At 53.5% G+C, this 62059-nt stretch overlaps 4 protein-coding genes across 9 annotated transcripts; all 4 read right to left on the reverse strand.

Moving 5' to 3' along the window:
• Positions 1 to 5357: 5357 nt before the first annotated feature.
• Positions 5358 to 8907, reverse strand: LGALS7 (galectin 7). The gene is made up of 4 exons (XM_073322389.1): positions 8884 to 8907; positions 7438 to 7526; positions 6775 to 6979; positions 5358 to 5534 (listed from the first exon to the last, which is right to left on the reverse strand). Exons 1-4 carry the CDS (start codon positions 8905 to 8907, stop codon positions 5358 to 5360), a joined length of 495 nt encoding a protein of 164 aa, XP_073178490.1.
• Positions 8908 to 16698: 7791 nt separating this feature from the next.
• Positions 16699 to 26955, reverse strand: LGALS4 (galectin 4). 2 transcript variants are annotated; one of them, XM_073321760.1, is made up of 10 exons: positions 24240 to 26955; positions 22141 to 22229; positions 20677 to 20881; positions 19828 to 19962; positions 19247 to 19276; positions 18771 to 18812; positions 18355 to 18384; positions 17828 to 17916; positions 17241 to 17406; positions 16699 to 16928 (listed from the first exon to the last, which is right to left on the reverse strand). In XM_073321760.1, the coding sequence occupies exons 1-10, from the start codon at positions 24282 to 24284 to the stop codon at positions 16782 to 16784; spliced, it is 978 nt and encodes a 325-aa protein (XP_073177861.1). In that variant the 5' UTR covers positions 24285 to 26955; the 3' UTR covers positions 16699 to 16781. The 2 variants fall into 2 exon arrangements, with proteins under 2 accessions (XP_073177861.1, XP_073177862.1); XM_073321761.1 differs by lacking the exon at positions 19247 to 19276.
• Positions 26956 to 28392: 1437 nt separating this feature from the next.
• Positions 28393 to 40458, reverse strand: ECH1 (enoyl-CoA hydratase 1). Of its 4 annotated transcripts, none has more exons than XM_073321474.1 (10): positions 40347 to 40458; positions 36859 to 37036; positions 35308 to 35396; positions 34687 to 34811; positions 33382 to 33430; positions 32578 to 32642; positions 30526 to 30596; positions 29758 to 29829; positions 29075 to 29225; positions 28393 to 28662 (listed from the first exon to the last, which is right to left on the reverse strand). In XM_073321474.1, exons 1-10 carry the CDS (start codon positions 40396 to 40398, stop codon positions 28558 to 28560), a joined length of 957 nt encoding a protein of 318 aa, XP_073177575.1. In that variant the 5' UTR covers positions 40399 to 40458; the 3' UTR covers positions 28393 to 28557. The 4 variants fall into 4 exon arrangements, with proteins under 4 accessions (XP_073177575.1, XP_073177578.1, XP_073177579.1 ...); XM_073321477.1 differs by lacking the exon at positions 40347 to 40458 and adding an exon at positions 40223 to 40325; XM_073321478.1 differs by lacking the exon at positions 40347 to 40458 and adding an exon at positions 37230 to 40125.
• Positions 40459 to 43141: 2683 nt separating this feature from the next.
• HNRNPL (heterogeneous nuclear ribonucleoprotein L) lies at positions 43142 to 55714 on the reverse strand. 2 transcript variants are annotated; one of them, XM_073321266.1, is made up of 13 exons: positions 55495 to 55714; positions 53995 to 54113; positions 53559 to 53796; positions 52903 to 52988; positions 52181 to 52277; positions 51530 to 51602; positions 47950 to 48021; positions 47572 to 47852; positions 46621 to 46742; positions 46308 to 46509; positions 45329 to 45386; positions 44117 to 44212; positions 43142 to 43464 (listed from the first exon to the last, which is right to left on the reverse strand). In XM_073321266.1, the coding sequence occupies exons 1-13, from the start codon at positions 55657 to 55659 to the stop codon at positions 43406 to 43408; spliced, it is 1668 nt and encodes a 555-aa protein (XP_073177367.1). In that variant the 5' UTR covers positions 55660 to 55714; the 3' UTR covers positions 43142 to 43405. The 2 variants fall into 2 exon arrangements, with proteins under 2 accessions (XP_073177367.1, XP_073177366.1); XM_073321265.1 differs by having other exon boundaries at positions 44117 to 44224; positions 55495 to 55713.
• Between the last annotated feature and the right edge of the window lie 6345 nt (positions 55715 to 62059).

Below are 62059 nucleotides of genomic sequence, written 5' to 3' on the forward strand. Positions count from 1 at the left end.
GTTAAAAAAGAAAGAGATCATTGTTTGACACTTATCAATATGAATGGATGCAATATGTTTCCACTATTGTAAACCAGACTTGTTAATGGGAGAAATTGTTGTCAAAATTGCACACCAACAGTCCCTGGAGGCAAAGGTATTGAAGGTTAACCCACTCCCCATATTACACATGGGATCCTTTTGGCTACCCTGGACCTTGAGCCAGTGGGCTGGGGAGGGAGGGAAGCTATTGGACACTAGAGGTTGTACCGAATGGACTCCTCAAAAGTGGGTGTGCCTCACCTTGCCTGTTGCCCCAGAACCTTATAGTAAAGATACATCACTAGGATCATGTATGTGGCATGAATTGGAATCACAAACTCAAATTGCCTCACAGTACCTTCTCTTGAATAGGCTACATAGAAAGTGACACTGACGATTATAAATCTTAGTGTCAAAAGGGGGATTATGTTGGATCATATTAAAGAAGTTCTGTATTAAAAATCACAAATGAGTTTGATTCCCCAGAGTTTCAATTCCAGGGTATTACTAATGAAGAGGTCTCTTGGTTTTTGGTACTTTCTCTCCCTCTATGTGTGAAACTTGCAAGCTGCTAATTGTGTTATTACATTCTAAGACTGAGTCTGTTCTCAAAGCAATTCACAGAGAGAGAGACTCAAAGCAATACTCTGTAACAACAGAAACAGCACCCAGAGACTCCCCGCCCTTTTGTTGTATTAACCATTGTGATTAAAATAGAGATAGAGGATGTATGTGGATGGATGCTTGGTGTGGATAATAACTGAAAGATCAGGGAGGTGCCAGCCTAAGAATCCAGTGTCCATTGGCTGAAGAAGGCGTCAAGTGGAAATAACCAGAGGACCCCCCCCCGCCCCGGAGGGCAGACTGGAATCCACCCAACAGCCTCAAGAATGGGAGAACCAAAGAACAAGATAACATCTTGGAGCCGTCAGGAATGTGCCATCTGCTGATTGATTCAGCAACAGCATGATGAAGCAATTCCCATAGACTGGCATAGGAAGAAATTCCTATAAAAATAGACTCTAAAAAGTGAGAACTTTGGGGTCTGATTCTGCAGACCAACTTCCAGGAGCATCAGATGAGCATCTGACAAGGCCCTGCTCCCTCCTCATGTCCAGGCCACCTGGCCAGTGGCTTGGCATGAGCAACTCTAAGGCTGGTAACTATGATAACAACCTTGCAGACCCTGTGTGTGTGTGTTTGTCTGAATGAATGTGTGAATAAATATGAGATTGAATGGAATGTTATAACTATAACTAACTGCTTACTAGGATTCTTTCTGTATCCACAATAAATGTGGTATTTTGCCTTTTTCCCTTTAATAAGATCCTGCTGGTTTTTATTTTATTGGTACAACACCATACATAGCCCAGAACACGGTCACACTCACCAGGAGGTGCCCTATTAAACTTTGAAGCAGGCTTAATTACTATGTCTGGGCACTTCCCAGAAATACACCCCATACTCCAGATTGGAGCAACTCATTGGCTTGAGTCAAACCAGGACTGCTGGGACATGGGCTTTGTTTCAGGATCTGCAGGGATTAACACTGAACACCAATAACTCCCCTGCCCCCCACCCCAAGAGCTAACTAGCTAACGGAAAATAGCTGCAAGGGAAGGAGGAGGAGGAGGTGCCTGGCTCTGAGCCTTCGTACCAGCAGGGCCAAGAGGAGCTGGACTAGGAGTGGGGCTGTAACTCCCCATACAGCATGGAGTCCGTACATTGTATGAGACAATGGAGCATGTGCAAAGCCCCAAGGGCCACTGCATTCAGGGAACTCCAACCTTGTATCTCGGGGTCCCCAAAGAAAGGCGTGTGCTCCTAGATTCTGGAAGGATTCTTTATCGGGCAAGGGGCCTGGCCTGAGAGATTCTTGGAATGGGAATAGGGAAATTATTAATGTACACAGAAAGTTCCATGGAAGGCTCATAGCTGGTAGATGAAGGTGAGATACAGGATAAATTGACAGGTCCTATGTGCAGTAACAGATCTCTCTGTAAATAGAACAGCTCCACTTGAACTTTAGTTGTTTCCTTCCTGGAACAGAAATTCAGTTCCTCAGAACTTCAGGACATATTTACACTACTAAGTTAAATTGACCTAAATTACCTCAATGTACAGTCATTACACAAAGTAAAACTATTTCACCCCCACCCCCCACTGTTCCTCAGACGTTCTTGTCAACTGCTGTAAATGGCCCACCTTGATTATTCAAGGCTGGTCCGAAGGTAGTGGGTTATCTCAATTGATTGTTCAGTCAGTTACAGAATTTGTCAGACCACTCTGTTTATTAGCAAAGCACTTTGCCAATGCACCCAGATATGTGAGCCCTCTGCAAAAGCTCAAGCTAACTTATTTATACAGATAAGCCAAAGCCAATTTAACATAAGAGACAAAAGGAAGCAGAAACTGACAAATATACATACATATCTTATTTGCATACTAACATTTACCAATCTCCTAGCTCAGTAGAAACTCTAAGTTAATTAGTTTGAGGACCCATTGTCTCACACTCCTTAATGTTTCTCTTCCTGACAACTATATTTCAACAAACCCACCAGATGCATTTCTTTAATGAATTATAATTTCAATATGATCCATTCTGCTTTCACAGTGTGTACGGTAACACCCATTGTTTCATGTTCTCTATGTATATAAATCTCCCCACTGTATTTTCCACTGCGTGCATCCGATGAAGTGAGCTGTAGCTCACGAAAGCTTATGCTCAAATAAATGGGTTCGTCTCTAAGGTGCCACAAGTCCTCCTGTTCTTTTTGCAGTAATTAAGTCGCTTTTGCATATCACTTCTTATGTCAGCGGTGCACGTCCTCACTACCAGCGCTTGCATCAATGCTGAGAGCCCTCAGCAGCAGTGCAGAGGTAAGGGTGGCCCGGTATGGGATTGTAACGCTTACTTCTGTGCGGCTGCTGGCAGAGCGCTGCCTTCAGAGCGGGGCACCTGGCCAACAGCTGCTGCTCTCTGGCTGCTCAGCTCTAAAGGCAGCCCAGAAGTAAGGGTGACAACACCCGATGAAGTGAGCTGTAGCTCACGAAAGCTTATGCTCAAATAAATTGGTTAGTCTCTAAGGTGCCACAAGGACTCCTTTTCTTTTTGCGAAAACAGACTAACACGGCTGTTACTCTGAAAGGTGACAATACTGTGACCCCCTAAAATAACCTGTGAGCCCCCCACAACTCCCTCTTGGGTCAGGACCCCCGATGTGAGAAATGCTGGTCTCCCCCATGAAATCTGTATAGTGTAGGGTAAAAGCAGACAAAAGACCAGATTTCATGGAGGGAGACAGATTTCATGGTCCGTGATGCATTTTTTATGGCCGGGAATTTGGTAGGGCCCTAGGCATAGGTAGGGATTTTAATACTGAACACCAATAACTACCCCCACCCCAAAAGCTAACTAGCTAACAGAAATGGCTGAAAGGGAAGGAGGAGGAGGAGATGCCTAGGCCTGAGTCTTCATACCAGCAGGGCCAAGAGGAGCTGGACTAGGAGTGGGTCTGTAGCTCCCCATACCGCATGAAATCCCTATGTTCAGTGTGACAAGGGAGCATGCACACAAGGGGCCACTGCATTCAGGGAGTTCCAGCCTTGTATCTCGGGGTCCCCAAATGAAGGCATCTGCTCCTTTTAACATCTGGCAAGGAGCCCGGCGTGAGAGATTCTTAGGGTGGGGATAGAGAGAACTTATTGACCTGAACGGAGAGGGCCGTGGAACGCTCACAGCTCGCAGGTGACGGTGACACCTAGGATAAGCAGACAGGCCCTGTGCGCGGTAGAGGGTTCCACCTGAACTTTAGTTGCTCCTTTTCTGGAAGGGAAGTTCAGTTCCTAGTGAAAGTCGCTGGGCAGCTGACTCCTATGTGTGCTGTTGATAACCTTCCCTCCTCCGTACAGCGGGGAGAACAGTCCCTCCTTCTCCAACGGGTGGTGAGGATCAACGCACACACGGGTGTTTGCGGGGCTCAGGGACTGGGGGGAACAGGCCCTCCCCATGGTGGCTTCCTGCACATTGTCCAGCTCAGCGACCTCGGTGTTTGCTGCCTGAGACAGGTTGGAACCCAGAAATTTTCTTGGGGCTGCCGACTGATGGGCCAAGACTACTTCTGCCCCTGCTTTCTCTGCCGGCCTGGGGCTCCAGCACCCTGCCTCGCGGAGCCAGACGCGCCCGTCTGCTCCAGCACAGACCCAGGGTCAGAGCCACTCGCCCCAAAGCTGCACACTTAACTGAAAGCAGCTTAAGAAGCGTTCCTGTCTTTAACACTCCGATGCCCAACTCCCAATGGGGTCCAAACCCCAAATAAATCCGTTTTACCCTGTATAAAGCTTATACAGGGTAAACTCCTAAATTGTTCACCCTCTATTACACTGATAGAGAGATATGCACAGCTGTTTGCCCCTCCTCCCCCCAGGTATTAATACATACTCTGGGTTAATTAATAAGTAAAAAGTAATTTTATTAAATACAGAAAGTAGGATTTGAGTGGTTCCAACTAATAGCAGACAGAACAAAGTGAATTACCAAGCAAAATAAAATAGAACACTCAAGTCTATGTCTAAGAAAACTGAATACGGATAAAACCTCACCCTTACAGGAATTCCAGTAAGCTTCCTTTTACAGACTAGTCTCCTTCTCGTCTGAGTCCAGCAATCACTCATACCCCCTGTAGTTACTGTCCTTTGTTCCAGTTTTTTTCAGGTAGGCTCCCGGCTCATTGGACTGAACCTTCCCCGCCTGCACAGCAGCCTTGGGGGTGGAGAGGCTCTCTTTTTAGCCAGCTGAAGACCAAATGGAGGCGTCTCCCTGGGGGTTAAATAGACTTTCTCGTGTGGGTGGACACCCCTCCCTCCCCCTGGGTAGAATCCAGCTACAAAATGGAGTTTTGGAGTCACATGGGCCAGTCACATATCCATGCATGACTCAGAACTTATAGGTAGCATCCATGGGTCACATGCTACCTTGACCGCCCTCAAGTAGACGTCTTATGTGGATTGGAGCATTCCAAGATCCGTTGTCCCTTAAGTGCTTCTTGACTGGGCACTTAATTTGCACATTCCTTTCTCAAGAAGCTGACCAAATGCTTCAGAAAGGCTACTTAAAAATCAAGCCAGTACACACCCAGCATTCATAACTTTGAATACAAAAATGAAACATGCATACAAATTAATAGATTCAGTAGATCATAACCTTTACAGAGATATGTTACATGGCATAATTCTGTCCTATATACATTCATAAGCATATCTCCATAAAGCCTTATGGGAGGCACCATCACACCCTCTTCTTGAGGCGGGTCGGGGTGGGAGGGGTGCGCCGTCTAATACACGCGGGAGGCTCCCCAACGGGGCACCGGCGGGAAGCGGGTCCAGTAACTGCCCCCCCCTTCCCAGCTGACAGCCTCCAGCTTCACGTTGCCGTCCACCTCCAGGAAGCGCACGCCCTCCGACGGGAGGCGGTGCCGGAACTCGTAGCGGTGACGCTCGTTCAGGGTCACCTGGACAGGAACGGGCAGTGTCAGACGAGAGGGCGGGGGCCCCAGCCCCCTAGACGAGGGCGTCTTTCCAGGGCAGCAGGGGCTGGGCTGGGGCCTACGTCCGGGGCTTGTTGGACGTTTGCAAAGCGGGGCCTGTTCCCCCCCAGGGTCCAGCATTGAGTGGGTTTTTGGGTCACGTCCCACTGAGCCCTTGCTCCCCCCAGGGCTGCTGTGCAGGCGGGGAAAGTTCAGTCCACTGAGCCAGGAGCCTTGCCTACAATAAGAGGACAGTTCACCCCCAGCAGAGCGGCCAGCACGAGGCCTGGGCACCATCTGAGTCCCACTTACTCCCTCCAGAGAATGGGGCTGGCCTTCTGCACATGAACAATTTCATCCAGTCCCTGCCCAGGGAGCAACGAGGATGGGAGGGTGGGCATCTCGCCCTGCCTGAGCAAGGGCTTCACGATCCAAAAGTTATTTGGGAGGCAGTGCAGCCTAGTGTATAGCACTCTAGCCTGCTTGGTGACCTTGGGCGAGTCACTCCCGCTCCCCGTGCCTCAGTTTCCCCAGCTGGAAAACATTGTTACGATCGACTCCTGACCATGGCCGGTCAAAACACGGAATTTCTGTTCCGCAGGAGATTCTGACATTTTGGGGGCAGAAAAAACCCATTCCGGATCAGCTGGAAAACTCAAAACTTCCAAAACTCAAATTTTCTTTTGGGTCAATGGGAACATTTTGTTTTGGCGGGGTTTTTATTATGCATTTCTCGATATTATATATATTATAATACAAATCTTTTCAAAATTCTAACTGAAAAGTCGTTTTGAAACATTTTGATGCTTCATTTCAATTCCCCCCCCCCCATATTAAATGTCACTGAAATTGGTGCATTCCCCCAAAGCGTTTCCATTTCGACACATGGGCATTCTGCGGGGAAATGCTCTAGCCACTCCACTCCTGATCCAACATGCCTCGGCAGCGAAGCAAAGGAGACGGGGAGGTCTGTCCCAAAGGCCACGCGCTCACTACGCGCCAAAGCCCCGTCAGGTGTACGCGACGATGTGGATTGAAACGGGACACAGCTGTCCCATGTGTATGCAATCACTGCACTACGCCCCACATAGATGAAGCCGGGGATGTGACGATGCAGCTTTCTCTGATCCAGCTGAATGCAGTCCTGACCCTCCCGATGACTGAGGTAGGGTGTCCCCCAGAGCCCTGATGGAGAAAGGGTGTCCCCTCCCCAAGCTTCACCTACCTCGTACGCCTTGGTGGTGGTGGTGAACCTCAGAGTGAAGCTCTTCCCTTTGCGGAGGGGGATGTTTTCCTTCCGTTCCTCCTGGCCCCACTTTCTCTCCACCAAGCTGTTGAAGATGATGTGGGGGGAGCCCTCAAAGCGGGGGTTGAAGAGCAAGGCCACGTTGGCCCCTTCATACTGACCGTAGATGAACTTTACCCGGAAGCTGGAGTGGAGATGGCACAGGCTTAGCGCAGAGCCAGCTTCAGGGACCGCGCTCCCGGCCCATTAGGGATCCTCTCTCCTGCTTGTAGGGCCCCGTGGCCTGAGCAGCTGTAACCAACCCTGGCCCTGACACACCTTGGTTTTGCAAAGGGCCTGGTGGCTGGAGACTGAGCTGGGGATGTGTGCCAGGAAGGGAAACCCGGGGCTCCACTCCTTCCAGCCAGGTCACTCCCATCCGCTCTGGGGAGCGTTGGGTGGGGTGATCTATCCCGAGTGTGGGGAGAGGCACTGTCTCGGGGGCGTGCATGGTGGGGCGGGGGGGGGTGCACAGAGCGGGAGCTCACGCTGCATCAGAGCCAGGGGGATGGGGCTGAGGGCGTCTCGCTGCCTTGGGGGCGTCCCCTCTTCCTACCCGGGAACCAAGGGGAATCCCCGTGTACGGACGAGCTGGTCGCTCACCCTGTGCTCGTCTCTGGCACCAAGCCCTGAATCTTCACCCACGTGTGCGGGCGGAGTCCTCCTGGGATGGCAGTGCTGTACGGGATGGTCTGACAGACAGAGACTGCTGGGTGAGTGCCACGCCCGGGCCGGGAGGGACCAGGCCCCTGGGAAGAGAGCTGGGGAAATCCCAGTCTTGGGCTCCGACTTCCTACTGGGAGACCCCCCGTAGCTTGGCTGTGCAGCCATCCCTCCTCATGTCCACTCCTTCTATCTACCTTTGGACCGGCCCGTCTCCCAGGGGCAGATGGGCTCTGTCCCCCCATCACAGCCCCACAGCTGTCCAGCCGCCTGCATGCTGCACGCCCTCCCTAGGGATAGCCCCCTGCAAGAGACCGCTGTCCTCCCCCTTCAGCAGCTCCACCCCTCCTGGCATTGCCAGCACCAAGTCCAGGTACTCGCTTTTCACAAGGGAGTGACCCCTTGGGTTGCATGGAAGGAGCCTGCTTCTGGGGCAGTCAGATCATTTTCTAGGGGCGCTTCTGTGAGTGTGTGCGTGAGGAGATGGGTGTGTGTGTTTATGGAGGGGATTGTGTGTGTGGGTCTGTGTGTGTGTGTGTGTGTGTCTGGGTCTGTGTGTGTGTGTATAGGGGATTGTGTGTGTGGGTCTGTGTGTGTGTAGAGGATTGTGGGGAGGTCTGTGTGTGTGTAGGGGATTGTGGTGGGGGTGGTCTGTGTGTGTGTACAGGGGATTGTGTGTGTCTGTGTCTGTGTGCGTAGAGGAGTGTGTGTGGGTCTGTGTGTGTGTGTGGAGGATTGTGTATTTGGGTCTGTGTGTGTGTGGAGGGGATTGTGGTGGGGGTGGTCTGTGTGTGTGTGTGGAGGATTGTGTATTTGGGTCTGTGTGTGTGTGTGTGGAGGATTGTGTGTGTGGAGGGGATTGTGGTGGGGGTGGTCTGTGTCTGTGTGCGTAGAGGAGTGTGTGTGGGTCTGTGTGTAGGATTGTGTATTTGGGTCTGTGTCTGTGTGTGTGAGCACCTGTGCCCCTGGCTGTTGGAAAGGGCGGGTGTCTATGTGCGGCTGCCTCTGTCTGCAGCCCTACCAGCCTCTACATGTAGAAACTAGACACAAAACTGCTCTGTGTTAATCCCAAAACCCCAATGCAGCTGCTCCGGCTGTGTCACCCTCTGATCTAACCGCTCCGCCACCCCCCCAGCTCCACATTACAGAGTCAATTCACTTCCCATTCCCCACTTGCCAGCCACCAAGCCTTCCCGCGCCCGGCTGCTGAATGCCCCTGGCGCGTCCAGGGAGAAAGCCGCCCTGGGCACGTCACAGATCTGCCCTGTGATGCCCCCCTGGCTCTCTGGCGCTCCTTGCTGTTCCTTTGCTTCGCTTTAGTTCCCATCCCAGGTCTGGGGCAGCAGCAGGAGAGGAAAAGACGACTCCAGGGAGCCAGGAACTCACCGGCTTGTCCGGAATTAGAGCCATTGCTGCAGTGCAGGGGATGGAAAGCCCAGGTCAGAGGCAGCACCTTATGTACAGCGCTGGGCTGGCCCCTGAGAGGTGGGGCTGGTCCTTCCCAGAAGCATTGTCTTGCCTGCACATCCTGCCCAGGATTGCATCAGAGATCTCTGTGTTGGTATCACCAAAAATGTTGTCATGCGCTGGTATTTGTCAGCTTGGACTCAGAACCACCTTACCGTGTGTCATAGCCCCTACATTGCTAGCAGTGGGTGGGGGGTTTTACAGGGAATTTGCATACTATGTGTTTGTTTTGGCCAAACTTTGCTACGCATGAGGTATAACAAAGGCCTGTCTCTCTGCTGGAAAAATGATAAGTATTTAATTACAAATGGGAAGGAAATCTTGCAAGTTCCCGTTCTTGGCCTCTCCAGGGTGTAAGGCAGTGGTTTTCAACCTGTGGTCCACGGGCCCCTGGGGTTTGCAGACTGCGTCTAAGATTTCCACCTCCATTTGAAATTGTTTAGGGGTTCGCAAATGACAAAAAGGGTGAAAACCCCTGGTGTAAGGTACAGATCCAGGGTTAAAGCGTTGTGTGTTGTTTTTTCAAGGTTGGGACAGTATAACTCGGAAACGCCTTATTTCTATTCGCCTTGTATTTAATTTTAACCCTATGATGAAATATGATTTTGCTAAACCTGCGTCTTAGCGGAGAGGAGAAAGGGGCCTGGGGGGACATGTGTCTTCAGATACCCATGTTGGAGGGGGCCAGTTTTAATCTCTCTCCTTCGTGCACTCACAGAAGTAGAGCTTGTCTTCTGAAACTTTTTATTGTTTTTTTTTTTTATTGTAAAGCGCCTGTGTTGTAAAAGATGGGGATTACTGTCCTGCCCCCGAAACCTTCACACTTTACTAAGGGTAGCCTGCAAACGGTGAAACAGGGCTTAACTTAACGGGCCTCTTTACAGCTAAAGCCAATAGATTCTAATTACCAATCAATAGAAAAGGCCGTGAAGAAATACATTACTCTGCGCACATGGGCTGTAGGAAATTGGTCTCAAAGTTAGGCGTTGGATCTGTCTCGCGTTTTTTAAAGACACACGGTGGATGTTCTTATGTCGAAAGAGGAAGTTTGGTTCTGGGGAGGGAATTAAAAACAAATCCGGCTGTCTGCAAAATTGACCCAGCTTTTGTAAACAGCCTGATAAAGCAATTGACAGGGCATGTGCCTTTTGACTGGTGTTTTAGGTCAACTTGACGTTTTAATACGCTTCAGTAAAGTGCTGTGTTCAGAGCGACTCAGGAGAAGAGGGGGGGATTCAGTCTGAACGGATACATCGCTAAATTGGTGTGCTCCAGCTGAGTCCAGAAAGTGTGATGCATTTTAATATTCTAGGACGTTTGATTCCCCGAGAAGCACCATGGTGAAAGAAAGGGGTCAGCCAAGGGGCCAACGCGGATTTCCGCCATTTGACCAGGAACAGTCCGTAGAGAATCAGCCTTTTTTCCTTTCTTACCATTTTACAACTTTCTTGGTCATCTCTGACAGGTGGCTGTCCCCTCCAGTATGGACCTAGCTCTGTACTTCCAGTTTCTCTCTCTATCGCTAATACTTTGTGACCTTGGTGCAGTTGTTTAATCAGCTTTATTTAGAAATGTATTAATTGCATGACGTGTCTCTTTCTAAAAAGGCGCGGTTCTATCGATAAATGAATGAAGAGTTCACCTTGATTCCTCTGTCATGAATAAGTTGTACAAGTATTTCATGACTTTATTTAGCCACCCTCGTTAGCATACCCATTGTTTGGTCAGAGTACTATCATTGCGGTTAACGCTTCTCCATTGCCCCTTGTCTGGTAGGGGCTTTAGCCTGTGTCCGCAAATGGTGGAGTCCGTAGCCACGCCGAGTTACTCCATGAGGGGATGATTTCATATAACAACTTTGTGACGTCAACAGGGACACGCTCCTCAAGTCAAAATAACGAGGCGTCCTTGTGGCCCTTGAGACTAACACATTTATTTGGGCATAAGCTTTCGTGGGTTAGAACCCACTTCATCAGATGCATGAAGTGAAAATGCAGGAGCAGGTGTAAATACATGAAAGGAGGGGGTTGCTTTTCCAAGTGTGAGGTCAGTCTAACAAGATAAATCAATTAACAGCAGGATACCAAGGGAGGAAAAATAACTTTTGAAGTGGTAAGAGAGTGGCCCATTACAGACAGTTGACAAGAAGGTTTGAGTAACAATAAGGAGAAATTAGTATTGGGGAAATTAAATTTAGGTTTTGTAATGACCCAACCACCCCCAGTCTTTATTCAGGCCTAATCTGATGGTGTCCAGTTTGCAAATTAATTCCAGTTCTACAGCTTCACATTGGAGTTTGTTTTTGAAGTTTTTTTGTTGAAGAATTACCACTTTTAGGTCTGTTACTGAGTGACCAGAGAGGCTGAAGTGGTCTCCTACTGGTTTTTGAATGTTATGATTCCTGATGTCAGATTTGTGTCCATTTATTCTTTTGCATAGCGGCTGTCTGATTTGGCCAACGTACATGGCAGAGGGGCATTGCTGGCACAAGATGGCACATATCACATTGGTAGATGTGCAGGTGAACGAGCCCCTGATAGTGTGGCTGATGTGGTTAGGTCCTATGATGGGGTCCCTTCAATAAATATGTGGACAGAGTTGGCACCGGGGTTTGTTGCGGGGTTTGGTTCCTGGGTTGGTGTTTTTGTTGTGTGGTGTGTGGTTGCTGGTGAATATTTGCTTCAGGTTGGGGGGCTGTCTGTAAGTGAGGACTGGCCTGTCTCCCAAGGTCTGTGAGAGTGAGGGATCATCCTTCAGGATAGGTTGTAGATCCTTGATGATGCGCTGGAGAGATTTTAGTTGGGGGCTGACGGTAACGGCTAGTGGCGTTCTGTTACTTTCTTTCTTGGGCCTGTCCTGTAGTAGGTGACTTCTGGGAACTCTTCTGGCTCTGTCCGTCTGTTTCTTCACTTCCCCAGGTGGGTCTTGCGGTTGTAAGAACGCTAGATAGAGATTCTGTAGGTGTTTGTCTCTGTCTGAGGGGTTGGAGCAAATGCATCCCAGGCAGCGGTGGGAGGTGATGGGCGGGGACAGCTTGTGGAGATTTCAGTGGAGGAAAGAAAGAAAGTCAGGAGAAGGGAAGAATCAGCAGCTGAGAGGGGCCCAGTCGGCCAGAGGAGTGGGAAGAACGGTCAGGATCCAAAGGGATGCGATGTTCATTAACAACCAAACTGCTCAAAAGGACGCTCCTGGAGAAGTTGTCCGTGTCTGTTACCTACCAAATGGGCACTAGAGGTCACCCATGTGTTGACTGAAGTGTGAAGAGGCCCAAATCAGGGATCTCAGAACAGGCCTGATGGGCCCAATTCTCAGGCACGCTCAGGTGCAGTGAGCTGTGGCTATTCTCTGCCCCCCAGGGCCCATACGGGGTGGATCAGGTGCGTGGCCACCTCCCCCATCCCCACCTCAAGTACAGGATGGGGGAACTGGGAATCCCACCTGCTGTTTCTATCTGCGGTATCTCCCTGTGCCACCCTCTCCACTCACGTGTCTGATAAGAACTGAGCTGCTCCGCTCGGCTTTGCCTGCCCCTCTGGCTCTGTCCAGCAACCAGAGCCCCAGGGGCGTTGCTGTGCGTGGCTCTCCCCACAGAGACCTTCAAGCTTCAAATGCCACCAGCTCGGTCTAGATATCAACGCACCCATGGGCCTCCTTTCCTAAGAGATGGATTTGTCCCTGCACCCTCAACCTGGATTTCCCATTCTCCCACGGCTGTGCGCTTGGCTGCCACACACCTCACCAGAGGTGGCTGCATTTCAGGGTGGGGATGATGTGCAGGGATCCCCTGCTCCTTCAGCACAGCACATGCAGGGCTGATTGGCAGAGATGCTGCTCCTTAGACCGGCAGGATGTGCTGGTAGCAAATCCCCTCTCAGGATCTTCTAGTCAAAACCCTCGTCCCCCAGCTCAGTCCCACTGGTGCCTCCTCCAAAGCCCAGGGCTAATAACCCTCATGCCGCAGGGCCTGATTCCTAGGGACAGCGTCGGAGCTCAGCATCAGCACAGGCTGGGGAGGGCCGGCTGTTCGGATTATGTCACATGCCCACTGAATCTTGGGAACTGGCGTTGGCCAAGAATTTCAGTGACCTGCCCGGACGTCCTCAAGTGTCTCTTGCCCCTCAGGACTCGGGGTCAAAAAGCCCCCCAGACATGACTGCGGCTTGCAAGCCAGATTTTCGGAGCTGCTGAGGCTGGAGACTGGGGACGGCTCCTGGGGCGGGGGGAGTTTGTGCTGGACGTTTCCCGATGCCCTTTGGAAGGAATCGCTCAGGGCTGGGCGTGGGTGTGAATGGGACCCTCCCTCACACGCGCGACCCTTCAAAATGACTCCCAGGGTACTCGGGTACCGTGGGGGATAAATCCCTGCAGAGCCCAGCAGCCCTAGGCCCATAGGCGTGTGTACGGGGTGTGTTGGGTGTGCCTAGGCACACCCGAGTGCAGGGGTGGGCAAGCTCATCCTGCCCGGCCTGCCTGAGCTCCCGGGCAGGGAGGCTCCCCCCGGTGCCGCCCCTGCCCTCCCCCATCCCCTGGAGCCTCAGCGTGCCGCGTCCAGGAGCGGCCCTGGACAGTGCTGCAGCGGCGTGGCCCCGGCGGGACCCGAGCTCCTGCCACTCGGAGCTGCGTGGTAAGGGGGCCGGGGCCGGGGGGTTGGATAAGGGGCAGGGAGTCCCGGGGGGGGGGTTTGGATGGGGGCAGAGGTTCTGTGGGGGGGCAGTCAGGGGCCGGAGAACGGGGGGTTGGGTCGTGGGAGTTCCGGGGGTCTGTCAGGAGGTGGGGGGGGTGGATAGGGGTCAGGGCAGTCAGGGGACAGGGAGCGGGGGGGGGGTTGGTGGGGTGTGGGGGTCCCAGGGTGGTGGTTGGGGGGGTCTCGGGGGAGGTGGTCAGGGGACAAGGAACAGGATGGGTCGGGGATTCGGGGGGGGCAGTCGGGGGGCAGGAAGCAGGTGGGGGTCTGATAGGGGGTGGGGCCAGGCCGTTTGGGGAGGCACAGCCTCCCCAACCTGGCCCTTCCTACAATTCTGGAACCTCGATGCGGCTCTCGGGCCAAAAAGCTTGCCCCCGCCTGCCCTAATGTCTCGAAAAGAAAGTGGCTAATTGAATGGCTAGATACGCTCTGTCTAGACAGCCCGCGGTCGCGCGCGGTCCTCCCCTCCGACTACTAGTCTGGAAAATCTCTGAGCTAGCTAAGCGGCCGCGTCAGGCGTGCCCAGGGCGGCGTCTCCAGTGTTCGTAATCTTTGTCTCATGTACGCTACTGAAATAGCAGAACAAGACCGCGGCTTCCCGTTTTAATTCAGCCGTATGACACCCCCTTTCAATTTTAAAATATGGATTGGTTCGTTGGGAAGCTAAGAAAAGGAGCAGGCAAGCCGGTCCTGTGAAGGAGCCTTTCCGAAACCAGCCCATGGAACAAACAAACAGAGCGGAACAATGTCCCAACAGCGCCTCGGCTCACGCGTGACTTTGTACATTGAACAAGACTTGGCTTCGTCCGTTCGTTGCAATGACGGGATTGAGGCATTTAAGTCCATAACACCTGGTGAGCGACGTCTCCTTCGCTGGGACAGGAAGATGAAGAAACCTCAATCTGGTTTGGGCAATTTGGGTTAGCTCATTATCTGGTTAAAGATAAAGATCATGAAAAGTGACTGTATCTTTGTCCACGCCTGGGTATCCCGGCAGCAAACATTTGGCATTTTGTGTCTCATTTTGTAAGTAAAGTTTAGTTGTTCATTTAAAAAAAATTAAGTTTAGTTCAGTGTTAGTTTCTTTCGTTAGTTTGATGAATAAAAGTGATGCCCTTTATGGCTGAGTATTCAATAAATGCTCGCCTTTCAAAACAAAACAAAATCAAATCCCCTGGGTGCACACCCCCCTAATGATATGTGCCCCTCACGCCTGGACCCACGCCCCAGCCCCGCAGCAGGAAGGGCGCGCCGGCCCTCAGCCAAAATGCACGGCCCACGCCAAGGATTTAAGATGTTAATGAGCGTTAATTTGCATGTCAGGGGCGGAGCTGCCCAAATCTTACCAGCCTGCTATGCCAGCTCCACCTGGAGCCAGCCAGGTGCCCGCCAGAGGCCAGGCAGTTTATGGCAGACCCAAGGCTGGCTTGGTTAGTGTCACACCCCTTTGGGGGGCTGGTTTGCTGATCCTCCACCCTCCTGCACCTCAACACGTGCGACCCCCTCCCATCTCCACCAGCTGGGGTGCAACGGGCAGCAAGGAGGAGGCTGGGGGAGGCGGCGCATGGGGCGGTTTCTGGTACTGGGTGGGGCAGGCCGTGGGGACTGGGGTTGGCAGGTGGTGTGGAGAGTGTGGTGGGGCTGAAGGCCGCCCTGAGCCCTGCCCTGCTAACCACACAAGGAAACGACATTTCCGCCTGCGAGCATCGGGTGCAAGGTGGAGCTCAGACTCTGGATTCCTGCAGGTCCTGCCTCGGTGTCTGGGCAGCAGCCAGCAAAGGGTTAAGGGGGAAAAACCCAAGAGGCAGCATGGCCTGGAGGAATAGGGCGAAGGTTGGGTGCCAGGACTCCTGGGTTCTATCCCAGCTCCGGGAGGGGAGTGAGGTCTAGTGGTTAGAGCAGGAGGCTGGGAGCCAGGACTCCTGGGTTCTCTCCCTGGCTCTGGAAGAGGAGTGGGGTCTAGTGATTGGGGCTGGGAGCCAGGACTCCTGGGTTCTAATGATGGTTTTGCCATTGACTCCCTGTGTAACCTTGTCCAAGTCCCTCCCCGGCTCCAAGCTGGAGGAGGAGGATCCTGCCCCAGCAGCTGCGGGGGCCGCGTGGCTGGAGCAGGCAGATTGCCCAGTGCTCAGAAAGTGCCAGTGAGCTCCCGAGTGATTGGGCTGGGCCAAGCCAAGGTAAGAGCCCAGTACAAACAGCCCAGCTCCCTTCCCCGCCCCGGCCTGACGAGGTGATGGGGCCCAGCTGCCTCCAGCTCGTCCTACAGCTCCCCAGAGCTCAGCCCCTCGCTGCTCCCAGGAGCTGAGCTTTGGGCCCCAGAGCTGCAGCAATGGGGGCGGGGGGCTTTTGGTCTGTGCTCCCAGTGGAGCAGAAAGTCCCCATCCCCCCCCATGGACGGAGGTGACCCCGGCTGGAAACGGTTCTGCTCGGCTCCTGCGAAGAGCTGCAGAGCTGGTGAGTGCAGGGCTGCAGGCTGCTAAAATAGGGGGGAGGCAGGAGCAGGGGACCTGGGCGTCCCTGCTCCTGTTTTTAACCCCGATGGGTTAGTGCAGCCTGACCCGTTCCAAAGGCAAAGCGGGGGGGTGGGGGAGAGCCAGGTGGGGCGGGCAGGCTGCGGGGGAGTGAGGTTGCCGGCTGGGGAATGGGGTTTGTAGGGCTTGGCTGTAGGGTGGCTCAAGTCAGCTGGGCAGGGTGTGAGCAGGTGGGGGGCTTCTGGCAAGGGGGAGGGTTGCTGTGGGGCATCAGGGAGGGGGTTTCCTGGTACCAGAGGAGGGGTCGGGGGTCGACTGGGAGGCTTAATTTGGTGATGTTTGCCAGGCTCTGAGTGGGCGGCCTGGGAAAGGGAGGGGTCAGAGGGTCATTATAACATCTCTAGGCCTGTTCCTTGCGCAGGCCTCAAACTCAGCTCCACCTGGAGGAGAGTCCCCAGCAGCTGTGAGCAGGGGGGGGTCTATGACACACAGGGGAGAGGCTCCGATTCCACCCCGCAGCAGGCGGTGTGGGGTGGGGGGAAGGCAGCTGACACAACAGCGTCATTGCGTGAACCAGAGTAGTTTATTGGGTCTGCGATGCCAGCCGGGGGGGTGGGGGGCGGCGTTGTGTGTCCCTCCCGTGCTGGGCGGCGGGGCCGGGCTCAGAACTGGACGTAGGACAGGACCACGTCGCCGTTGATCTCCAGCGTGTCGATCTGCTGGAAGTTGTGGAAACGGTGGTTGTAGTTGAAGAGCGGCTGCCCGTTGGCGAAGACCTTGAAACGTCTGTTCCCACAGCGGATGGAGAGCTGGGGAGGGGGGGAAGAGCGGCCGTGAGATGGAGCCAACGGGGACAGCCGTGAAGGAGCTGACCCTTTATGGGACCAGGCAGGCAACATGGGCTAGTGGAGACCGTGCTGCCAGAGAATCCTCATTAGCTGCTAACTGTATAGGGGCTATGAGACACAGACATGCAGTTCTGATGCCATCCAGCAGAGGGCAGCATCACGCGCGCACTCTCTCTCTCTGCTCTAGAAGACCCTGGGCTTGAGCTAAAGGAGAATCCCCATTCGCTGCTAGCAGGAAAGGGCATATGACACACAGACGAGGAGTTTACTCACATCAAAGTACTGGCCAGGCTGGAAGGGGTTGTGAGGCAGCTCTCGCTCCTCTGAGCCCCACTGCCCGTTCAGGAGGCTGTTCCTGACCACGGTCTTCTCGTTCAGGCGAGGGTTAATATGCAGGGCGATATCCTTGGAGTAGCCCATCTTGAAGTTGATTCTGAAGCTGGGGAGGCAGAGAACCGGTGAAGTTGGAGGCTAGTGGGTGGGGGGACGGGGGTCATCTGCCCTTGAGTGGGGTGTGGCTTTGGGGGAGGCGGGCAGGGCTGGACATACAAGCCAGCTGAGCCTGTAGCCAGATATACAACGCCACTGCACCTGGATGGGAGAAGCCTAGTCTGGGCTAGAAAGCACGGCCTCCGGGTTGGAGCACAGGGCCGGGAGCCAGGACTCCTGGGTTCTCTCCCCAGCTCTGGGAGGGGAGTGGTGTCTAGTGGTTACAGCAGGGGGGGCTGGGAGCCAGGGCTCCTGACTTCTATCGTCAGCTCTGTGCAGAGTCACCATGAGACCTGGGGGTGGGGCAAGTCACTTCCCCCCCTGCTGGTGCCTCAGTTTCCCCTGCTGACAGCAGTGCAATAGCTGCATACCTCTTAGCACCCTGCGGGACTAATCCTTTCACCACCACTGTCTTCTTGGATGTCAGCCCGCCTGGGAAGTTAGCCACGTAGGGGACTTGCTGCAAGAGAATGGAGACCTCCCGGCTAGAATGGTCGTATCCGGTGCTGGGGTGAGGAGCGTCCCAGATGTGTGGCAGGGAAGTGGCTCAGTGGGGGCGCTCTCCCCTCAGAGTCAGTGCAGACCCCCGTGGAGCACTAGAGGGTGCTGGTGGGGCCCCGGATTTGGATACAGGGGTGCTAACGCGGTGCCCAGGTAATCCTGCCTCCCAAACCTCCCCCGGCAGGTCCAGTTGAACGGGGGAAGTGAGATGGGGGGGGAGGGGTGTTCTTTTCTTCCTGCCACCAGCTTCGTTCAGTGTGGCTCTTGGCCAGCTGGCACATTCCACCCCAGAGGTGGCTGCACTCCGGGGCTGGGGGAAGAGTTGTGGGAGAAACCATAAGGTGGCTTCATTGCAGGTGCGAAAGGGCAGAGAAAACCCCAAGTCTGCCACACTTACCGGGTGAAAGGAAGCAGGGCCAGCCATCATCTGTGGGGCAGAGAAATCCAGGAGTTATTAATCTGGCCAGCCGTGGTATGGCCCAAACCTCCCTCCCTAAGGCCTTGGGGGTGTCTCCGTCCCTGCGGTCCACAGAACTGGCCGTCACCTGATGGCTCCTCTCTAGTTTTCCAGGAAATATCTGGCCTTTCCTTAGCTAAAGTCCTCCCTAGCCCAGCAGTTGCCAGTTGGATACAGGATTCGCCTCCACTTCCCGTCTTAAACTGCTGTGTAGAATTGCAGGGCAGCCGTTAAACGGTAGCTGCTCCCCACCCCAGGGGTGGCTGCATCTCAGCGCTGGGCTTTACAAACCGTTCTCAGTAATAAGAGGGTGTTTATCGGGGAATTTCTTCCTCCCTGGGCCCCAGTGTACTTACCGGCAGGCTTGTGGGTGGCGGAGGCATATTTGGCTGCATGCCCTGAGAGAGAGAGACAATATAAGGGGGGTTACAGGGTCTGAGGCTGCAGGGTTGGAAATGCTCTCCTTAGAGAAGCCCGGGCGAGCTGGGGCCATGGCTCTGATCCAGGGAGGAGTGGGGCCGGGGATCCTGGCTAGAGGGGCCCATAGGATCTCTGCTCCCCAGGGGAAGTGGCTGCTCAGCAGAGGGAAGGTCCCTGTGACTCTTCTTTGTGTGTGTGTGGGGGGGGGGGGAGGACCCCGTGCAGGCCCCCCGGTCCTCCCCTCTGGGCTTGTCACACTGCGGCAGGCGAGGGACTGCATGGGGGCCCAACGAAGCCCTGCTGGCTTGTGGGGTGGCGTGTAGCTGCGATAGTGGACTGGGTGCCCCCGAGTTGCCCACCCTGAGCTGGCATCTCCCCCAGCCCCGGGCAGGTGGGTCTTCTGGGTACTTACAAGCATCCCGGGTTGCGGGTAATACATCCCCTGCAGGAAGGAAACAAGTGTGACACTGGGCACAGAGAGGGGAGAGGTATTGTCGAGCCCGGACTCCTGGGTTCTATCCCCAGCCCTGGGAGGGGAGTGGGGTCTAGTGGTTAGAGCAGAGGGGGCTGGGGGCCAGGACTCCTGGGTTCTATCCCCAGCCCTGGGAGGGGAGTGGGGTCTAGTGGTTAGAGCAGAGGGGGCTGGGGGCCAGGACTCCTGGGTTCTATCCCCAGCCCTGGGAGGGGAGTGGGGTCTAGTGGTTAGAGCAGAGGGGGCTGGGGGCCAGGACTCCTGGGTTCTATCCCCAGCCCTGGGAGGGGAGTGGGGTCTAGTGGTTAGAGCAGAGGGGGCTGGGAGCCAGGACTCCTGGGTTCTATCCCCAGCCCTCCTACCATCCAAGCTCTCAGCTTTTCCCCAGAACCAACCCATGCGCTAGCGATTTGGCTGCGGGGCCGGTGCTGTGCGTGAGTGTCAAAGTCCCGCATCTCCCTGGGGAAGGCCTGTCCCCTGTCTCCACCACCCACGTGTGCCCCCACCCCCTGGTCACTCACCCCGCCCCCCATCATGCCCCCTCCGATGACATTGAGCGACTGCAACTCGAGGTCCCCGTCCGCTTCGACGACCTGCACGCGCTCGGGTGGGATGCGGTGCTGGAACTCGCAGCAGGGGGTCCTGTTCACCATGATCTGGGGTGTGAGACGGGCAGCATCAGGACCTGGCCCCCTACCCCACCCCTCGCGGAGCAGAAGAGCCTCTCTGGGTGGGGGAGGGGAGACCTGATGTCTTGGGGTTTACCCTGGGAACACAGGGGGGACGGCTGCCAAGCAGACTCTGGGGATCAGCTGCTGATGTAGGAATTGGGGGGGGGGTCTTTTCTCCCCAGCCCCTTTGGCTTCCTTCTGACCCCTGCTGGCAGGGCAAGACTGGGGGGGTCAGGAAATTGGGGGTGAGGTCTCCTGGCCCCCCATTTTAGAGAGCAGGTGTTGGGATGTGTTTTGGGGGGAACAATTCCCCCTTTCAAAGCCATCTGATTCCACCCAGATGGGGGGAGCTGGGTGTCACCCCCCACCCCTTTTCCCAGGCCTTTGGGGAGCAGCCCCCAGCCCGCTGGCTTGGAACATTCAACTGCAGATGGGGTATCATGCCCCCCCCATTTGACCCCATCCTCTTGATCCAGTGGGGCCCACCCCCCCTATGGGTTTCTCCCCACCCCCCACATTTCCCCTGCCACAAATGGGGGATCCCTCCAATGGCATATTATCCCTCTGCCCCCAATTCAGAATGTGGCCATCCACAGGCCCCCCTGCCCCCCAATATCCCTTGTGCCTCCCACAGGCCTCCCCATACCCCTTCCCCCCACCCCGATATCCCTTGTGCCCCTCCCCCCCATCCCGCCCCACCTGGTAGCCCTCGGGGGTGATGGTGAAGAGCAGCTCGAAGGGCTCCCCCTCGTGGAAGGGCATGTTGTGCTCGTGCTCCTCCTTGGCCCACTTGCCCTGCTGGAAGCTGTTGAGGACGATCTTGTCCCCGCTGTCGAAGCGGGGGTTGAAGTGCAGGGCGATATCGGCCCCCTTCTGCGGGCCGCAGGAGAAATTCACGCGGAACCTGGGGGTGGGGGTGGGGGGGTGAGCGAGCTGCGGGGGGTGGGGGTCACGGATCCCACCCCCTGCGTCGAATGTCTAAATCCAGACGGGCTTGTTTTCCTAACGGATCCGCTCCAGGAGTTACCTCTGGCCTGGGTTATCCCGGGGGTCAGACTACCTGACCCCCGCGGTCCCTTCCGGCCTGGCCGCAGCTCTTACAAAGAGCGGGGCGCCCCGCTGGGGACCTCGTCCGCTGGCGGGGCATGGGCAGGCGGGGAACGGGCGCCGCCCAGGGGGGCTGGGCTGCGGGGAGCGGACTGCTGAGGAGATGGAGAGGGCTGGGGGAGTCTGGCCCGGCTGCAGGCTGCGGGGCCCGGGGGGGGGGGGGTTGATTGGGTCCCTGGCTATCAATACCTGGGTGGGGGGAGCGGCTGAGACCCAGGGTTGGCTCAAGGGGAAATGGGCCCAGCAAAAAATTGCAGCTGGAAATTCAGAAGGTTTCTAGCCATCTAGCTGCACTGCTGACCCCTCCTGGGTGGACTCGGGGCTGCTGGGCTGTGTGTCATAGGCCCTATACTGCCGAGTTCAAGGCGCTGGAGCGGAGAGGGGCTGAGTCCTGTTCCCATGAGGGGAGGAGCTCACCCTCTTGTGAAGGAGGGATCCACACCTCTCCCCCCCCGTGGGGGAGGGGCAGTCGCTGCAGGGAGGGGGTCAAGGGACCTCTCCCTCTCCCCAAAGAGGGAATGGGGTGGCAATGTGAGGCAAATGCCCCAAACCAGGGGCCGGTAGCCAGATCTAACTAGCCCGCAGCAGCTCCGAGCGGCGATGGGTCCTGGGGGGGTGACTTTCTGGAGTTGCCATGACAATGGCACCTCCCCCAGCGTAGGGGTGTGTCAGGTATACACGCTGCACATTCTGGTGCAGGCCCTCGGATCCGATCCCCTTTCACCCCGTCTCCCCTCCTTGCTCGGCCAGGAGCTCCGGGCCTTTCCCCCACATTCCTCTGTCGGCAGGTTCCTGTTTCTCGGGTTTAATGAGCCACAAGCCCAAGGTCATCACCCTCGTTAAACATCCCGCCGCGCTTTTTGCTGCGTCCTGGCCAAACTGGACCCGTCTGCCTCCCGAGATCCCCTCCTCTGGGTGACTCTGCTCCGTACTGCCTGTTCCACCCCAGAGGCGGCTGCATCTCTGCACTGGGGGAGAGATCCCTGTATAACCAGCCCCCGTGCCCCACATGAGCCCAGCTGTCCCCCTCGCCTCCCCCACTGCCCGAAGTGTTACCTCTTGGTGTGATGGGGCACCGTGCCCTGAACGTAGATGGACATCCCGGGCCGCAGCCCCCCGACGATGGGGGTGGCATGAGGGAGGGGCTGAGAGATGGGGAAGGAGAGAAGATGCTGAGGGGGGAATTGACCGGTGACACTGCTGAACCCGTAGACACACAGTGCTGGGTGCCTGTCCCCCTCCCCACTGCCCGCTCCTGGCTGCTTTAGCGATGATTGCCCCCCTCCACTGCCCTCCAGCCTCGCCTCTCCCTGATTTGCCTGCCCTGGGGCTGGGATCTGACCAGAGCCCCTTTGGGAACCAGGCCGGGGCTCCAGGCTGCAGCAGGGCCAGGGGAAACTGATCGCTTTGCAGGAGGAGTCTGGGGGGACACATGGCCCCTTTAACACGCTCCTTGGCTAGCAGCATTCCCCCCACCCCAAACCAACTGGGGGCGGAGGGGACACACCCCAGCCTGCAAGCTCTGCCTTTTCTGCGGCTGATTCTAGTTAGCGGGCATCTGTACCGCCCTTTGGGATCCTTGGGGAAAGGAGCCGTGGAGGGACCGTGCGTTAGTTATGAATGGATCCCACCCCACCGGTGAACTGGATGGGACTGCCCAGGGCTCCGGCTGGGCTGGCTGAGAAACACACAGGGGATCGGGAGGGTTTCCCATGCCCTGGGCCTCACCCCATCCTAACCCCCCTCGCCCCTGGGCTCTTAGCCAGGTGCCTTCCAGAGCGGATCCCCCAGGTCCCGGGGGAAAAGCCGGCTGGCTGGCGGGGACGGGATCCAAGCAGAGCCGGTGTCCGTCGGCCGGCTATGGGAATCTCTGCTGTTTGGTGAGCTGAGCAACCTGTCCCCGGGGTGAGTCTAGAACGTTCCCACCCCAGACCCCCCTGCAGCTCATCTGCCCCAGCGTCCTCACCCCCACGGGGGCCCCTGTTTGTTTTTGCCTTGGTGGCATCGGAGCTCGGGCAGGTACCGAGCCCGGCTGCCTATGCCTGCCAGCTGCTGTCTGTCGGCATCTCGGCACGGGGTGTAAATTACGCATCGGTTTGGGGGATTTTCCCATGGTGTAACTGACCCACCAAGAGATGGGGCCAGCAACTAACCAGAGTGCCAGACGAGGGGTGCCTTCCCTGAGCGGGGAGGCAGAATCAGGCCCCTGCTCGCCGCCAGCCAGCTGGGAAACTTTCCAGCGTCACCAGCCAGGCGACCCCGAGACCCAGCCATGCATTAGGGGGCAGGGGGGCCGGATGCAGCTAGCCGAGGGGGAGGGCTGCCTTGCTGGATATCAGTAGCCACCGTCCATCCAGGGGCCAGCGGGGTGTAAACCTGCAGCGACTCCACCCGCTTTGGAGACGCCACTGGATTTGTGCCGGTCGTAATGGAGATTGAAGTTATTTAGGTGCCCAACTCCCATGGGTTTCAATAGGAGTCAGGCGCCTAAATTGAACGTGAGCCTCGTTGTGCGTCTTTTACTGAGCTGAGCTGCTGCCGTTTCACGATGCCTAGGAGAGATTTGGCCAACGGGCCGGTGAACGAGGGGACGCGCAGGGCCGTGGGCCTAGTGAGATTCAACCGTGTTTGCGGGGCCAGACGTAGGGTTTGTGTGAAAAATGTCACACCCGGTTCCCGACCTTGCACCCGCTCAGTGGAGCCCTCCGGTGGCGGGTTCGGCCAGAGCTGGGTACCTCCGTTAAGAGGCCATGCAACTGCCTCTGGGGAGCAGTGGGTGCGACAGGCACCCCCGAGCTAGGCTGAAGCAAATTCTCTACCTATGGAGTCGGATCGGCCCGAAATTTGCTCAGATGGGGCTGGGGCCCGGGGAGGGTCCGTATTCAAAGTGGTTGGAACGAGGGGTTCCAGGGGGGAGGGGGCGTTAAAAAGACAGACTTCGCCCTTGGGTGCGAAACGGCTCCAAGCGATGCCGTGCTCCCAGCGGGCAAACAGGTCAGCTCAGGCAAACAGCAGCGTGGAAATCTTTCTGGGCCTGCCACTTTCTCTCCTCCGCTCCGAGCTGTTTCCTTCCTTTGCTTTGTTCCTGGCTGGCTGCGGGGGGCCTGGGGGAGCCCAGAGCCATGCCGAGGGGTGTGTGGGGGGGTGACACTTACCGGGTTGTAGATGGGCTGGTAGCCGGGTGCAGGGACGTAGGCCATCGGGGCGCTGGGGTCTCTCCCTGTGCAGCGAATGGGCAGGGCGGAGCACAGGGAGAGGAACAAGCGGAGGGAAGGGGGTTTATAGTCCTGGATTGGGAGGCGGGACGGCCAGGCCACTCGGCCGGCCTCCGCCCACCTGCCCAGGAGAGGTGTTGCCCTGCCCAGCCGCACCCAGCTCCGTGGAAAATCCTCATTTTGAGTGGAAATGGCAAAGCCAGATTTCTGATGATCTAGTGGTTGAAGCTGGGGACGGGGAGGGCTGGGAGGCAGGACGCCTGGGTCCCATTCCTAGTCTGGTAGGAGATGGGTTAGGGCAAAAGGGGTTGAGAGTCCGGACTCCTGGGTTCCATCCCCAGCTGTAGGAGGGATTGGGGTCCGGTGGTTAAAGCGGGGTGGGGGGCTGGAGCCAGGACTCCTGGGTTCTATTCTGGAATTGTTCACCCCACAACGTGACTGGAGCAGATCCCCTGTCCAGTGTCACATGCGCTCTGTAACCATGGAGCTGGGCCAGTTGGTTTCCCCTCGCGTGCCTGGTGACATCCCCCTTGTGGTGACTGGGCCCTGCAGAGTGGGGTGGGGATGTGGGGGGCTAGTGGTTAGAGCAGGGGGGCTGGGAGCCAGGACTCCTGGGTTCTATCCCCAGCTCTTGCTCACAGATTTTCCATTGACCCAATCCCAGGGCTGACAGCTTAGATTGGGGGAATGGGGGTGGCGCTGGGCAGGACTCAGCTGTGCCACCCCCCCTTGGCTTAGGCCTAGGGTTGCCAATCTTCCAGGATTGTCCTGGAGTCTTCAGGAATTAGGGTCACCTTTAATGGCATGTGACGAGACCTCCAGGAATACGTCCAGCCAAAATTGGCAGCCCTGCTTTGGGCTGATCCTTTTCCCTCTCCGTGCCCACATTTCTCCCCCACCATGAGAGCAGCCGATCCCAGAGTCCCGGGCTCAGGGGGCACCTGCAGCTTAGGAAAGGCAAAGGGCCGGGCACTGGGCCGCATGTCCAGCTGGAGGCGAAGGTCCAGCCATCATTGGAGCCAGCACATGGGTAGCAGGTGACCTGGCTTGGAGCTGGGGTGCTGGCATAAGGCAGGGGATCTGGGTCTGGGGGAGCAGAGGAGGGGACTCGCTGCAGGAGACCAGGGGAGGGCTGGGCACGGCTCCTCCCTGTGCCCTTTCCCCCAGGAGGTGCAGCTCTCCAGAGAGCCGTGCCCAGATGACAGATGGGTGCCATCCTGGGGCTTTGTTTGCTGAGGAGGGGAGCGTCCCTGCCTGACCGTGGGCGGCTGGCTCAGCACGGCAGAAAGCAAAAAAGGGGGGCAGAGGGGGGGTGCAGCACGCAGGGGAGGGACTGGCTTCCTCATTCCTAAGCATTGTGGCGGGGCCCCTCGACCCTGTGCACGGGGGACGCTGTGGCATTTGTGTTTCGGATTCTGTGGTTACCAAGGCCAGATCCCGGGCCCTGCCCGCTCCCCCACGGAGCCAGTTCCCCGGAGCTGCGCTGGGATCTGCAAGCTCTGCTCAGACCGGGGCAGGCTGAGCAGAGAGCGGGGAGCCGGGAACCCCAGCCGTCCTGTGCCAGTTCCCCAGGGGCGATGTTCCTACGGGCCTTGGCACTGGTGTTAGGGCAGCACCTGGGGCCCACCCTTCCCACAATGGGGCTTCATTGGGCCGGGCGCTGCAAAGACCCAGCGTGAGGGACGGGGGTCAGGTCTGGCGTTACGAGTGTTGTGCGTATGGTGTGTATTACGGTAGCAGGTGAAATCCGGGCCCCATTGTGCTCCCAGTCTGAATCATTAGTGAAGGGGTGGGGAAACTGAGGCACAGAGAGACATGACTTGCCCAAGGCATGAATAGACCCCAGGCGTCCTGATTCCCAGTGCTGGCAACTGCCTCCCTGTGAGCAGGGTGAGAATTAAGTCCCATGCTCTCAGCCCGCTTGCGGGGGTGGGGGTGGGGGGGGGGAAGACCAGGGCCCTGGGTCACTCCCCACCCCCAGCTCCGGCTGGAGTGGGGGGGCCGACCAAGTCCAGGCCATTCATGCAGGCTGGCACAGGTCAGCGTCTCTTCCGAGGGCTGAGCCTTCCCCCACAACAGGGGAAGAGGTACAGATGGGACGGTGCCGCGGAGCCGCATCACGCCAGCCCAGGCCAGAGGAAGTTTAGCCCCCGGTTGCAGGGAGCCACCTTGGAAGGAGGGTGACTGGCCTGACCTCAGCTGTCCCCCAGGCACCGAACCCAATAGCCTTTCCTCGTCCTAGCCTTCACTGCTGTTTGCTCTGCCTGCAGGCCAGTGCCACGGAGCTAATTTAAATGGGCCAGAGGACAGGCCAACAGAGGTGGGGCGGTTGGAAGAGCCAGCGCCCCTTGGCTCTGTGCCCCATCCCGTCCCCTCCCCACCCAGAGCTCTCCGAGGAGTTGGGTTTTATGGGCTGATTGCTCGTTAGGTTGGGTGGGAGGGTAGCAAAGGTCACAGCTGACTAGGGCAGGGTCTGTGGGTGTGCGGGAGACGGCCTTACAGGCCCCTGCGACATCGGGGAGCGGTGGTGCCGAGAACATTTTCAGCTGCAAAAATGCAGATTTGGCGACCGTGGAATTCGCGTCGGTTTCGCCAGCTGGGTTGGGGTGAAAAAAACCACTCCCCCCTAAAGGCTGGTGAATCGCTTCCATTTGCCACGTCCTTCTGTTTAAGCCAAGCAAGCCAACCCCCTCCCCACCCCACCCCACCCCGCTTCCAACAGAAGGAAAAAACCAGCTCAATATTTTTGCTGCCCTGAAGCTTTTTAAAGCTTTTCAATGCAGCAAAAGGTCAACCCCACGAATTGGGGGGTCACCCCCAAGGGGAAACCTCAGAGCTGCGCCAGCTCTGGTGATCACAGTGCACGTGGGCGGGGCCAGCCTGGATGGCTCGCGGACTTCAGCCCCAGTGGGAGTCCAGGAGCGCTCCGTGCCAAGGGGCAGCGGGTGCATCACAGGGCTCCCTGGCGCTGGGCTTGCCCCACCGGTCGCTTACAGTCTCGGCTGAAAGCCTGTGGCAGATGGGGCATCGTACAGGAAACGTGCGAGACGTGTTGGCTGTAGGTCTGTGCGTTTGGGGGGCACAGACACCGGTCAGGCCTCAGGTACAGCCCCCGTCCCGCTCTCAGGCCGCTCCTCTGCCAATTTCACAACGGCCACCCGCTGCCAGGCGAAGCAAAACTGCAGGGAGTAAAGCCAATGAACTGCTGGAGCTATAACTGGGGGGTGGGCAGCAGTTCTTCCCCCCCCCCCCGTTATCCTTCACCCAGGCTGGTTACTGGGTTCGTTTCGTGAACGGGGGCTCACCGCCAGGCGTGGCTGACACTGGTGGAAGGACCGTGGGCAGAGGAGCTGGTGTTAGGCTTGTATACGGACTCGTTGCTGCCAAGCTTGCGGCTTACTGGCCACTGAAGCCGTTTGTTAAATAAACGTGGCCTTGTTTTCACTGTGTTCAGGAGTGCGGCTTTCGATGGTGTAAGGAGCAAGGGCTGGCACCTGTTCCCGTGGGAACAGTGGGGATGGTAGGTCTGTGAGCAGCCCGGGGCTGGACACTCCAAGGAGACGCTGAGAGTTTGCGAAGTGCCCATCCCTGGCCGGGGTGGGGCGAGGGAAGCGCTTGTGTGGCCCATGGAGGCAGGGAACTGACCCTGGCAAGGACCCACAAGGCTCCCTCATGCTAAGGGCAGGTGGAAGCGAGTTGCCTCTGTACTCTGGGACGCATCAAACCCCCATTCCCCTCGAGGGCTCCCCTCCCACCAGCCCCCCGCTTTAGCTCTGGTGCCTGAGCCAGCAGCAAGGGGGCAGAGAGCACCTGTTGTATGGCCAAGGGCAGGGCAGGGTAAGCCCTACTGCTCCCCTGGGGCTGGTGCCCGCCATCTATACCCCCTCCTAGGGGCAGCATCGCTCACACCCCACTTCAGCCTCTGCCTAGCGTAGACCTGAGGTCCCACCTTCCCCCTCCACCACCTGAGGTGGCTATTCCCTGCCTTAGCCTCTGCCCCTTGCCACTTTCCAGCCGCCACCTTGGGCTCCCTTTCTCCCATGCTGCCTAGTTCAAACCCTGGACCCCTCGGCAGTGAGCCCCAGAGGGCAGGTTTGCTTGATTTCAGTTTATTAATAACTCAGCTCTGGGTTCATCTCATTGATGGCTTTTTCTGCTATGAAACAAGCTTTAGGGGCCAGCGCAGACCCCGCGGCCTGACCCAGAAAGGGGGGTCACCCTAAAGGCACTGTGGGCTAACAGTCCGATTGAGCCGCAGCTACATCTTGGAGTACACGATGTCCTTGGTGCTCTTCTTCTCCATGGCAGCCTGAGCAGATTTCATGAGGTCCTCAGTCTGCAGCATGCTCATGTTCCAGGTGGCCTGGGGGGAGGCACAGCAGGTAGAGGGGGGGCAGGAGAGCCACTGAGGGGAGGGAAATGCAATGGGCCTTTCCCCTCTAGCCACAGGAGGCCGCAGGCAGATTTCCAGGGCACAACTGCATCTCAGGGGCTGCGGGTTGGGGTTGAGGGGGACCGGCAGAGCTTGGTGTGGGGAGCCTGTGGGCTGCGGGTTGGGAATGAGGGACACTGGCAGAGCTGTGGATAAGGAGCCTGGGGGTGCAGGTCAGGGTTAACACCGGCAGAGCTGTAGGTGGGGAGCCCAGGAGGCTGGAGATCTGGCCTGAGGGGCACTGGCACGGCTGTGCGTGGGGAGCCCAGGGGCTGGGGTTGGGAATGAGGGGCATCCGCAGAGCTGAGGGTCAGGGCTAGGGGGCAGCAGCTTGGGTGCTCACCATGTACCGCAGGCCCTCAGACACGGAGTGGTCCCTGGAGTACACTAGGTTGACCTTGGTGCCCTGCACGGCCACGGGGCTCTTGCCAGCGATGTCGGCCGCCAGCTCAAAGGCGCCCTCCAGCATGGCCTGCTTGTCCTGGAAAACCCGGCTGGAGAGAGGGGAGGAGCCATGCGACGCTAAGGCGGGTGCTCCGACCCCCGGAGCAGGGACACCCCCGCCCACCTTGCGGATGGGACAGAACCAGTTCGCAGCAGCAGGGTCTCCAGCCAATCGCAGTGCACATCACGACAGGGGGCAGACCCCTCCCCCAGTGGCTCTACCCCATAGACCCATGCAGGGGGGAAAGGAAGCCCTCAGCCTCGTGGGCCTGTCTGCTCTCGGGAGCACGACCCCACTCCTCACGCGCTCAGGAATTGGGAGAAGGTGGAGTCACACGTAGGATGACTTGGTTCTATCCCCTGCTCTGGGAGGGGAGGGGAGTGGGATCTAGTAGTTGGGCAGCAGGGAGCCAGGACTCCTGGGTCTCCTCCCAAAACTGCCAGACTTAGGAGAAGCCCCCAACCCCTCTCTGTGCCTCCCTTTAGCCACCTGTGTGCTGGAGGAACAGGCTGCTTCTCCTCTGGGAGGCGGGGAGCGGGGGCATTCGCTCCCCTGGGTAACATGCTCATGGGGGCAGCTACCTGACCAGGCCGCTGCTCTCAGCTTCTGGAGCCATCATCTTGCGGGCGGTGAAGGCCAGTTCATTCACCAGGCTGGGGAGGGAGAGCACAGGGGCAGGTGTGGGTGTGACACACACACCTCCCTCCCTGGGAGAGGCTGCACCTTGCCAGTTATGCTGTACAGATCCCTTCCCCATGTCTCCGCTCTCCCACTGCCAGCACAGCAAGCCTGCAGCCCTGCCCTGCTGGAAACACAGCTACTCCCTGACACCCAGCCAGCTTCCAGGGGCACTGGGCGGCCAGTAGGGACCACTAGGTGCGGGAGAATGGATCCTAAATCCTCTTGCTCTTCAGCTGGGCCAGAGCTCCCTGCAGTCTCTCTAAACGCCACGAGGTGCCATTTCTGCCTTGGGCTGTTCCCACTCCCCTCCCCAGCAAGGTCCCGTGGGCAAAGGCCACAGGGTGACGCATGAGCCAGCCTAGAACGTGGCCAATTCAATGAAAGGAGCCTGGCCAGGCAAAGCCAGCGATGCTCGAATTGCAAGGCAAAGATGGGGTCAAAGGTGGAAACGACTCCCCACGATGGAGCGTGGGCCCGGAGGAGCGTGAAAGGGGCATTTTTCCAGGCACTGGTGCTCAGATTCTGTGGCACACAACATAACCCCCAGGGCTGTTAGCCTACCCACGGATCTGCCAGCTCTCCATCAACTGACTGCCCCTTTTAATGGGGTTGGGGAGAATCCGGGCTCTGACCCATCCCCACATTTGAAACCGGCTGCAGGCACATACCTCTGGTTCCCGATGATCTTGGGCAAGCGCTGCAGCGTGCCCACATCTGCCGCCAGCCCGATATCCACCTCCTGCAAGGGGGGAGAGAAGGGCAGGGATCAGACACCCTCATGCCTAGGGACGCGAAGCAGAAGGGGCATCAGCTCACTGGGCCACACAACACAAGGGAGCTGTGCCGGGGCGGGGGTGGGGGGGGGTGCAGGGTGTGTGTGATTCTGTTACTATGATCTGCAGGGAAATGGCCCGGCTACACAACGGCAGCAGGGACGGAACCCAGGTCTTAAACCACAAAACTCTTCTGCCTCAGCTAAAAAACCCAGGTCTGCTGGCCAGGGCTGCAGAAGGCGACGTATGTGGCCCAGCCACCACCAGAGGGAGCCACGTGGAGCTGGGGTAAAGAAGGCAGCTGTAGTAATTGTTGCAGAGGGAAATGGCACATTTGCCAGCCAATCACTCTGCTTCTATCAGCCACCCCCTTTTTTGCCTTTGACAACATAAACTCTTCCAAGCAGCGACTGTCTCGCTATATCTGTCCAGCACCCGCTACCACAATCCTGAGATGGACTGAAAAGTGGGTTACAATTGTGATCTGTCACTTTAAATGTTCTAGGGTTTTCCTGGTCCTGCTGGCAGGCCAGGGGGGCACTGTAGGAAAACGTGAGATCAGACTCAGTCAGCGAAGAGCCAGCTGAGAGCAAACTAGGGTGAGCTGAGCCCCTCTGCCTCAGAGGGCAGCCTGCTTTGTCTTGCTCTGTTTTGGGGCGCTGGTGTGTTAGGGTTGTAAAGTCTAAGAAATAAAGTGTTTTGCAGCAACCTTCCAGCGAGAGTATTGTGTGTTTTTATTTAACTTCTGCGTGTGTATGCCACTAACATAACTAATGCATCATCACTAAGCTACAGAGTTGACATAAATGGGTTCTCTGGGCTACTGGTTCAGGCTCTCAGCATACTCAGGCATCAGTTCAAATCCCGAAGGGGTTTGGCAGAACCATGAAAGGCAACTGTAACTCAGGGACCGCTTGATGCCACCTGCGTCACACTGTTTATTGTAATCATTGCAAGATTTAGGTACAGAAAATAGTGAGGAGTTAAATATATATGCTGAAAATTCTGTTTTTTCGGGCTGTAGTTGTAAACTGGTCACTCAAACATAGCGTGCCTTGAGACAAATGTCTCCAGACAGGGGATGGGAGACTCTTCTCTCATTGTGTGTCATACAATAGGCGTCTATTAGCATGCCAATGCCAGTGAAGAGCTGGCAGAGATGACAGAAGGAAATTAACAAGAAGAGGTAAACAGCGGGGGAAGAGAGGAGATGTCCTGTTTTGAGGTGAACATCACAGGTCTGTTTTTGGTATATTTGGCATCTTTCACCTACGAAGTAAACTGGTTGAAAACACTGGGGTTACGCTATCTTATAGGAGACAGGGGGATGCCCTGTTAGTGAAAGAGAGGCTCTAAGAAGTCTTAGAATTTTGTTTTATATGTAACCGTAGATGTATTCCAATCTTCTGACTTGCTAGCACTTGAATCTCTGTTTGACAAACTTATTCTCACTCTACGTAATTGCACTGAGTTTTACAAGCTGGAGTGTATTTTTCTTTTGGGAATAGTGGATCTGAGAGTTCTGCAAGCATTCTGTGCTGCAGGGACTGGGGACTCCAGAGGGATGATCCGAGGGCTCAGAAGTTAACGTGTGCCTATCACTACCTGTACAGAGAGAGCAGGGCCAGAGGCTGGTGGTTTCAGGGCGCTGATCCACAGACCAGACTGCCTCATGGTAAAGGCAGTTGGCAGCGAGGTGCCTGAAAACCCTGGATACCCCTGGGAAGCATCAAATGAGCTCGGATTCTGGAGGATAATTGCACAGCTGTGTAAATGCCTTATATTCCGCAGTGTGGAAAACACAGAGCAGTGCTGCTGGCATGTTACAAGTAACAGAGCCAGAAAAGCACACTGCTGTCACCAGCATGCCCCAAAACTTGCTTAAAAAGCCAGCAACAATCAGATTTCTGCCCTCAAGGGAAGGGCGGCAGAGGGCCCTGGACATACCTTCACTTGGAACCATGCATCCTGGGTGCAATACCGGATATCACAGGCAGAGATCAGGTCTACACCTGCAAAGGGAACAGACAGTCATTCTGGTCTTGCCGTAACATTCCCACACCTCCACTTTCCTGTCCTTGTTCTCCCTCTCTCTGGTGCCAGGAGTCTCCAGGGAGATTCAGACAAGGCTTCCCCTTGGGGCATCCCCTATACGGATAGGTGCATGACACCCCTAGTGCTGCACAGGGTTCAGTACTAACTCAGAGGGAAGGGTATCAGGGAGTAGCTGTATTAGTCTGGATCTGTAAAAGCGGCAGAGAGTCCTGTGGCCTTATAGACTAACAGACGTACTGGAGCAGCAGCTTTCGTGGGTGAACACCCACTGCATGCATCCAACAAAGTGGGTGTTCACCCACGAAAGCTGCTGCTCCAATACGTCTGCTAGTCTATAAGGTGCCACAGGACTCTCTGCCACTTTTTCAGAGGGAAGGGTGCCCCCTACTGATTCACTGATATAACTGCTGGCTTTCTCCATGGCCCGATTCGATCCCTCGTCTTGCTGTGAGGCTCCCAATGAGTGTCAGTTCTCAGGGCAGTTTGGACGCCACTCTACTGGGAGTCGAACCCTCATCGCACTCAGGCTACGGAACAGCCAGCGCCTTCGGTCCCTCATGGTCTGTGCCAGTTTGGAAACAGGGATCTAAGAGGTGAAAGGCTCTGCAGCCTATTGCTGATTCCAGCCCATCTCACGCCCATGAGGAGCCCTGAGCTAACATAGCCCTGTCCCATTCCCAATCCAATGGGCCTCACCTCCCCCAATGCAGGCTCCATGGACAGCGGCAATCACAGGCTTCGGACACTGGAAGAAAGCCAAGAGGACGTTCATCACTGAGGAGCCAAAGCAAATCAGCCCCTGCCCAGCTCAGAAACCCACTACTAAGGGTAGCAGGGACCCTGGCTCATCGGGGCTCCAGTCCCTTCTAAGCCCTGCTCTGTCCAGATGGGCCAGGTTCTTGCTCACATCCTGATTTCAGGGCTGACAGTGGGGCCACGAGAAGCTGGGGGTTGCAGGGAAGCCCTGATACAATGGGAGAAGGGCAGGTGTACACCACACACAAGGGCAGAAAACACTCCCCCAAGGAGGGTTCGTGCAGGGAGCTACAGTGCTAGCCAGGGGCCAGGGAGGTAGAGCCAGGAAGATGCTGGGATGCAGTTCTTGGTGATCCTGGACATGTTACTGTTATTTGTGTTATCGTAGGGCCATGAGCTCTAGTCATGAACCAGGCTCGCATGGTGCTAGGCACTGTACATTTTTATTGCTGTTAGGTATATTACGGTAGCACCCAGGTGCCCAGTCGTGGCCCAGCTCCCATTGTGCCAGGCGCTGTATATTTGTATTACTATTAGGAGTATTACAGTAGCATTGCCACAACTTGTCGCACAAATATCTTGGGACCAACATGGCTACAACAACACTGTAAGCGACGAGTGATGAAATTTAAGAATATATTATATGATCATGTTAAAGGAAGCATGCACAAAAGACTTTACAGCATAATAATTCTATATTCATACTTGCATTTTAAGATGAAATAACATTAAGGGGCAATTCATTTTTTTGATGAAGAAATGGATAAAGGGTTTTTTCTTCAGCTGTGCATGAAGCTTTCTATAAATGGGAAGCTACCCTATTTATAATGAATTCTAAACTGATTAATATTAAATTTACCTTTTTTGCTATTATATTTAATTTTTGTACTCAGAGATGTTATTGGCTGTTGTTAATGTTATTTTAATCATCATTTGCATCAATGCAAATTCTGCAAACCATGTACAAATTCCCCTTATACCACTTGTTAAAACGAAAACATATTGATGACCATGACCCAAGGTTGTGGCTGGAGTTTATTATACTTTTATACTTTTTATTTACTCCTCCTAACACACTTAACTTTAGCTAGTCTGAAGCCTGAAGTTTAGGCTTTAAGGCCTGCTTTCTACTTGCATTTCCTACACACTTGATTAGCATAAGCAAACATTTCCCTCCTAGTCCACACCAGGCAAGAACAGCTTCCTGGCAGGACAGGTGCTTGTGTCCCTGCCGAGCTTCCTCACCCTCTCCAGCACAGTGAAACTCTCCTGATACTCCCTGATCTTCTTGCGTGTGTTCCACGCCTTGCGAGCTGTGTCATCCCCTTCCACCATCATGAACATGCTGCCCATCTCCATGAGGTCGATGCCTATGGCAGGGAGTTGGGGGTAGGAGGGAAAAATCACACACACCCCTACTTCAATCACAAGAGTAACGATCAACCTCCCCGTACTCCTGCATGCCCAAATCTAGGGATCTGGACACTCAGCTGCTAAGACACTGACTGTTAGTGGTGAGGTCAGGGCCCCCGGGGTCATGCCCGAAACTGATGTTGCTCCTACCTGCCCCACCCAGGGGAGATGCACAGAGACTGGCCCAGGATGGCTTCTACTGGCCCGACCCAGCAGGAGGTGATTCCTGGCTCAGACCAGAGTAGTCCTGCTAGGGGGAGGCGATGCTGGGACTGGCCCAGTGCAGCTCCTAAGCCCAACAATGTCCGCTGAAAGAACCTCTTGCATAGTGACTGGTCACTATCGCAAGCCGGGAGCTGGCCTCTGGCTGGCAGGAAACCCACCCCATCTCCACAACACATAAGCCACTCGTCCGAGGCTCCACCTGTGTCCAGCACATTCGGGTTTCCTTACCGGCAGTGAATAGCTTCCCGGCACCCGACACCACCACCGCATGGCAGTCTGAGTCCTGGGCGATCTTGTTAAAACACTCCACCATCTCCCTGCAGGGATCAGAGCAACGGGAGATCAGCCAGGCTCTCACTAGAGGGACAGGTACTTCAGCCAACCCAAAAAAATTACAAAAACCCTCACCCTTAATTCTTGAAGGCACACCCCCCCCAGCTCCTAGGGGCGAGAAGGGAGTTCAGACTCAGACCCATTGGCTGATCCAGACATCAGTCCCACCGGGCACCAGGCTGAGACAAAACCAGCTCCAACAAGTTGTTGGATGTCAGCTGGGGACAAGGCTCTTACGGGGCAGACAGTTGGCTTAGAGGATGGCACAGCACGAGCGCAAGAGAATCAAAGCCACCTTTGTTCTTGATCTCTTGGGTGCTGTGGGATCAGAGACAGGTTAAAACAGGGGGAGAACATGGAAACATCCTGGCTCAGGGTGAGGATGGTAAAGCATCAGTGACCCCAGCTAAGAACATCCTATCGGCAGCACCTCACCAGGAAACATGCTGCTTTAGCAGAGGGCTTTATAGGCCAGCTGTGCGGAAAAGGAATTCGCGGCAGAGCCAGGAATCGAACCCAGGTCTTCTGGCCCCAGCCTCTAACCACAAACCCTCCTTTCACCAGACCTCTCCAGTTCACCAAGACTGCTCCCAGCCATTTCAGGAAATCAGCTGTGGCTTCTCCCAATACAGCTTCCTCCCATGACACATCCCCTCTTTCCAGGGTTTCTCAACCCATGGGTTGCAACTTGGGTGGTTAGAATGTGTCAGATGGCCAGGCGGGAGGCCTGTGGGGGGAGGGAGGGTGTCCTGCCCCCAGGGTGGGGTGGGAGGGTTGCAGAGTTCCCACAATGGCAGTTCCAGTCCCGTGGGGCTGGCTGGGCACGGCTCCCCACTCTGAGCACTGTTACATGGTGCACACTGTTGCAAGTTTGGCCCGTCCACCCCTCCATCATGACAAAGGGGTGGTTGGGCCAAACCTGAGTGGCGCTGCGTCCCCGTACCACAGGTTGCCACACAGAGAGCACAGCCGAGCCAGCCCTTTGAGACAAGAGCCACTGCTGAGGTATGCATGGTGTACTTAGAACGTACCACATTGGTGTGTACGTTCTACAGCAAGGGTAAGAAATATGTAGTAAGCCAGATGTGGGGTTTTTTTAGCACTACGGCTATTTACCAGGTTATGACAGGCCATCAAGGTTTACAAATGGATCCTAATCCCAGAATGGTTGAGAATCACTGCTCTCCAATGCTGCCCCGCCCTAATGCTGTCACATTCGGCTCTGGGCTCACTGGGGCAGAAATCTGTTTGAGATTTGACCCAGTTCACCCACCACCTGGCAGAGCAACGTGTGCCATCGACACCACAAGAACAGCCAGTAACTGGCTGCTTCCCTTCCCTTGCTTGTTTCTTGTTGTCTAGGGATACAATCTAGCCACAGCGGGGGGGGGGGGAGCGCTAGAGGACCTCTCAACGGATCCTCCAGCCCAGCGTTCCTAGGCTTACCTCCAGAACACTGCATTCATGGCGTTCCGTTTGTCCGGCCGGTTCAGCTCCACATGGAACACTTTCTCCCGCACCCTGGACACCTTCAGAGTCTCATAGCTGTGAGATGCATGGGGCTGCTCTGGGGCTGACGACATGGCTCTGAAGCTAAGCAGTGGCTGACACTGAGCGGACAGCTCTGGGAAAAGAGAAACACGGCCCATTAACATCAGGGATCCCAGGAAAGGAGAATTCCCGGGGGGTACTGGGCTGCACTATTAAATGGGGCAGAGACTGGTAAACGTAAGAGGAGCAGTACAGCCCAATGAATAGGGCACAGGGTTCTGTTCTTGGCTCTGCCACAGACCTCAAGCACATCCCTTTCCCCCTACCTCAGTTTCCCTTCCTACTCCTTGTCTATTTCATCTGTAAGCTCCGACACAGAGACTGTCTGCATATTGCACAGCACAAAGGGGCCTAAGGGTACATTCAGCACCGACTGCTGTGGGAGCTGCTCTGGGCTTGGCCCTTTTGAAAGTCAGTGCCTGAGTCAGAATTTCACAGCCCAAACGGTGGGACCCAAGTTACAGTGACACAGCCTCTGTTTTCCTTGCCACACAAAGATTAAAGTTCAGTGCTGCCTCTAATGCTCAATGCATCTTGGCAGAGGCGAGGGTTTGGAAGAATAATTAACCAGGGGGCTACACGGAGATTGAGCAACACAGAGCACACAAGGAAGCTGGTGTAGTTTGAGAAAAGGAGGAGGGTGGGTTTCATTTTTCCAGGTGGTGCTTGTTGAAATCTTCCTCTAGGTGCAGAATTTATTATGCAATTCTATTTACGCAGTGGTCCCTCTCCCCCAATTTTATCACAGAAAAAAACACCCAGACTTTTCTCAGTCCTTCCTAGGGGATCTCAAACCTGCAGAGCTTGGGCAGCTTTATTTGTATGTGAATGAGCAGACTGCTCCCTTGTTCATCTGCAGTGCCTTAAACCTCACCACCCACATGCAGGGGAGCAATTTTAGCTGCATTTGGCAAATTGGGCAAACTGAGGCATAAAGTGGGGAAGTGACTTGCAACATCTGGAAAGGGTTCAGAGTAGCAGCCGTGTTAGTCTGTATCCGCAAAAAGAAAAGGAGTACTTGTGGCACCTTAGAGACTAAAGAGAACCCAGGAGTCCTAGCCCCACACCCCCCTTGATTCTAACCACTAAAACACACTCCCTCTCAGAGCTAAGAACTGAACCTGAGTCTCCACTCTCAGCCCCCTTGTTCTAACTACTGGACACCATTGTCCTCCCACAGCCAGGGACAGAACCCAGGAGTCTTGATTCCCACCCTTCCTGCTCTAACTACTAGACACCACGCCCCTGCCAGAGCTGGGATAGAACCCAGGAGGCTTGACTCCTTGCCCTCCACTCTAACCATCCCTATCGGGGCCAGTTCTATCACCGACCTGTGCTGTGACCTCAGGCAAGTCCCTTCCCCACTCTGCACCTCAGTTTCCCCAACTATAGAGCAAGGACACTGAGCTACTTCACAGGGCTGTGAAGCTGAATTCACTTGTGTCCACAAAGGGCTTTAGGATGTTTGGACAGAAGAGGTAAGAGAAGGGGGACATAAAAACCCCTGAACACCCCGTGCATTCCTGGGACAATACTCAATGCTGCACATCAGTGCGGTGCTATCTGAGACACAACCTTTCCCCTAGTGTCCTTTGACCAGGCTTTCGGAGTCTGGCTTATAAATAGCATGTTCACATTGGAGGGGCGGGGGAGAGAGATATTCAGATCTGTTTGCACTCAGAAGCAATTGGGCAACAGGTAACTCCTTGCCCAAGTCTTTCACCAGGGCCGAGCCTGGATGCTCAGGGCACCCTGCTTTGCCTCTGTTTGGAAAATGTTTTCTCCAGAAAGATTCCCACACACGTGCACCCAGCAGAAGCCCTGGGAATTGGAGCAGGTCCCGATCTAGCCATCTTCAGTAATTCTATGCCACCACCATGCCCTCCCTTCGCATCATGGTCTTGGACACCATCCGATGGTCCAGGGACATCTACATCGAACATATCACCGGCCACCAACAGTACCAGGAGGTGTGAGCCGGTACGACATCGTGCAGCAACTATGGGAAAGGGACTGAGAGACTTTTTCCATTGGACCATATGAACTGGAACCATAAACTCACTGAACATTAAATCCCACCAAATGAGGGTAAACCCATCCTCATCATCGTATCCACTCATTATACTCCGCATCTGAACGCAGCCATTATATGGACAACATACCCCCATATCTCAACATCTGTACTTTGACCCGCTAAACTTTTACCCCCAATCGGGGAGATTGCAGATTATGTATTCCTTACGCCACCCGTTCCTAAACCGAATTTCGCACCCTTTGATAACCTGCACCTTATTCCCTGATAACCAGAAACTTCTATGCTTAAACTCTGTACCGTTTTCTTTTTACTTCAACATCATCTTAATAAAATTATTAAATCTGAGCACTGCCCAATCCTGCAGTGAGCGAGGGCTGGGCTAGTATTCCCATTGTACAACTGGGAACACCGAGGGCTTGTCGACTCTCGAAACGCTTTGAGGCACAGCCGCAGCGCGCTTCGGCGTAGACACGACCAACGGCAGACGTTCTCCCGTAGGCAACCCACTTTCCCGAGAGGTGGCAGCTAGGTCAGCTGACGAATTATCTACATATGGGGAGGTGCGGGGGTTAGGACGGTGTAGCTGCATGGCTTGGGGAGCGGGGATTTTTCACACCGCTGCGCAACACAGCTGGGGGGGGGGGTCAACCTAAGTTTTTAGCGTCAGGCCAGGCCCGAGAAACGGTGCGAATAAGGGACTTGCCCCAGATCACACAGGGGGACCGGAGCGGGGTGGGAGGGGAGACACTGAGCCGAGATCTCTCAAGGCCCGGCCCAGCACCTTAACCACCGGTTCGTCCTTCCTCTCGAGGGCCCAGACCCGCCAGCTGATCCACGCAGACACCCGCCGACTTATTTCGAAGCGAGTCCGCCCGGGCCGCTTACAGCTGCAGCTCGCCGCGTCCGCAGGCCGAGGGCCTTGTGCCCGCTTTACAGGCGGGGAAACCGAGGCAGGGAGCGGGGTCGCCCAGGCCTGGGCTCCACCCCACCGGCTCCCCACTGCCTCGGTCAGACGCACCTACCTGTTCACCGGGGGGGGGGCACATACATCCCTAGGGCGCCTCGAGCCCCCGGGGACCGGCAGCTGGGGGGGCTACATGAAATCGGGGGGGGGGGCAGCAGGAGAGAACAAGATGCCCGGGGAGGGGGGGCAGGCCCCATGCCATGCCCAGGAGGGGGCGACCCTGGCCCCCCCCAGGCTGAGAAGTGGGGGGGGCTCCTAACCTGGGGGGGGCTGGACCTGAGGGGGATTCGCCCCCCATGACTGACACGCCGAGGGGGGGTCAGAGGTCAGGGTGCGAGGGGGGGTCAGAGGTCAGGGAGGGGTCAGAGCGTCCCGGTCCCTCACGTCTCCTCAGCAGCCCCCTCAGGACGGAGCCAGCAACCGCCGCCGCCGCCATCGAAGGCTCCCGCGCTCCGGCCGCTACCAGCCGCGTCAGGGGCAGCGCAGCAGCCGAGCCCCGCCCCCGCCCTGCGTCACTGGACGCGAAGCCCCGCCCCCGCCGCCATTTTAACTAATGGCACACCGCAGGAAAGATGGCGGCCCGTTCTCAGCCCCCCCCCACTCCTTCCGCCATGACACCCAGCGAGGCGGAAGTGCCCCGTCCGCCATGACACCTACAGAGGCGGAAGGGCGCCAGTCCGCCATGACACCTACAGAGGCGGAAGTGGCACCCAACAACTGCTACAGAGGCCCATGGGGGAAGCTGCGGGAGGCTCCCCAGGGGAGTGGAGGTGCCATACAGCCCCTGCAGCATGGGAGGCCTAGGCCTCATCTCTCCCATTGCCCCCCACCCCAGACAGGGCCCAGCCACTGCTCCAGGTTGATGCCCCTGCCCCAGCCCATCCCACTCCTGCTGCACCCCCCCCCGCCCCCGGTGCCGCATCCCACTCAGCCCAAAAGAACCCAGCCTTTGTCAGCCCCCCATAAACCTCCCCACTCATCTGGGCAGCGGGGACGGTGCCTCTGTCCCCCTCCCCGCCCCTTTCCGGGGGGCTTTTAGGTTTATTTTGGGTGGCACCGTACAGACCAAGGCGGGCCCTGGGTTCTGGTGACTCCCGGCTGCAGTTGTTGAGCTGTGGGAAGTAAGGATTTACTCAGCACTGCTGCCGTCAGTCGCTGAGGACACAAAGAGGCCTTCCCCAACCCACAGTCTAGCTTCCCCTAAACACACAAGGGGACAGCTTGTTTAATTAAAGGGCACAATATTAGACAGGTGTTATTGTGCCCGGACCGTTGGGGCAGTTTAATTTAAACCTGTTCCTAATGGTCTTAAATTAAACATCCCCAGCAGACATTTAAAGTTAAAGGTGCAACTCTTGTTAAAAAGCATTTAATGAGGCAGAATTTTCTTGCATTGGCAAAGCTTTTACAGTGCCTGATAAAGCATCTCGATTCATGGTTCTGTTCTAAAATGGCAATAATGCACATTGGAAAACATAATCCCAACCACATATACACAATGATGGGATCTAAACTAGCTGTTCCCACTCAAGAAAGGTCTTGGAATCATTGTGGATAGTTCTCTGCAAACATCTGCTCAACATGCAGGCATCCGTCAAAAAAGCTCACAGTGTTATGAACAATTAGGAAAGAGAGAAAAGACAAAAATCTATTACTACGGTATAAATCACACACCTTGAATATTGCATGCAGTTCTGGTCACCCCATCTCAAAAGAAAAGAAAAGATGATAGAATTGGAAAAAAGTACAGAGAAGAGTAACAAAAAATGATTTAGGGAGAGGGGTAGCTCAGTGGTTTGAGCATTGGCCTGCTAAACCCAGGGTTGCGAGTTCAATCCTTGAGGGGGCCATTTAGGGATCTGGGGCAAAAATTGGGGATCGGAGTTGGACTAGATGACCTCCTGAGGTCCCTTCCAACCCTGATAGTCTATGATTAAGGGGGATGAATCAGCTTCCATGTGAGGAGAGATTAAAAAGGCCGGGACTGAGGGGGGATACGGCAGGAGTCTATAAAACCATGAATGGTATCACAAAAATGAATTATTTATCCTGTCACATATTCCAAGAACCAGGACTCATCTAATAAAAATAAGAGAAGGAAGTGTTTTCCCCACACAACACACAGTCAATCTGTAGAACCTGTTGCCAGGGGATGCTGTGAAGGGCCAAAAGGATAAATGGGTTAAAATAAAAAGATCAGAGAAGTTAATAGAGGATAGGTCTGTCAATGGCTGTTAGCCAAGATGTTCAGGGACACAACCACCATTCCCTCTAATTTTTCCCACCCATCTGCGGGATAGAATTGTGTTATGTGCACCAACATGGAGGTGGTGTGTGACACATCACCTCCACATTGGTGCACATAAAATTCATGTAGTCGGCGTGGGGCAGAGGGGTTTGGAGTGTGGAAGGGGGCTCAGGGCTGGGGCAGCGGGTTGGGGTGCAGGGGTGTGAGGGCTCTGGCTGGGGGTGCGGGCTCTGTTTAACACCAGATCTGTTTAAGTTGTTTGTAACATCCCGAAAAACAATCATCCCAACCTCCTCAATGAATTACATTTCAAAGCATTCATTATGCACTCTAAATCTGTCTCAGGAATTCTTTTAGAAGACAGATTCCAGTTTTCTTTTAATTGGCAAGCATGTGGCTGCGGTTTATATAGTCTGTGTTACTCTATCATACAGGCTCAGAAAGGGACATTGTCTTACCATTAGTATGCATTGTGCTTTTAGATGTTATACAAATTAAAAGGCAAGGTTTCCACCTAAAGCACCATGCATAGTTATGGCATAAGGTTTCCATCTAATGGCAAACAAATCTCCATTTCCCACTCACGGTGAATTCTCTTTGAAAACGAGCTTTATTTAGCAGTACAGTTCTCAGTAATAGCACTTCAAAAATTGAAAAAACAAAGTGAGGAACAACAAGAACATGCAAGTGGTGCTCTGGATATTAACACCTTACCTTGGGAGAAGGTTTGGGCTAGTTTCAAACTAACAAAGTCTCATGTCAAACCTACACTGATGAGTGATGTCACAAATTGAAGCTCTCAGTTATGACTTGCTTTGTTCCCTACAATGAATGGGAAAGCTGCAGACCATTCTCAGTTTACTAACCTCAAGAGCCTAAGGGAACATACTCTTGATGCCACTCTGATATTTAGGATCAAACACCAGTAACATTTATTTTCCAAACTGTTTTATTGAAATGTGCCAGTAACACAGGCAGCACAAAATATGAACGGGAAAACAAATCACATGTACAATAATTTTAAAAACTGAAGGTATCTGGGAGACAGACCACTTCACTTCTCCCACTTGACAGGTCTTCGCTATGGGTAGCCTCTACTAAACTGGAGCATTAAAAAAAGGAATACAAGAACTTTTTGAAAGGCAGCAGAAAGAACGGAAGGAATCCCCTGCTCCTGGCCCAACCTGGGCAGCGCTTATGAGGCATGCTGAGCAGTTGAGAAGCAGAGTTTCAGCGTGTATGGGTACGGCCCATCTAAGACAGAACAAAATAGGATAAAGGTTTATTTTTTTGCCCCAGAGATTTACGTTTTCATGTCTAGCACCTTTTGGTATGAAGGCTCTAAAAGCTCTTTATATGCATTAAGGCCCATCCCGCCCTCAGGGAGGTTAGAAGTATTATCTCCTTTTTGCAGATGGGTGGACAGATTAAGCACGTTGTTCAAGGTCACTTAGCAAGTCAATGACAGAGCAGAGAATAAAACCCTTGAGAGTCCCAGCTCCCTCCTAGGCAGCAGGACCATGCACCCTCCCACTCACACTGTCTGTTAAGTGCAGCATGCCGAATTTCAGTTCAAACAGAGGCATGAAGTGGGGAAGATGGGAACTCCCTCTGACAGAAGCCATGGCAATTTCAGATGACAACGAACCACAGTATTTATTGGACCAGGCTTCTGACCACATCCTGTTAAGACTCTCGGCTGATGCTTACAGTTGTTCGTATGGGAAGCTGCGATAAGCATCAGCAATCGTAACTCTAGTTTAACCAAGTCTGGCGGTGGACAGAATTACAGATACTGTCAAAGAGAACAGGAAAGCATATGCTCCATCACTGTCCCCTGTTCCTGAACCCAGACTCACAGATTAAGACAAGAGCCCCCCAAAACTTGAGTGCATGCACAGCTTACTTGGATTTTTCATCTGGTAATGGTTCAGGAATGACAGGGTCTCTAGCGCATCGCTTTTTGAATCCCATTCCAACAAACCAGAGGAGCTTCTTTCACCTGGACGGAACACTGGAGGTTACAAGTGTGCGTACATCACTATACAAGCAGGACAAGGCAGAACAGCACATGCTAATGCTCCACATTGCTATACAAGAGCTCTGGGCCCCATTCTCATCGGCCCCTGACACCTGGACTGGGAACACTGCAGAGGACGCCTCATGCAATGCAACAGCAGCTCCAAGGGAGCAGTAACACCCCCATTAAATGCACATTACTGCATTTGCTCCTAAGGAGGGAGGCGTTAATTGTCAGCGTTTAAGGCCAGAAGGGACCACCAGATCATCTAAATAGCCATACTGGGTCAGACCAAAGGTCCATCTAGCCCAGTCTCCTGTCTTCCGACAGTGGCCAATGCCAGGTGCCCCAGAGGGAATGAACAGAACAGGGCATCACCAAGTGATCCATCCCCTGTTGCCCTTTGCCAGCTTCTGGCAAACAGAGGCTAGGGATACCATCTAGTCTGACCTCCTTCTATCACAGACCACCAACACCACCCAGCCACCCACACACCAAACCCAGTAAGGATCTGTTGGGTTGAATCTAGCAGTCTAACAGGATTGGTTCCACTCAAGCCATTTCCTGACCCCACCCCCATTTTTATATGCTCAGGTCCAAATCATGCACACAGGGGTCCGTTCACAGGTACTCATTCGTCTTCCCATCCCCTAATCCAGTCCTCTAATGGAAAGGCAGTGTAATACGGGGAAATCATGGGGAGCCACGCTTGCTCAGCAGAATAATTCAACTTCTGCTAATGCATGTTCACTCTCATCTCCCTGTATCTGTGGACAGCTTGCTAAATAAAGGACCGCTGGCTAAGGCTCTAAACTGCAGTTGAAGACTGCAACTCTTAATGACGAAAGCTGGGTGTGCCACTCAAACACAGCAGTACCACGCTATTTATCACCTGTGCCCCAACCTTACTGGCAGGAGGAGTAAGAGTGCACTGAAACCTGCACTCTGGACCTGACCGTCAAACAGCCACTCTCAAGCATCCCCAAGGGTTCCCAATACAATTTTGTTGCCCCTTTAGTTAGAAGCCCACCTCTGACTAAGCAACCATTTTTCCCTAGCCCCTAAGGGAAGTTTCACCATGTTTAAAGGCTTACTTACTTTTCCCTGAAAACACCTTGACAGAAGCAGGCCTCTTCGCTCCCAGCTCATCACAGATCTAATGGGAAGACAGACAAGTATTCAGAGATAGTAACACACCAGCTTTGAGAATCAAAGCATAAATACAGCTCAATCATCTATAAGCCAAACTTCATCAAGGCCAATAGATTACAAATTTATCACTTGCCTAGCACAATGGGATCCAGATCCATGAGCAGGCTCCTCAGTGCTATGCTAATACAAATAATTAACACCCTTCCATGTACTCCAACTAATTAGACACTTTGGTTGCTCATTACAGTACCTATATCGGAATGCTCCAGTTAAAAAGCTGCAAGAGTTTTTCCAGTTCAGAAAGATACCACTGACTAGTTTGGGCATCATTTCAAAACAGCTACTGTATGAGAATTTTACCTTTGCTTTTTTTAAAGCCACACACATGCTATGGGTCACTGGAAACGTTCAGAATTTACAGCATAACCCCGCATGCTGTGCCTTATGAAAGAACACCACTTACACAGAGCAAAACTCACTAAGACACAACATGGAAGGCTTCTGCTTGGTGCGTACACATGCTCGTTGAGTGACAATCCCCTCAAGTTCTCAAAGTAGTTCATCAAATTAAGCCTCGACCACCATTTGAGGTCAAAATTCTTGTTTGGCAAGACAAGAGATGGGAAGTGACACTGAGCAAGTCATAATGATTCAGTGGAAAAGGGTTACCCAGGAAAACTGGGTCCCATCTCATGTTCTAACCACAGAGGAACAATATCTACATTCTAAGCTCATTATTACTGAATGTATCCTTTCCTCTAGGACCCAGGAGAGTCCATCAGGATGGAGCTCCACACCAAACTAGGAACTGTACGCAAAAACAAGGTATGAGACTTAAATCTGAGACTGTACCATGAAGAAGAGGGAAGAATGTTAATCAGACCGTGAAGAGCTGAGGGCAACTGTACAGTCTGATAAAGTTTACCTCATAAAAGTTGTCTTCTGTCACCTCCAGAGGAGCATTGAAGAAGTGAAGCACGTTGCTAGGATGTTGGATCCTGTTCTTTGCTGCCTGCTCTGGGGTTGAAAACCTGTTATTTCGAGAGCCACTGAAGTCCTTGTAGCTGCACGAGCCATCCTCAAGCCCATACGACTGACCAGGCATGATGGCTTGCTGCTTGGATACACTACAGGGAAAGGCACAGCTTGTCACTATATGCATAGCTTTCTGCTGGGGATCAAGCGCCCCACTAAGATCTCAGACATCAAGACCACAAAGCATCTGGAAAGAGACCCACCACACGTTCAGCTTCTGTCCAAACATGAAGTTGTTGTTGAGGTGGGTGATTGCTCGATCCACAGCATAGCCATCTGCCATCTCCACCATGGCTGCGCCTGGCTTGCTCTTCATGAACTTCACCTAAGATACAACGCACTCTTGATGTGAGCACAGGATGTTTACATTCATTAGAGGGGAAATTTAGAAAGATCACATGGGTTTGAGAGAAAAGGTGGGTGAGGCAGTATCTTTAATTGGACCAACTTCTGTTGGTGAAAGACAAGCTTTTGAACTTACAGAGTTCTTCAGGTCTGTGTAACCTCAAAAGCTTGTCTCTTTCACCAACAGAAGTTCGTCCAGTAAAAGATATGTCACCCACTTTGTCTCTGCAATATCCTGCGATCAACACTGCTACAACGCTGCAAACAACCTGGGTTCTACACATTTAAACTAAACTGCTTCAAACTGATCCATTTCAGAGCCAGCTTTCAAGCTCTGCTTCTTAATTCACTTCATTTGAGTTTAGTGGATTGCTCCACCCATTCCTTAATCCCCATGTCCCACCACTTTGAAGAAGCAAACTCTTCCATGATCACTGCACTCTTCCAGTCAACCTTATGTCTCCAGAGGCTGGGGGTATTTTCAATTAGCCTGCTAGAGACTGTTTGCAAACAAGGAGCTGTCCCATAGCCCCAGCATAACAGATTTACGCTTCTGGCTTATTTGAGCCCTGTTTGCTCAAACAGAGATCACAGGACACTGTAAAGGAGTTTGGTTTCACAGCCAAACTGCACAACACCAATTTCAAAGCCAAGCCCAACAGACTTGGTGGGAAGCAAGTAAGGCTACCTAGAAACAGAAATCACAAGCCCGAGCACAGGAACCAGAACTCTGCCAGACACGTGTCAAGGATCAAAGATATCAGAATACACAAGACCACGAGAACAAGCCATTAATTTCCCCCTCTCACCTTTTCTACATTCCCATAGAGGCAGAAGACATTGAAGACCCTATCACAGTTCATCTTGGACTGGTCTAAGCCGTACACCATTAGCACAGGGCTGTCAGCATGAGGGCCGTACTCTGGGGGCGGAGGAGGGGGAGGAGGATGTCCATACTGAGGGCCGTAGCGGCTTGGTCCCCTGCGGTGGCCACCAACAGGAGGGCCCATCCTTCTCCCTTCATAGTGAGGTGGCGGAGGGCCATAACCCTCATCGTGATAATGACTGTGGTATCCACCATGAGGTCCTCCTGTGGAGACACCGGGAGTAGAGGCAACACGTGAGAGCCAAATTAACATTAGAGCAAGACACTCCCACTGAAGCTGGCTTGCACACCAGATCCATACCATATTCTGCAGGGTGGTCCCCAAGGAGAGGGGGCTGTCTCTGACGCTTGTTAGGGTTACCACCAGGATCCCCTAGAGAAAGAAGGATGGGTTAAAAATGTAACCAGAGAGGAACAACGCTTCACTCGGTTGTACACCTGGGATTTACCTGTACGCTACCAGAGTCATTTAAGTCCCTAGCTTCTTTTAAATCACAGTGTGACCCCTGCTGCCCAGGAGGTTTAAACCATTTTCTAGCCAACAACTGCCTCCAACATTTTAAGGTTCGTCTGGCAGGGGGAGATTAAACTCCTCTCTCCCATAGGGCCTCCACTTCACCTAAGGCCTGGTATTATGAGGCTTGACTCTCCTCTAAAGCCAAGGAGGGTTGGATCCAGCTCCCTCCAGTTTTCCAACCCTGCTTCAAGCACAGACTACAGACCCCTCTGGCTGGGGCAGCGCCGTCTCTGCTGAGATCCCAGCCACGGACCTACCACATGACACTGCCCTAGGCTAATGGGCCAGACTGGCCTATTTTAACAAGAGGTTAGTTTGTAGGACACACATTTGCAGTTTCATTTGTTAGAACTACCGCCACACAGTCATGACTACAACTCCTATTTCTGAACCTACACAGACAAGTTACAGCATCTTGTAACGCAATCTGTGTCCGAGTTAAATGCTTAGAACAAATACAGGACTTCCCAGCTTCACCTGACTAGAGAGCTGGGCGTGTTTCAAAGAGGATTACAAGTAAGGATGACTGACAAGGGAAAAAAAACAAAAGGAAGAGTGTCCCAGTTGATTTCGTGATTGAAACAATACTGAAGTACACCTGCCTCCAGGACACTGCTAGTTCTTTATAGCAATGGAAAAAAAAAAAGGCGGCAAAATATCTCCCCACCCAAACACAGGAAGGGGGAGTAAGTGAGACTTATACAAGCATGGTAGCAAAGCAACAGTAGTAATAAGTTAAAATGAGCCATCATATACAATGCGTAACATTCATGTAACCATACAGTTTCTTTGTTTTTTAAAACACAACTGAGTTTCATACAGGTTTATTCCAACAATCAGTCATTACAAAGATTGAAAAGGGCTACTTACAGCAGGAGTACACAGTACAATGTCCATTGTCACATAAAAATTCTGTATTTCTCTTACCATTGGACGCTTCAACAGTGAGTTAGCACAGTTCTGAAAGATGGCGTCCCATCAAACATACACTGCGACCCTGCATCACATGGTTTCAGAGTCATAAATACAAGTCAAAGGCACAAAACTGCTACAAAATTTTTTTTAAAGTAAAATCTTTAAAAGGTCTCACAGATGTTTTGTCCTCAGAAGATATCAAGAAAGAGGACATAAAGGTGTATAAATGAGAGTGTTCCTTCCATGTTTCATCTCCTGAATTTGTGTGGTGCTGTAACAAAATGGTGCTTCTGGCTCTGTGTAGTTCTCCAGTGTGCGTGTCTCCTCTGTAATGGAATGTGCCTTGGGTCAAATGCCCCCGTTATGCACGCATGCACCAGACTGCACACCCCAGCTACAGCCTCTTAGGTATCTGTGTGCCTTTGGTTTGTTTTTGGTTTGTCTCCACTTGGCGCTGATATGTTGGCAGCTGAGGACTGCAGGAAAGCAGTATAACAAAAAGACTGCCCTCCCAAACCAAACCATGTTGATATGGAGAGCATCCTATGTCTTGGATGGCCACTGAGATCTATTCCATTCTCCGAAATGCGCTGGTGGACTTGTTTTGAGAACCCTCTGTTCTGTGTTTCCTAGTTCTGTGTACATTCTTGGGTTCAGAGTTTTGTTTGGTTTTGATTAGTAAGAATAATGTCTGCTGTGGCATGGTGCGCCTCTTTCTCTCTCTCTCTCTCTGTGCTTGTAGATGTTTCTTGGATCACGGTGTTGTGTTCTTGATGTAATGAGCTCAATCTGCTGCTGTTTCTGGTACGTAAGGATGATGCATGTTTTCTCCAAGAAGAGCTAGTGAGATTTCTACACTGTGTGGTGTGAGGAATGTGCAGAGGCAGGCCACAGCCAATTCGGGACGTCCACTGTAGTACGGTCCCCCAGGGTTATATGTAATAACTGCTCAGAGCTGGGAAAGGCCAGGATAATACACCACCCTCGTTTCCCAGCCTCATGTCAAGAAAGCCAAGATGCATCTAAATAAATGCACAGCCCTGCAACTAGCCCCTGCGGCTCTGCACATCTTCTAGTTATGTACCTTGGAGGAGAAATTTGTTTATGTTTTTGTTAAGTCATGTAATGCCATTGCTTGCTTCAGTATCTTAGTAAGTTTTCATCTTTTAAAAACAGGGGTGTCCACCACGTGGGAGTTACTCCAGCCTGCCAGGCACTTACTCAGCACCTTGGGCCACACTGCGCAGGGGCCCTTGGAGGCTGCACGTCTCATCATGAAATGAGTAGGAAGAACTGCCTTTTGAGGCAATAATGCAGCATGGTAGGGACTGGCAGGAGTTCTAAGTAGCCTTCCTAAGATTCCTTAGAGGGGACAAAAGCAACCTCTCTGAAGGGAAAACACCCAATTCTGGAGGGACCCTCTAAACTCGTATCAGCTGGGACCACAAATAGCTCCACACCCTGGTTTTAAAACACGAAGCAAGACAATACTGCCAAGCAGATTGTACCATTTTAAAAAAAAATACAGGGAAACATAAAAGATGCAACCACTTCAACTGATGCAAGAGCTGCTCAAACAGTAACTCAACACCAGCTGCTTATTTCACATTCCTCCGCACAGTACGTATAAGTTTCAAAAACCCAAGCAAGGGGTTTCTAGATAAGCTTTGACCATAACTGTAACAGTATGAAGTAGAGATCTATGGCTGCAATCTGAATAATACATATCACTTTCGGCATCACACAGATTCTGTGTAACTAATTCGCAGCACTCAATTTGGAAAGGAAAGGGATCTGTTCCTCAATGCTTCCAAAGATGGGAGCAGACAATCTTCTCCAGATTTTTGCATTTCCCTCCATGTTCAAGTTACATTTGTATAAAATGTTCACCCACACACCTGTGAATTACAACCCAGCCCCACATTCCACTATCCTTTAGCTGTGTGATAACTATCCAACAGCTCAAGGAGAATTTTTTTTGTTACTTTCCAGCATAATGAAAAGACTAGCAATAGTAACACAGCTCAGTTTTGAAAGTGAGGCACAAACAGCCTGTAGCTGCATCAGTTGACAAGCTGTAAATCTCCCATGTAAGAAAGCAGCGGCACTAAGCCCTTGCTTGCCCCGAAGACTACCCTTGCCCAGAAACTCCTTAAGCCACTTATGCATAGGGTTCCTTAATTCCTAACATTTAACTGATGAAGTTAGGCAGCAAATACATAGCATAAGCCACCTGTGAGACTCCCTGGTGACAAATGTTTGATTTTAAGATAAACTGAACAAGCACTCTTCCCCCTATTTTGCATTGGCTTACATCATGTTTGAATTTAGGTACCTGAAGTTAGGAGGCAGGCCAATGGCATTACATAACATGAGTCAGATATGAAGTGCGCGAGTCAACTGACAAGCAAAGTTTGTGTATAGTTACAAAGCAGTCCATCAAGGTTACCTTGTCCACTGAGATTGGGGTTTGTGTAATCCCAGGTGTCCTGGTCATTCTTGAACACATTCAAACGTGTGGGCTGCAAAAACAACCACCCCTACCATTACTCAATTTTGCATGGTGAGAGTTCTAAGCAGGACAGAACAATTTAAAAAGCTACAGTAGATGGCCATGCTACTGCATCTTTCACTCAAGGATCTCAAAGCAATCTTCACACTAAATAAGCACACTTGACACTTACAGCTTTCTCAAAAGTTAGATAATTATTCCCATTTTTAAAAAAAAATAGAGAAGTGACTTGCTCAAGCTCACATGGGAAGTTAGTGGTAAAACCACATACAGAACCCACAAGTCCTGGATCCCATTCTCTTGATCTAACCACTAGAAGAAAACTCTTCCTCCCAAGGATGTAAGGAGAAAGCAGGAGTCCAAAGTTTCCTGCTCTAACGTCTCCCTGTTTATTTTTACATCCACACAGAGGTACAGGTCTGTATTTTCGATGAGGACAAAATTGTGAAAAAAGTTGGAGCTCGAGAGAGTTAAGCTAGCTCTTCCACAACTCTGCTATATAATTTTGTGCAGATGCTCTACATTCAATCCAACATACTGACAGGCGCAACTCATCAAGTACCTATCCATGTTTTCAGTTACACTTACCTTGGCATATTCAATCTTTAGAGTGCAACACCCAGAGTAAATATCGGCACCATTCAAAGATGCCTTGGCTCTCTGCGCACTCTGCACAGAGTCAAACGTTGAGTACATTAAGGAAATCTTTAGAATACTTAGCATATTTAGTACAGACATGCGTAGCAATTCTTTAGGAGCAGGATAATTGATCCAATCATGAGGAGAGCCTCACATATGAAGGTTGCTAATGTCTGCTTCCTGCTTTTTTCTGCTGTTAAAAGGGCTCCATATACTATTTTGTGCTTGCATAAAATTTACAAACCATACACCCCCCCGAGTATAATTATCATCTCTCTTTTGTTGCTGGAGATTTAAAGGCACAGGGATCAAAGTACTCTTGTCCAGAGTAAATAGTCAATAGTAGAAGCGAGTACAGAACATTCTTGCTCTCAGCTGCTTGCTGTAGTCACTAAGGAACACCCACAATAAGAGCAGTAAATTTTCATATTATTTCTAAATTAAGCATCTTTTGTTAAGGACGTACAAGACGCAAGTCCCCTGTGCCTACACTCAGAATAACTTCTCACTTGAAGTATAAGCATTCTGACAAGAAAGCACTGGAGTGAGGGTTTCTAATCTGCTAGAATCTGCACACTTCAACAGTTCAGTTTGAACTCAACACTGAGTTAGGATCATCTTTAGTCGGGCAAAATATGGACAAACATTGAAGAGCATGTGAAAAAGGATATTCCACCATGGCCTGGACCCCATTCTTCCTGAAGATAACAATCCTTTGCACAGGACCACATGGGTTGCAGATGGTATACAGCACGTCCTGTGGAAGGGAAAGAGGCAAGATAATATAGGAAACACTTTAAGAAGAGTTTAAGAAATGACATTGCAATAACAGCCTAGCTTTTCAGCTCTAGAAAGCAGACTGCAGCAGACCTTTCCTGCAGCATCATCACAAGATGTGGCTACAACTGACAGTCTGCATTCAAAAGCACTGGGATAGCAAGATCACTGCAACTGAGGATTGAGGTTTTATAGCTACAAAATTTGCACAGCATGCATAGATATTTTACATGGCTAGCTAGTAATTTTTCTTCATCCAAATCTGCAATATACGCTCTCATTTCGATTCAGTGTAATCATTATTCCCTTGCATTTGCCTTAGAATATCCCATTTCTAAGTTAGGCGGGCTTGCACAAACTAATTCAGATACTTAAAGCAAGACCACAAACAGATGTGGGTTAATTCTCCAACATGTCTCAAACTTCCTCTTGCATTGGTATATGCAATCAAGTACTTGGGCTATGATGCATTCTGCAAGGATGGACTCAGATTGCCCAGTTAGAGAGGTCTGTCACACTAAGGGAACCTGGAATTAGAACCACCACGCACCGTTGTAATCGAATAGATGGGGTTTAGGATAGTGAAGAGCAGCACATTGTTGACTCCTCTTGAATCATCTGTGTCTCCAGGGCGGGATATTTTCTGACTGGTGGAATAGTTGACAAATGCAGGGTGTCCTGCTATGTAGATCTGGTTGTCTGCTGCGTAATTCACAGCATTGCAAGCACCGAGAATATCCTCAAATTCCACCAGGGCCTGTCTCTTCTTAGGCATCACCACTACATAACTAGGGAGGAGAGAACTTAAGTTAGCTTTCAAACATACAGCAAATGGAGAGCTGGCTAATTAACATTTAACTGTACTAACTACTATTGTTTTCAGTGTCCACCTAAAATTAATGCAAGAAGAAATGTGAAGGCTGAAATTAGTACAGAATCATACGTGGATCCAAATTTCCTGCTTGATGAATACGTGTTTTCCTTACCTGATGGGCCCAAACTCCTGCAGGGCCTCCACAAGATCAGCTTCCACAACACCATCAATCAGCCCCCTGATGTGGACAACTGGAGAAGCAGGAGTTTTGTGGGGATCATCATAGTTTTCCTAAAGGCACAAGGCAAATAAGTATTTTAAAAGATGTTTTATGCTCTCTGACTCAAGCTCACATTTTATAGCCTTAATATGTAAGCACCTGCATTAGTCTGCACCTTAAGCTCGGAAAGGGGTTTTCGAGAACTTTAAGCTAATGTGACTGAAACAAGAAAACACACATCCTTTTTGACTGCCAAGAGAGACCTTGAGGATTCAGGGATGATAACCCTGCAGAGACCAGACTGCTGGAGGCGTATAGACTGAGACACTCTCCTTCTGCCAGCTCCACTTGAGGCCCTGCTTTAGGGTCAGTGAAGATACTCCAGAATGCAGAGGGACAGCCCCATGAATCCCTACATGGCAGGGAAGCATCATGCCTTCACCCTAGAGATGATGCCAGGCACTGAGCCCCCAATGCATTGGGCAAACGATCTTTTTATTTCCCTCTACCTAACGCTACACAAAGACCTGCAGAGCACATATGGGGGAGGGAGGGAGGGAGCCTGTGTGCTGCCAGACACCACCATCCCCACAAGCTTCCCCTGCAGGCCTTGGCCTATGGGCAGGTCTGGTCTTTAGCCTATAGGCACTGCCAAGAACAGCAGATACCAAGATGCCCAGATCCTCCCACCATTTCTCCCTTGGGTTTGGAGGGTGACACAAAGTCCCCCTCTTGGCCCTGAACTCGCCCCATACCCCACCGTCCCCCATCTGCCCACCTACCATCTCCCTGCCCACCTTCCCCCCCACTGGCCCCACCATCTCTCCACCATCACCCCCCCATCCCAATTCCCCTCTCCCGCTTCCCTGCCCTTCTTCCCCCACCCCAGCAACCATCTGAGTCCCATTCCCAACAGCCCCCCCTCCCCCTCCGAGCCCCCCCCTTCGCTGCACGGCCCCCCCTCCCCCTCAGAGCCCCCCCCTTCGCTGCACGGCCCCCCCTCCCCCTCAGAGCCCCCCCCTTCGCTGCACGGCCCCCCCTCCCCCTCAGAGCCCCCCCCTTCGCTGCACGGCCCCCCCTCCCCCTCAGAGCCCCCCCTTCGCTGCACGGCCCCCCTCCCCCTCAGAGCCCCCCCCTTCGCTGCACGGCCCCCCCTCCCCCTCAGAGCCCCCCCTTCGCTGCACGGCCCCCCCTCCCCCTCAGAGCCCCCCCCTTCGCTGCACGGCCCCCCCTCCCCCTCAGAGCCCCCCCCTTCGCTGCACGGCCCCCCCTCCCCCTCAGAGCCCCCCCCTTCGCTGCTCAGCCCCCCCCTCAGAGCCCCCCCTTCGCTGCTCAGCCCCCCCGCCCCTCCCCCATCCATGAAGCCCCGCCCCTCAGGGGCCTCCCCACTCACCCCCCATGGTCCCCGCCCCCGGGGCTTATCCCCCTGGCCAGCCCCCTCGCTGCCCTCACCCCTCCGGCCGCTCCGGGGCCGCCGCCCCCCGGGCCATGCTGCTGCTGCTGCTGCTCCGCGTTCTCCGTCTTCTGGCGCTTCGGGGCCCGGCCGCCCTCGGCGCCCCCGCCGCCGCCGTAATACCGGCCCGAGCCGCCGCCCCCGGCCGCCGCCATCTTCACCATCTCCCCACCCCGGCCGCTGCCCTCCGCGCTCTGCGGACCCCGCCACCGCCGCCGCGACATGGCGCCTGAATCGGAGCCTGTGCCCGGACACGCCCCTATTGGGCCGGCCCCACGCCACTCAGAGCCCCCTCGACGCTCATTGGCCAGTCCTTTCGCTTGGCCAACTGCCACCCCGCCCTCCGTCGCCATTGGCTCAGCCATCTCCTGCCCGCCGCGCTGTTTCGGCCGCTCTCCTGCCTATCATAGCCCTCACCACGCTCCATTGGCTGCAAATCTCGTCCGTCCTCCCGCCCACCGAGCTGATTGGCTAATCTTGCTGTCTATCTAAACGGCTTCCCGCCCATCTTCACTACCTTTCACAGACTCCGCCTTCTTCTACCGAAAGCCATTGGCTCTCTTCAACCGCTTCCGACACTCCATGGGTTAGTCAGAACGTCACTCAAAACACCGTTGATCCTGATTGGCTTATCTTCTCAACGCTTATGCCGCTTCCGACACTTCATTGGTTAGTCTCCACGTCAGTCAATAAACTCTGGGCGTTGATTGGTCTGACCGCGTAGCTCTTCTGCCGCTTCCAACACTCTATTGGTTAAGATCAACGTCATTCAACAAATTCTTCACTAAGATTGGCTCGTATTCCTGCCTGTTAATCCTATTAGCTATTTGTTCACCGGCGACTCCGTGCTCTGGCCATGCTCACTGGCTCATCTGCCTGCCTGTCAACTCCTCGGCGCGACCCCCTGCTCCAACCTGTCCGCTTCTGGGCTCTGATTGGAGGTCAGCCTCGAACCCTGCGTTTCATTGGTGTCTCCTGCTGGCTTGGGGCGGGCTGACCAAGAGCAGGGGCCGTTTCGCTCGAGGCCTTGGCGGAGCCCTCATTGGTGGGAGGAGTTAGGGGGAGGGGCTCAGCCAGGAGGGGGTGGGGCTTCAGGGCGAGGCTAAGCCAGGAGTGGGGACTGAGGGGGAGGGGCTTAGTCAGGGGGGAGGGAGGTTTTATCCAGGAGGGGGGATTGAGGGGGAGGGGCTCACCGGGGGGGGGGGCTGGCTTGAGGGGGAGGGGCTTAGCCAGGAGAGGGGATTGAGGGGGAGGGGCTTAGTCAGGGGGGAGGGAGGTTTTATCCAGGAGGGGGGATTGAGGGGGCGGGGCTCACCGCTCCCCCCGCTGGCTTGAGGGGGAGGGGCTTAGCCAGGAGGGGGGATTGAGGGGGAGGGGCTAAATCCGGGGGGGGGAGGTTTTAGCCTGGAGGGGGGATTGAGGGGGAGGGGCTAAGTCAGGGGGGAGGGAGGTTTTAGCCTGGAGGGGGGATTGAGGGGGAGGGGCTAAGTCCGGGGGTGGAGGGTGGGGGGGGAAAGGAGGTTTTAGCCTGGAGGGGGGATTGAGGGGGAGGGGCTCAGCCAAGAGGTTGGAGCCTTGTGAGAGCCCAGGGCCAATGGGGGCATGAGGTTGCATCAAGCCCTGGGGAGCCATGGACTCTGGGCCGCCCCAAGGCCATCTCGGCCGTGGGCTCCAGCCAGGGGCGAGGGTTGCCTCAGGCCCCAGGAAGCCAGAGCTGGGGGGAGTCACCTCAAGCCCCAGGGGCCCATGGGCTTCGGCCTAGGGGTCTCCTCAAGGCCCAGCCTGGTTACGGTGACCAGATGTCCCATTTTTAAAGGGACAGTCCTGTTTTTTGGGACTTTTTCTTACATAGGCTCCTATTACCCCCCACCCCCGTCCCATTTTTTCACAGTTGTGATCTGCAAAAAGAAAAGGAGTACTTGTGGCACCTTAGAGACTAACCAATTTATTTGAGCATGAGCTTTCGTGATCTGGTAACCCTAAGCATGGTGAGGTTGTGGCGACATTTCACCTCTCATCAGCTCATCCCCGAGAAGCTCAGCTGTTTCATGGTTCAGGCTCCCTCTGTCCTTCCATAGGATCTTTGAGGCCATGCGGCAGATCTGAGCCTGGATCCCTTACCACGGCAAGCGTCCCTTCTACGCTGTTCTACTGCGATGTTTAGTGAACCCGGCAGGATCGTTTTGGTTTGGTGCTTTTCCTTTTACAAATCAAAAACCTCGGAAATTTGATACAAAAACCTGTGTGAAAACCACTTCATAGAACCTCAGCTCTGCCCATTTTGATCTATACACTGAGACCATCTTTAATTGCATCAGTACATTCCATTTTTTTTCTCAAGCCTCCTGCCTCACTCAGTGCACATGCTGGACAATGAGAAGGGGATGTCTCCATCTGATGTCTTGAGCTTAAATTGTAAACTCTTTGGGGCATGCACAGCAGTCGCCTCGCTGCATGATGGGAGTCCCTGGCCCTGGTACACCATGGGCGATGTTGTCTTACCGGGGAGGCCAGCCCCTAGCGGAGAATAATGACATGAGGCATCCGGGCTACAAAACCCATGAAGCACTGCAGCAGTATTTCCAAATCAAAATATTTCCTGGGTTGGCTGAAAAACTTTCTGGTTTGGGGGCATTTGTTTTATGTTTTAAAAAACTGAAATTTTCCAAGGGAAGCAGACACTGTTCATGAAAAAAAATCATTTAATCAAAAACCCAATTTTCCACCAAAATAACCTGTCAGCAGCAAACTTTTGACCTGCCCTAATCACACAATGCACATAGATATGGACAGAGTTTTACAGGCAACCTTCTCTTTGGGATTTCCTGACTTTCAAGAGCTTGACTTTGCAACTTTAACATTATTTTAATGTAGTTTTTGGTATGGAATTTGCAAAACAAAGAAATGGCAGCTTGGGGCACCATTTTCCAGACAGCCGCAGAACACGGTCTCAAAGGGGCGAGGGCAGAGTTAAGGAGATACAGGCAATCTTTGGCATTCATTGATTTGTAAATTTTAACATTCTTTTAATGTAGCTTTTTCAGGCAGGGAATATTATTAGTGTAATGCCAAGGTCCTGCTGGGTGGGAAGGTTTAAAGACAAGGATCCCGCTCTAATAAATTTACAACTATGCTGATGAGATTCATTTTCCAATCCTGTAAGCCAGTCATCACTTTTACAAAATAACTTCTAGTTGGAGAGCAAGGTCCCTGTACAGTTCCTGCCTATTTCTCCTCTGCTTTCCACAAACCCCACATTATTATAACTCTGCAGCTGGTGGTTTCTTTCATATGCCAAGAGAACATCTTTACCCAATTAAGGAGGTTAAAAAAAAATGCTTTCTTGTGGGAAGCATTTTTTCCCCAACAGAAAGGGACATATTTAAAACTGCTCATCCCAGCTGACGCATCCTGCCTACAGCGCTTCAGAGATGGCGAGGTTTCTACAGAGGGGTAAGACACGAGCAATTATGCTGATGCGGGAACAATAAAAGCCATTTGTAGGGAGTTATGGGGTTGGGAAGGGTTCTTGCTGAGAGGCGACAGGCTGCTTCCCTGCTGCAGATAAGGAGGAAATGTATTACAGGGATGATCAAAAGGAGGATTAAACCTAGCAAGGCCCTTTAAATGTCAAATTCTCCTTTATGCTTTTAAGTGCTGGGTTAATGACCCTGGAGTCCCGTATTTATCCTCAGGATAGAGACAGCATGTGTGTTATTTGTGGCACCTATTGTGGTAAGTGCTGGACATACAGTTTTTAGGCCACGTCTACACTACATAGTGTAGATACAGCATGCTCTGACAGAAGGAGTTCTGCTAGCTTAGCAATGCCAGCTCCCTAAACGACATCAGCTGAGCCAACAGACGCTCTGGTCTGTCAGCACAGTTGTGTCTACATTGGAGACTTTGCTGGCATAGCTAAATCAGCTGGCGGGGGCAGGGGGCCATGATTTAGGTCTAGCCTACCCTAAAAAAGGTTTGGTGGTACCCTCAAGCCATCCTAGAGCAGACGCAGCGTCTACAGACAGCAGTGTGCTTTTGCCGATATAGTTTATACCAGTTCCTTGAAACAAAATTAGCTATCCTAGTAAAAGGACTTTTTCTCTGTATAATTTTGTCCATACTAGGGCTTTTGCGGATATAAAATGGTCCTTAAAAACAAATCACACCCCAGCCGACATTATCATACCAGCCAAAGTAGACCTGGTCTAAGAGACAGTCCCTGCGCCAGCGAGCTTCCAGTCTAAATAGACAAGACTGCGAGGGGGTGGGGGGCACGGAGAGGGAAAGTGATTGGCTCAAGGTCAGAGATTTCATAGATTTTGGCCAGAAGGGACCTTTAGATCATCGAGTTTGACCTCCTGAACCACACAGGCCGGAGAATTTCTCCTAGTTATCCCTGTATCAAGCCCCACAACTAGTGGTTGGTTAAAGCGTCTCGTCCAGAAAGGCAGCCAGTGTTGATCTGAAGCCATCAAGAGACAGAGACCCCACGACCTACCTTCCCAAGGGAGTTGGTTCCCCATGGTTGATTACCCGCACTGTTAAATCAAATCGGTGCTGTATTTCTCAGTTGAATTTGTCCAGCTTGGACTTCCATTCTGCCTTTCTCCACGAGACGAAAGGTCTTCCAGCAATAGGCCGGCCATTTGTCCTGTGGTAAGCTGGGCGCCCCTATTTGTCTCTGGCTTGTCCCGTGTCCAGTCCTGAGACAAAACCAGGTGTGGCTTTGTCCGGTCTCACCTGCGCCGCTTGAGATCATACCTGGATGGATGGGATCACACAGGTGCGGGTGGGCCCCGGCGGTTCCCAGAAGTACCAGAATGTCCAGTATTCCGGGGCTGCATCAGCAGCTGAGGCAGGAATCTCCTGACTCTAAGCCTAGTGCCTTATCCAAGAGATCACGGCCTAAAAGCTTGAGAGGGCAGTCATGTGTCCACGATCCAGTCCAGTCTTGGCCTCTCTGCTGAGGCTGCCAGGGAAGTAGTCTAGTGTCAGCTTTGAGGGTGGGGGTTGTAAAACAGACACAGTCCTGTTAGGAAATGCATTGAGACACCCCGCACTGGCCCAGTCACTCACTAGGATTCAGGCTGGTGCTTTAGAGGTTAAAGGCTCTGTGGGAGGCGTTGGGTTTTAAACCAGTGGGAGCTGCAGGAAGTGGTCAACTCTGCTGCTGTCTGGATGGAGAGATGCTGGACTGGAGTCATGGGGATCATTCAGCAAAATGAGACAGCGGGACACGACCTCCCGCTGTGGGTATTTCCAGTGTCCTCACCAACCCAGCCCACCTGGGAATGGCTGGGGGCGGGGAGGGACGACAGCTGCTCCCTCTCGCTTTTCTTCTTGGCTGGAGGGGATCAGTAGCTGCAGCTGGCATGGGAGGAGCCCGGGGCTGGCAGCAGCATTGTGGGGAGCTGAGGATGGAAACAGCAGGAGACTGTGGGTCTGGGCTAGGGTGCTTTCATAGTACCTGACTCTAGCAAGCTCTCTAAACTGCCTGGGGTTTAAATCCAACCCACAGTTCAAGCAGGAACACAAGTGAGAGGAGATCGGGTGACAGCTGCCTCTCCTCCCTGCCTGCCTGTGTGAGCCCCTCACAGCTGCGGTGCGGCTCTCCCGGACCCTCCCTTCTGAGCAAGCTCTCCCTGGGGTGCAGCTAATCCCTCCCAGATGCTCTGCTCACGGATGGGCTGAGCTCCCTGCTGGTCCACGTGCAGCCCTCAAAACTGACGGCATGCATCAGGCTCCTGAAAGATGCCCACCTCACCTCCCCCACCTCAGGTGGATGTGCAGCAATCCTCAGGGATGGGCCCATGCTCCCATCCCCTCCCGCTGCTCCCAGAGGCACAGTCAAGAGGCTGATGGCTAGAAGCAGCTCCTTGAAGCTGGAAAGGGGAGAGGGGGAGGGAAAGGCGCCTGTGGGCTCCCCTGGCTTGCCAGGTTCATGTTCAGGCATGTGGCCAAACAGCGAGTGCTGAATCACTTGTGGCTGACGCGCCCGTGAATCTGACCCGGCAGCTGCGGTTGTACTAACTACACAAACCATTGCCATGGCACTGAAAAGGGCAGCAAATCAGTTGCATTCCCATCCCCACCACTTTCTAGTCTCCGGATGTGCTGGGGGCATGGGGGATCTGGCACGGGCAGGGTACAGAATCCCTGCAGCAAGGAGTCCTCTGGCCCCACGCCCCCTTCTGAGAAGATCAGCCACACATGCCTCTTTCTGTGGGCAGGGGTGTGCCCCCTTTGCAATAGGCCCAGAGCCCTGGCATGCTAAGCTGAGACAGAGCTGGGGTGTACTGAGAGCACCCAGAGCATCTCCAATACCCCTGTTTCTGCGGTACCATGCCAGACCTTGGGTGCTCATCCCTCAGGCCTGATTCTCCATCACCAGGGCCCAGGGTTACCCATCCAACTGGGAAGCATTTCATTTCCACTTAGCCCAGGTGAGTGGCCATCCCAGGAGCAGATCAGCCTTCGCCCAGCCAGCCCACTGCTCTGGGTAACCCCGCTGCTCCATCGAATGGAACATCCCACCCCTAGCTTATGCTTCTAAAGGGGTGT

The sequence above is a fragment of the Lepidochelys kempii genome, chromosome 23, assembly GCF_965140265.1.
Source record: "Lepidochelys kempii isolate rLepKem1 chromosome 23, rLepKem1.hap2, whole genome shotgun sequence".
NCBI classification, from domain to species: domain Eukaryota; kingdom Metazoa; phylum Chordata; order Testudines; family Cheloniidae; genus Lepidochelys; species Lepidochelys kempii.

Bases quoted from the DNA above. Each gene is read 5' to 3' on its own strand.
- LGALS7 (XM_073322389.1), bottom strand. From the start codon at position 8,907: ATGGCTCTAATTCCGGACAAGCCG. The intron at 7,527-8,883 runs GTGAGTTCCTGG...TCTGTCTGTCAG, and splicing joins CTCTAATTCCGGACAAGCCG to ACCATCCCGTACAGCACTGC. The intron at 5,535-6,774 runs GTAGGTGAAGCT...GTTCCTGTCCAG, and splicing joins CCACCACCAAGGCGTACGAG to GTGACCCTGAACGAGCGTCA.
- LGALS4 (XM_073321760.1), bottom strand. From the start codon at position 24,284: ATGGCCTACGTCCCTGCACCCGGCTACCAGCCCATCTACAACCCG. The intron at 17,917-18,354 runs GTAAGTGTGGCA...ATTCTCTTGCAG, and splicing joins GCCCTGCTTCCTTTCACCCG to CAAGTCCCCTACGTGGCTAA. The intron at 16,929-17,240 runs GTGAGTAAACTC...CCCCCTCCCCAG, and splicing joins AGCCTGGCCAGTACTTTGAT to CTCTCCATCCGCTGTGGGAA.
- ECH1 (XM_073321474.1), bottom strand. From the start codon at position 40,398: ATGGCGGCGGCGGCGGTTGCTGGCTCCGTCCTGAGGGGGCTGCTGAGG. The intron at 32,643-33,381 runs GTGAGGCCCATT...TTCCCTTTGCAG, and splicing joins TGGAGCCTGCATTGGGGGAG to GTGTAGACCTGATCTCTGCC. The intron at 28,663-29,074 runs GTGAGCACCCAA...GCCTCCCCCCAG, and splicing joins CTGAGGGCCTGCGGTACATG to GCCACCTGGAACATGAGCAT.
- HNRNPL (XM_073321265.1), bottom strand. From the start codon at position 55,659: ATGGTGAAGATGGCGGCGGCCGGGGGCGGCGGCTCGGGCCGGTATTAC. The intron at 46,510-46,620 runs GTGGGTCTCTTT...CTTTCCCTGTAG, and splicing joins GGACAGAAGCTGAACGTGTG to TGTATCCAAGCAGCAAGCCA. The intron at 45,387-46,307 runs GTAAACTTTATC...TCTTCCCATTAG, and splicing joins CAGAAGACAACTTTTATGAG to ATCTGTGATGAGCTGGGAGC.